General features: G+C 37.7%; 2 protein-coding genes, 2 long non-coding RNA genes and 3 pseudogenes across 6 annotated transcripts in view; 4 read left to right on the top strand and 3 right to left on the bottom strand.

Moving 5' to 3' along the window:
* Positions 1–5684: 5684 nt before the first annotated feature.
* LOC147517185 (dnaJ protein homolog 2 pseudogene) lies at positions 5685–6353 on the bottom strand (annotated as a pseudogene).
* Positions 6354–12664: 6311 nt separating this feature from the next.
* LOC147517186 (uncharacterized) lies at positions 12665–14592 on the top strand. The gene is made up of 3 exons (XR_015213816.1): positions 12665–12945; positions 13481–14052; positions 14468–14592. It is a non-coding gene; the product is annotated as an uncharacterized LOC147517186 (long non-coding RNA).
* Positions 14593–16970: 2378 nt separating this feature from the next.
* Positions 16971–17703, bottom strand: LOC147517187 (uncharacterized). The gene is made up of 2 exons (XM_086593510.1): positions 17104–17703; positions 16971–17015 (listed from the first exon to the last, which is right to left on the bottom strand). Exons 1-2 carry the CDS (start codon positions 17701–17703, stop codon positions 16971–16973), a joined length of 645 nt encoding a protein of 214 aa, XP_086449636.1.
* Positions 17704–25529: 7826 nt separating this feature from the next.
* LOC147517188 (uncharacterized) lies at positions 25530–26013 on the bottom strand. Its single transcript, XR_015213817.1, has 3 exons — positions 25902–26013; positions 25723–25830; positions 25530–25649 (listed from the first exon to the last, which is right to left on the bottom strand). It is a non-coding gene; the product is annotated as an uncharacterized LOC147517188 (long non-coding RNA).
* A 9657-nt stretch (positions 26014–35670) lies between these two features.
* Positions 35671–37507, top strand: LOC147517189 (7-deoxyloganetin glucosyltransferase-like; annotated as a pseudogene). The gene is made up of 2 exons (XR_015211363.1): positions 35671–36255; positions 36353–37507. The product of XR_015211363.1 is annotated as a 7-deoxyloganetin glucosyltransferase-like (transcript).
* Positions 37508–39790: 2283 nt separating this feature from the next.
* LOC147517190 (7-deoxyloganetin glucosyltransferase-like) lies at positions 39791–41753 on the top strand. The gene is made up of 2 exons (XM_086589535.1): positions 39791–40506; positions 40610–41753. The coding sequence occupies exons 1-2, from the start codon at positions 39963–39965 to the stop codon at positions 41542–41544; spliced, it is 1479 nt and encodes a 492-aa protein (XP_086445661.1). The 5' UTR covers positions 39791–39962; the 3' UTR covers positions 41545–41753.
* A 29787-nt stretch (positions 41754–71540) lies between these two features.
* Positions 71541–72089, top strand: part of LOC147517191 (7-deoxyloganetin glucosyltransferase-like) — a 5221-nt pseudogene continuing 4672 nt past the window's right edge. The window contains exon 1 of the transcript XR_015211364.1: positions 71541–72089. This exon is cut by the window's right edge and continues 216 nt beyond it. The product of XR_015211364.1 is annotated as a 7-deoxyloganetin glucosyltransferase-like (transcript).

A 72089-nucleotide genomic window follows, 5' to 3' on the forward strand; every position in this document is an offset into this window, starting at 1 on the left:
TTGTTTTCACAACTTCTTTCTGTTTTCCAGCCATACCTAGTTTGAAGCAATTACCAACAAAGAACATAGCATAGTAACATATCAAGGTAACAAATAAGAAAGATTGCATATGAATAAAACATTATAAGTAGTTGAAACATAATAGTGTCTATTACAAAAACACTCTAATAAAATCATAAGTCTACTACAAGAACATCACTCATATAATCATAATATCTATTACATCACTCGTTATCTTCCCACATTGCAATTGACCACTCATCCCTAAAATTAGTCCACCCAATGCTTGGTTGCATATCAATATTCATATTTTAAGCATTCAGAGAGTTGTCAGCCTCTTCCTCATCATCAATGAGCTCCTCGTCACTCAATATATTATCAGGATCTTCTTCTCGCAAGAAGTTGTGCAATACACAACAGGCAAGGATAACCTTTGTGTGTGTTTTGACATCGTGGAAAACTGCATGCCTTAGATAGGCAAATTGCTTATTCAAGAGACCGATTGTCCTTTCAACAACAGTACGCAAAGATGAATGGCAAAAGTTATATTGTTCTTTATGATTTTGAGGTTGAACTTCACCTATCTCTCTAAGATGGTACCATACACCACGGTAAGGCATGAGGAACCCTGGCACTAAAGCAAATCCAGCATCCGCAAGATAGTACTTGCCATTTGGAACAGTAAGCTTATGCCCTGGATGAGCCACAGCACTCCTCAACAACCGTCCATCGTGTGCTGATCCCTCCCACCCTGCTAGCACGTATGTGAACCTCATGTCAAATGTGCAAGCTACTAACACATTTTGGGTCATGACACCTTTCCTGTTACAATACCTAGCCTATTGCGCTAGTGGTAAATTGATTGGAAAGTGTGTACCATCAACCACACCCACAGCATCCTAACATAAAAAACTTCATAAATATTTATTGAACTATTAAACATTGAAATCAGAATGATCCTATCCATTTTCTAAAAAGTTGACTGACCTTGAAATAACAATGCCAATGATGTGTGTTGGTACACTCGCGAGGAGAGTTATCAGTGGTAGCATTTGTTACTAACTCTCTGAATAAACAAAGGATTGCATCCAACACAAGATGGAAATAACGGTGAACTATTTCTCCTGAACGGAAGAATTGAAATGTTTCATTCCGATTACGCATGTCATGCCCAATAGTGTTGAGAAATAGGGCAACTTGCTCTTCCAATGTAACATGTCTGCTTTCACGTAGACCATGACCATGCAAAAGAATGCATAAGCGACGAAACATTGATCGTCTCATCCTTAATTGCTCGTGGCATAATCTATCAGTGCTTGTATACATCCTACCCAATACAGTTCTCCGCACTTGATCCCAATTCCTACGAGGACCTCTAATAAGAGCGGGAGGAACCATACTCTTAGGCCTATACCTCCCCATATACATTCTCCTATACCACTATGTCATCATCATATATGCACTTATAACTATAAATAGAAATGCAACTAGCCTGCGCTAACGTTCGGTAATCATTCTACAATATCTCAAAAAGAAAAAAGAAAATTAATGAAGTATACAAATTCATGTACTCAATTAACGAAACAAACAAATTGATACAAACATACATGCATGAACAACAATCCATACATCTAATGTATTCAACCAACAAAGTAATAACAATGAACCATTCTAAAAATAATTACAACCCATATATCAAGTACTATGCTGAGGAAGAGGGTTCATTGTTACAACCCATATTTCTAGTAAAAGATATTTGAATGCTGCTACCATACTACTAATAAAGCCATATTATAATACACAATCGAGGTTTATGCAACCAACTTAGTCCTTTTGGTGGTACTAAATAGAATAACATCTTCCCACATATTGAAATTAGTCGGATTTACTTATTGTCAAAAATAAGTATTTAATTCCAAATTAAGCAAAATTGTAAGGAGAGTTCGCAACTGCTACCAAATTTAGTTTCAAACCAGAACAACAAAGACTCAACCATGTCAACAAGTCCCATTATATTCCTTTCAATAAACACGGTTTTGCTATGAAGGGTGGGGACTTGCTTGAAGAACAATATCAAGTACTTCTTGAAAGTTAAGAGAAAGATGCACCCTGGTTTGATCTAGTCCTCTTGACTTTGAAACTAATTTTTTTTCGAACCTCCCTTTTATTAGAGATTAAAATACGTGTTCCAACTTCAGTACTCAATAAATAACACAAGAATTAAGAAGTACTATTAATGGTATCATTGTATCAAGTACTTCCCCACACTTAGTTAATTAGTTTAGGAATACTTGTAATTGAAAGAGGAAAGCAAGTAAAGTTTTAAGTATGTCAACATTCAAAAGAAACATCAAGTTAGATGATGAGCTTGAAAGATGCTTGCCTGTTTTAAAACAAATAATTGGCGATCAGGAAGTGGTGTCGGAATGATATCATGGATATACGTTTTGCTTCCTCAACATAGTACTTGATACAATGATATATGGGTTGTAATAACAATGAACAATGAACCCTCTTGCCCCCAGTAGCTAACTCCTCAAAACCAAAATGAAAGCAAACTAAATTAAAACCCAAATAACAAAATTAAAACCAAAACTTACCTGACGGTAACGAATATTAAATCTGAGAAAGATAAAAACAAAAAAAAAAAAAAAAAAAAAAAAAAAACAAAAAAAAAAATGTGAGACAGAGAGATTGAGTGAAAGAGAGACCTAGAGTTTGAGAGAGAAAGAGAGATGAGAGAAGAGAGAAGAGAGATGAGAGATGAGAGCGAGAGAGAATACCTGATAAGAGAGCAAGTTGATGAGAGGCGGCAGTGAGAAAGAGAGAAGAGAGATCGAGAGGGAGAGGGAGAATTGTTTCTATTTTCCCTACCATAGTGGGAAAATACCGAGTGACTAATTCAACTTTGGGGGGAGGTGTTTTCTATTTTCCGACTTCTAGTGGGAAAATTTGATTTACCGGCTAATTCTAAATAGTATTTGCCAGTGCCCTTAAATACATCCAAACACTGGCAAATGGTACTTCTAGTGGGAAAATACAATTAGTCACCCCCATTTGCCAGTTAACAAACACACCCCAAATTGCTGATAAAATATGCCTTGGGAAAAAACATCGTGTATGATGTATATTCCAGCAATATTGTTTTCTGTGAAGAATATTTCTCGAAGAAACTTATAAATTTTTGGAGCAAGCATGTGTGTTGAAAGAATAGTCTAAGGCTCTAAGCAAGTAACTACAGAACACAACACCACTTTGCATAGCACGCTCATCGAGTGGGCATGTTTGCTAGTAAAGACATAAAGTGAGGTTTTAAAGCATTGAATATTAAATTCATTGTCTTTACTCAAATACAGAAGGGCATGCATCAAACGGCTACTACTCATTTGTCCAATACCGCTGGAAATAATCTGGTGATACACTGAAATTTGATATTTGGAACATTGCTCTCATAACCCACTTCTACGGCGAGGATATTATATGTCAAAGGAATCTGTTGTTTATGGATTTTCAATCTACTATTATATGCCAACTCTATCATTACACTGGACATATCGCTTCTCCCAACCCCATTTTGCAACATCTCAGGTCCTTATATCATAGTTGCAATATTGTCTATATCGACGTCCACCTATGTGGTAAACGTCTGTGGTTTCTCTTTATTCATTAATCAATAGAGTTAAGGCCTAAATTTACAATATCATGGATGAATGTATATGCCTATTAACTTATGTGGCTAGGACAGTGTCTAGAGCTGAACTCTAGCCACATGGCTTGCCATTTACATACATTAATTTTTGTCTAAATTTGTTACTTAGCAATGAGATAATCATCAATTAAGAATCATATTCAATTACAATTACTTGAGCCACAAAAAATCTCTCTTCTACACATATAAATACCAAACTATTTTTCATAAAAAAACTACGTTCAAGAAACTTGATTTCATCGATAATTTGGGTACGTAGGCAACTGAAAGGTACAATCTCATTATTATCTCGATCGCCATTTCTTTTCTCACTATTTTTCTACAGAATTAATCCCTTCCATCATCACTTAGTATTTTGATCATATTTAGTCGAAACACTGTCTAACTTTTATTGCATATTGCGTGTACCTATTAAGGGAGACGGTATTTGTGTCTTTGGGTTTTTCATCTTTTCAATCTAGTTTTTTTAACAAAGTTTACTAAAGAGTATTTGTTTGTGAATTATATCTATGATTACCATACATGCAAATGTATATGAGTATATATCACAAGTAAATTTAATTTTAACCATTAACTGACAGTCTGACACCCTTAATTAACCTGCGTACCCTTCCTCCTAGAACTTTGGCACCATCCTTAAAGGCTAAAGCTACATTCTACGTGAAAGCTTGAAGAAAGTTGGGACAAAAAACAAAATTTGACACTAGTTCAGTACTCCCACCAAGACTGGTGGTTAAAACCATCAATCAATTTCAAGGCCTACCACAGAGGACGTTCTCCAGACAAGGGTCAAGTCCCAACCAAAATAAATGTACCGAATAAACATCTAAAATTTGATAGAGAACAATCAGGAATTCAGGACCTCCCTAATTTCCTAAAGTGCTCGTAAGGGAGTGATTTTTTGCTCCCAGCATTGGTTTTTCCAAGCACTCCAAAGGAATTATCAGCCACACACATCTTATTTACTTGTGTGTTTTTACACTCCTTTCCAATAAAATCAACTTATCAAAAAAAAACACGTCTCATTTTTTCCACAAAAAAAAAGATAGTTACACTTCACTCAAAATTCTCAATTTAACTAGTTTCCCTCATAAAGTCATAAGTCATAACTAATAACTAGAAAGGAAATAAAAAGGAAAAGGAAACAAAACAAAAATAGGAATCAAAATATGAAAAACACAATGGATGCATTAAGAACAAGCTAGCAAGAAGATGATATTATTGTTATTAACATGTTTTTGCGGGAAGAAGATGAAGAAGAAATACACACGTTTGTTGGTTTATTCCACTTTACATTTATTTTATTTCTTCTTTTTATTTCCTTTCTGAGGGACAAACTAGTAAAATCGGGAATTTTGAGGATTTTGTGCAAGTTGTAACTTCCCTTTTTTTGTGGAAAAGATGAGATGTGTATGACTCAAAATTCCCTTGAAGCGCTCGGAGGAACCAACGCTGGGAGCTAAAATCACTCAAAGGAACTTTCCCGCCAAAATAGTAACTACTAGATTTTAGACCCAGGCATACGCTAGGGGTCTTTTAAATATTTTGCCTACTAAAACAGTTGATGGTCTGCCTTATTACTTGTACCCTTATCATATGCGTAGAATTGAAAGTTGACATAGTTTATGAGATGTCCATACTTACTCCACAGTGCCATATAATGATTCTGAATTTGGTCATCGTCAAAAGGTGTTATCGAAGCAAGGAAAATTAGTTAAAATGCTCATTTTAAAATGTTGTTCCATTTAAGTGTTGTTAAAAGTTTTCCTATGCACTCTGCGAAGGTGTCTGGGTTAGTTTTAAATTAAAATGCTCATAGTCAATGTTGATACAGTCCGATGATCTTTGAGCGAAGTAATTAATGGCATTTTGAACCCAAGAATATATCGAAGAAGGGTTGAAGTATGCATAACCATTCCCAACGCTGCCATATTACGTGCATTGCATTGAATGACTGTTAGATCCAAAGGAGTTACTACACCTCACAAATGAGAAACTTCGAAGTATCCATCCAAGCGGGAATTTCGAAACCTTTTTCTCCTGCGCAACCTTCTAACCCTTCACACTTATTGCATCTGTCTTTGTCCTTGATGTTCTCTCCAGTTCCATTGCACTTATTGCATGGATACTGCATCTGCTGAATCCTACCAGGGCGAATTTGCCTACTTGAAACCTTCGTACCAAAACCTTGACAGCCAGAATACTCTATTGAAGCACCAGATTTAGATCCCTTATTACTTTTGCACTTGGAGGAGAGGACGTTCCACTGTAAAGATCCTCAAGAGATACCTTCAAGGGATAGACTACATCCTCTCCCCTCCTCTGCCTCCTTCCCCTGCTGCCATCGCCACCACCAAAGAAATTTTGGAATATGTCGAATGGGTTGTGGCCTCCAGCTCCATGGGGAAATCCTCCATTGATTGCATCCTCACCATACTGGTCATATATTTCACGTTTCTCTGGATCACTCAAAATTTCATAAACGTAGCTAACTCTTTTAATTTCTCTGGATCTCCATCCTTATCAGAATGATTCTTAATAACAGCTTTCTCTTCAAATCATCTTGTAATACATTATTTGAAACTCCCTAAGTCTCATAATACTTTGTGTTATCACTCTTCGGTGATACTCTCCCTCGAAACATCTTCGCAATACCTTTCCAAGCAAAATCAATGACAACGAAGACATATAAAGAGTAGAGATTTTTTTTTTATGTTCTTTTTGGACTACCACTTATTCTACTTATATATACATGAGTTTACAGTGTTTTATATTGCAATATAATAGTTAGAAAATCATCACTTTTGTCGATTTTGAAATTTTTCACTCCCAGTTTGTGTCAATTTTGTAATTTTGCTATCACTCCAATTTGTCTTTCTTCAATGTTGATTTGTTGCCAAAATTGATAAATTCTCATTACTTCTCACAGCTTCACACTCCTTGTATTGAAAACTCATGTGGTAACTAATTTATTATGTATCAAATCACTATTTCACATCTTTTCATGTGGTAACTAAGGTTCTCGCAACTTCACACTCCTTGTATTGAAAACTCATGTGGTAACTAATTTATTATGTATCAAATCACTGTTTCACATCTTTTCACGCGGTAACTAAGGTTTGTTCAGTTAGTTCAGAATAATATTCTCACCACCTGTGATCTCTTGATTTGCAACCAAGATATATCCATATATACGAAAATGCTAGTGCCCATGTTGAGTATGTGACCAAGTAGATTATCTCCATTCCAGCACCATACCCTCAGCGAACCCAAGCTTAGTTCCAACGGCACCAACTTTTTCAATAAATCTGCATATTTTGCAGCCAAATTACCCTTAGAAACGAAAGCAAAAACAATTATAATTGAACTAATAGCTTGTTCTACAACACCGCCCGCTTTTCTATATGAAGCCTTCAAATGCACTAAATGCGGATGCATCACGTAATGTTAAAGTCATAGTTGTGGGCAACACATGCCATACGAAGTAAAAAAAGTTTCCTGCAACTAATTAAGACTTTGCATAGAAGTAAGGGTATGATGCCAAGTCCTATTGATTGCTCCCCCCCGGTGTAGTGCTCTAATTGTTTTAAAAATGCACCAAACATGCCTGCAAAGAACTTTCACGCTTTGACCAGGTTGGATGAGAACATGGCTAAATGTCAGGTGAAAGTCGTATATTCCTCATGCCTTTCTTGTTGATGAATCTAACATATAGACTACCACACAAAAGGATGATTTTATATGAATTCAAATTGTGCATCTTGCTCTAAAAGTAGGTGTCTTTTATGATAAGGTGTCAAATATGACCGTCTGGAGAAACCACTCGACAACTCAGGTCATCAAATTGGCTCCATAAATCATTTGCAAATACATGAAAGAAAACTTCCAATTGATAGATCTAATTGATTAATCTTATTTGCTACTTTAGATTTGATTCTTTTTGTTTTGCGGAATCCCATTTCACGTTGGGAGAATTTTTCACTAACGTGGCTAGGAAGATTTTATCGCTTCCTCAAATCCGGTCATATGAACTTTCTAGCCTACAAATCTTGGCACTACGTCAGTATTGTTTTACACCTGTTTTTTTGGAACTTGATAATATTTATAGAGTGGTGTTGTGATGAGCTTCTTCTTTGTCTTTTTTATTTTCTCTATCTTGCGTAGACCATCTCTACTCTTTTTTTGAATCTATAACATTGATTTAGTGAACAAGAAAAGTAACCTAATTTAATAGCTTCCTTGTATAGAAAATATCACTAGTTTTCGAACCCGTTCTATGAACGGGTGCCGTTATATTAAATTATTATGAAAATTATAGTAACTATGTGGGGATATGGAGATATGAATATTATATTAGGTTTTATTTAATTTTTTATGTGGATAGCTATGAGATATGAATATATGAATATTATATTAGGTTACTCTAAATTTTTTATGTGATTCCTATGAATATCATTAATCAGTATATCTCTCACATTGAAGAAAGAGATGTTGAAGTAACCTTAAGTTGAAATAGTTGTCACGTAATATTGCTTCAATCTAGTTATTAGAGAATGATATTGGGCTACACTATGAATAAATTAAGATCGAGCATTTAGTATTGGTTTCTTGCTGTTTAGCAAAAAAGTGTTAATCTTTTAAAGTTTATATCCATTATCGGCTATATTTGGTGGTTTTATGTAAAAGAATTGGGAAATAAGTGATTGTGGACAGAGTACAGGTGTAAATTGAAGGTTGCCGAAAACTATAGGATTTTAGGAGAAAGGTTATCCTGGGTTGCATTATCCCACAACTCTTTCATTGTACATAGAACTTGTTGTTGATTGGACATGATGTCTTTTTCAGTCTTTTAATGTAAATGGTGTAAATTCATAAAATTTTGTAATGGCAGAAAGTAAGAGCAACAAACAGCAGCTGCACAGAAGAAATGTTATCACTGCATCTCTGTTGTTATTTCTGATTATGTATTAATCTTATGTGATAACGCGCAGTAGAAGAGACAATAACTAATTTTCATATTTCACCTTCCAAGTGAATTGAAGCTTTCATTTCCTCTTTCTATGCATGTTTCATTGTTCTTTTCTAGGATAAAATAGAAGATGTTGTAAGGAAACCAACATGAATATTTTTTGCCATGGCACTTACCTTATCACCATGCTGAAATCACTGGCCTCACTGTGTTGATGAACTTGGCTTGAGGTTTTATAAGGAATGGTGAATTTATGAGGAAGAGTAGGAATAATTTGATGCATTCTAAGCAAGGGTTACCTCCTTGTGCATTCTAAACACAATTTTTGGTAGTTCGATATACTCTACGTCTATCTCTCTGCTTGCTTATGTTTGCTTATGGAGCAAAGAATTACGCATTACTTGTTGTCATTTGCCAACAGGGCATAATTTTGCACTTGGGAGCAGCATTACTATTTTCCTTTCTATATTGGTACTCGAGTACAATCTTGCAAGCATTGGGCCTAAGCAGATATAGCTTATCAAACCCAGATGTTTGCGCGCGGCATGCTCCCTCAACTTTATGCTTCTGCTCTGAATTGGGCAATGCAGAGGTTTCTTCAAGCACAGAACATTCTGAACCCCTTAGTTTACATGTTACATAGCTACTGGGATTTTTTTTCTTGCATTTGCTTCTCACTTGTCTATAAGCTTTGAAATGGGTTATGATACATTGATTTGGTATCCTGCTTACTTTCAATTTCGTTATGTTATACAAAACAGAAAAATGAGTTGTAACAACGCACAAAGAAATCATATAGAAAATTGTTTGATTTAAAAATTACTAAAGATATGATTCCATATATGTAAAAATGTCTGATAAGTCATCTCATCTCCAAGATTGAACAGATAATTATGTAGAGAGAATCATAATTCTACCATTCCCTATTTATAATTGCCTTTAGATAATCAATATCTTCTTTCAGACTCTGAATTTCTTCTTCCTGAATTTGTATGCACTGATTTCTAAGTGTGTCATTATTTTCTACAATCTCTTGTTTGTTGCAAATTTCTTCCATTTCTTCGTAGTTATAGTCTACTACTTCAAAGTCTACCTCACTGCGCAGGAAATCAATTGCTTTCTTTGATGCTAAATTTTCTGAATCTTCTCGAGTTGTTGAGTTTCCTTCGAATTGGTGATTGTCTTTGATGTTAAAGATTGGAACGTCAATTGATATTTGACATCTGTATTGATTTTCTCCCAATATTTTGTTGAGAAATTCTAGGTCATCTATCTTTAATATTTTGGTGCAGTGCATTAACATATCTTTGAATTTTAGAGGGATAAGTTTTCGAAATTGGATTCGCTGCATCAATTTATAGATCAATTTATTGTTAGTAAAACACTTGAAAATTACAATTAACCAAAAAAAAAATATGAATGTTGAATTTGTTTACCTTTTTATTGAATTTGTTGAGACTCGAGTACCGTTCTTTATTCTCTTTGATCATGAGTTTGGTATTGTTTAAAATAATACTTCTAATATCTGTACTGGATATTCCGCGACGTGCTTCAATTCTTCCAACCTAAACTTTTAAAAGTTAGTGATATATAACATATGAAAAATCATATTAAATAAAAAACTTGCCTTTGTTTGTTGTTTGATATTCATTGATTTCTCGAGGAATTCGATTCTTTCTTGTTGTTCTTTAATGAACTTTCGTTTGATTTTCAACTCCTTAAAGTTGTAGTCAACAACTTCGAATTCATTAACTTTTTGTGTAAATTCAATTGCCCATCTTGCTACAGTGTTTTCAGACTCTTCAAAGGATTTTGATGGTACTCCTTTAAAACTTATGATTTCGGACGCACCTTCCACACCAACTATATCATTTCTCACCCTGACGCTTACATTGTACATTCCGTTATGAAATGAACTTTCGAAAAAAGGTTGATCCAGATTTAGGTCTTTCATTATTTCTTCTAGCATGGGTTGAAATGACACTTCAATCCCTCTTGAATACTACTCTGCCCTCATCTCCATAGTGATCCTTTTATGTTTTTTTATATAAGATAGCCAAGAAAAAGTATTATGTTCACACTGTAGTAAGTAGAAGATTATTTTTTTAATTGAAATAACTAAATGTAGCAATACACATTATGAACTAAATGTAGATCCATATTGAGAACAGTATATCAACCTATTAGACATGATATGAAAGAATTAAAAAAAAATTATATGCAATATTGGAAAACTTGATTTGATTCATGCATTGGTAAGACTACTTTGCCTTATGGATGTGGCATTTGGAGTAAAAATGAATGGATGACCATATTGTTAGTGCATTTGAAGGTAATTCTAATTTGTTTTGGGCTTTGCTGAAAGGTATAGCAAAGAAACATTGGGTATGAATGATTTATTGGTTAAACATTGTGGGATTAGTGATACAGGTAGTTTAAAGATTTGGGTATGACCGTTTTATTTTTTGCTTTTTGCGATGTCGCTGGTATTCCTGCCATTGTGTTTTTACTTATGGATAGAATATCGATGGTGCAATTGGTTCAACCTATTGTGAATGGTGCTTTTGTTTTGAGTCTTGATAGGAGATTACGGCTGAGTTGCCTATTTATCTTACGAATTATTTGAGGTTGGAAGAGCAGAAAACAGGTGTGATCGAAATTTTGCAGCAGTTTGATTGGGAAGTACCGGATTGGGTTCATATGTGTAAAGAATTATGACTTGTTGATATGATGCCTAGGCTTGTGGTGGTTAGTACTGGTCATGGGCTGAAATTCACAGTCTAAAGCATACAACTATATGTTCGAATATTTATGCTGAATTCATGGATTAAAATAACACATTTTAACTAATGTTATTAAAAAATCTAATAAGATTGGAAAAAAAAAATTATTGTAATGTGTACCTCTTTTTTGTAGTAGTTTTGAATCCTTGTTTATAATGATAAGTTTTATTAAAATTATATTATTTGAGGCATTGTTGTTCTATTATGCTAAGGTCCCAAATACAGTTTTGAATCCTTGTTTATGATGATAACTTGGGCTTCAAGCCCATTATATTTTTCACGAATTGCACGTGTCTTGAAGTAAATAGTGATTTGTCTTTACTTTTTACACTTTTACGAAAGTAATTCAACTTCATTCCCTCCGAGTTATTTCCCGCCAAATTGGAAATGAACAATAAACCCCAAAAAAAGTATAAAGTATCTGAGTCAGTTTTGATCGATTACCCGCCAAAAAATCCGTTTGATTACGAATTTGTTTCCAATGCTTGGAATTTGTTATCTGAGTAACAATTACAACAGTTACAGGTATTATTTCTTCTCTTATCGTTATTAACCTTTATTTTTTTTTTTATTGTGAACTTTGCACTGGTGACTGCCCTCTCCCTTTGAGTCGCCCACTTGTGTCACTTCTGTTGATGGTTCATTAGGGCATCACCAATGGGACCTTGATATGGCCCTGTATCTTCAAATTTAAGAGAACAATACATAAATGGGCTTCCAATGCAGCCTCTATATTGGCCCCTATAGTTACCATCCTTTAAAACTATCTCTATTTCTATCACATTTATAGAGGTCCCGGTCCGTTTCGCGAGATAACACCAAAATGGGTCATAATAATTTCAGTTGAGTGGTACCAGCAAAGTTGGTCAAAATTGCTCATATATTGGGAAATATCCCGGGTTCGAAACCCCACCCGAACAAGTTGTCTGTTTTTTAAACTTTTTGTACCAAATTTAAAAAGAAAAATAAATCACAATGAAATGTTACAAATGGGACTTGAACCCAGAACCTACGGGTCTTGAGCTATCTACACTTCCACCATGCCAATTTCACAAGAACTGAAAGTTAATACAAGATTTAAAATTAATTTTAAAGGTTAGCATTGTAGGACACAAAATATAAGGGTCCTCTATGTCCCTTCTCTCCTCTATACATATCTTCAAAACGCTGATGTGGCCCTCTATTATGAGGGCCTGCATTGGTGATGCCCTTAGCTCTTCCAGAAATTTCAGTATGAGTTATCTCTGAGCAATCCTTGTTTCTCTTGTTATGGCTAGACACATGACCACCCAAGGCTTGGTGAGAAGGGAAGGACTTGTGGCATTTGACACGTGACCGCCCAACTGCTTCTGGATTTGATGTCGTCTTTTGCTTGCATGAAACATCACCAGCATAGAGCACATTCACCTGTTTCCGATTCTCAATCCCAGTTCTAAACCTTTCAGTGGTTACTACTTCTGCTAACGTCCCCTCTTTCTTCGGAGGTACAAAACTGAAGTGTACTATTAAAAAATAAATGACTTTTAGAAGGGCGATTCTTACGTAGAGTTTATTGCAACTGGTACTTTCTTACATGCTACATTATACTTCTCTTAGACAACTTGACATGGTTTTGGTGTCACCTATCTGGGAGCTTTTTAAGCTGCATTGACTGCTATCAAAGTTGATGTACTTGCTTTGTATCTCATGATGTAGTAGATTTTACTCTGCGAGTTGGAATATTTGTTTAACTTAGACCTGAAAAAGTAGTCCTGAACCAATTTCACTCAAAATTTTCATATAACCACTATCAAGGCATGAAATTTTGCTGCTGTAGATATTTTCTTGACTGCTTGGTGAGCTATAAATTTCGATGCCTCGTTAAACAGATTGAGTTCACTATAACGCAAAATTACCGCTGCCAAGTTTGACTATTCTGGGTTTCTAATAAAGGATTTGTGCTCTTCTGTTTACTGTTTTGCATTTCCATTCATTAATTTTGACGACCATAGCCTATTTTGTGCTCTTGGATGTTTTCAGGAACTTAATGATTTGGGCTAGGCGCGTAGCCCTCCCGGCGTAACTGTTTAAGGAAAGTTCCTTTGGGCTTAAGGTATGACTGAAAATAAAGGCTTAAAATAAAGATTTTGGATGGCGTTACCAAAGAAACTCAGACATTGCAAGATTGTGTGAGTTGGATCTTTGGAAGAGTTACATTAGTTGAATAGGAAGAACCGCAGAACAATATCAAGAGGGGCAACCTGACAGGGTTACAGAAAGTATCATCGAAAGCTAAGATATATTTCTGGTTTAAGAATGTAGTATGATGTGGTTGAGGGAGAGTGATATACATATAAAGTTCCTCCATGTCATCCCTAATACTTGGAAAGACTTGTATAGCACATGCGCATATTTGCAACTAATTTCAAATATCTTTTGTGTGTTTTCTCAATCCAAGTTTGTTAAGTATCTCTCAGTTTTGGTCAAAGCTATTGTAATAAGGATGCTTTATAGCTTAAACCTTTTTTCATCTGATGCAGCTAGCTGTTCTAGCAGGAGATTTCCTGCTTTCTAGAGCTTGTCTAGCACTTGCTTCATTGAAAAATACAAAGGTAAGGTTCTTTTCTCTTCCTAATATATCTATATACGTTTCTCAGTAGTTGTCAATCCTTCCCATATTACCGATTTACCGATATGAATTCTTTGCGCTTACAAAAATTTGTAAATGGTCTGTCGCACATAGTTGGTCCAGATAGGGGACATCCTGTTGAACGCTCCAATAATACCACTGTTTTTATGAATATTTTTTTTCTGTTTAAAAGATTTGCGACATCCTGCCGAAGACTCCTAGTCCTGTCTAATGGGCATGCATTGACTGCTTAGGGAGGGGTGAGCTACCACCACTGTTGTAGCTCACTGTTTTTCTTATGACCTGTTAGTTGGGCTACCTTAGAAAGCAACTTTTTACAAATTGTTCAGCTGTTTTTAAAATTTTGTAGTTGGATCCTTATTATTGTGCATCTACAGGTCGTTAGTTTACTTGCTAAAGTTGTGGAGCATCTGGTTACTGGCGAAACCATGCAAATGACAGCCACATCTGAGCAACGCTGTAGGTAGACCAAGCTGTCCCCATAGACTGATGTATTTACTTGCTTCCTGCATTAAAAGTACAATAATCATAATAAGAAAGTCTCTCATAATTTGGTCCTAGGCGTAGTCAACCACGATGCATGTAATCATTGCCTTGATCAGCTTCCATTTCTAAGGTTGGATCAACTCGCCTGAGCTTCCGTCGAGAATCATTGGCTAATGTTTCATCACCCTTAAAAAAAGAAGCAATCACCTCATTATCATCAGCTGCAGCCACAACAGCAGCAAATTGCTTTCCCTGTACAGATAGTTTGCTCGACAATATTTTGTCCAAAACTCAACTTCTGATACAAGTCATACAACCTTTAATTACGACTCGAGGCACATTTTTTACTGGAGTAGATTACGGGTTTGTTGTGTACTTTGAAAAATGATTCTTGTGTTAAGATTGTTTATTGTTAGATGTGATTTCCCTGACTCAGGGACTGTTGTATGTCTACTTTTGGTGGTGGAGTTAATGTAATGGTCTCCATATAGTAAGTATACAATTCACAGAAGGGCCTTTTTGGAAATGCAAAGAATGTTTGCATCTGTTTAACGCTGGGGAACTACCTAGAGAACTACTCATTTGTTGTTCTTTGAGCAAACCTTGCCTCCCACTGTTGCGTCCACCTTGTTACATCAGAGAAGAGGAGTCAACAAACTTGATAGGTTTTCGCCAGCCAACTTCTGGGGTTGAAAGGTAACATTTCTCCAATAGCCAAGCTATTTATCTTCCCATCCCTATTACCTTCCATTTCCCCCGAAACAGATCTCCCTTGTGGAACATATTCTTGGTTCTTAGTTTCCATCGGATTATTACATGCATTTGTTCATAACTCCAAATTGTACCTGAAAGAAATGAATGCACTTAAATTTGTCATGATTTTTTTTCCCGTTTTCTGATTGGTCAATCTTACAGCCTTCTTAATTCATATGGCATGATATTTTGGTAATATCTGGGTTTTTACTTTGTAATTCTTTCATATGCAATATGCAATGTGTGTTCTCAGCTGGATGGCTTTCATAACCTATGGGTCTATGATTGTGCAGGTCTGTCCTGTTTGCAGTGCCGAGGTTTCTACTTCTGAGAATAGATAGAAGTGGTAATAAGAAAAGTTCAATGCTCCCTGTTTTCAGTATGTTATTACTTCCTTATTACAGGGGCATTTGTATTTTGTTATGCTTACAGACTTTCTTACTTGCTTGTCTAAAACATTCTTTAATGTGACAGTTCTTGGGCTTTGGTATAAATTGATTGTAAGACCATTCTTTCTTAGACTGTATGATTCTTCCCTGGGTTTCTGAACGGATTGCTTTGTTTCTAGAGGTGGTAAGGGTCATTTGAAAATGTTTCAGAGCTGGGGACTGTGTTTTGCTGTCTTTTCACCCTTTAATAAAATAAAATAGTGCAAAGATCTTATTAGGATCACATCAAAATGTCTACGTGAGAATGTAATTTGGGGAATTACAATATAATTGACTGGAAAAATTAACTCATTGAACTACTGATATTCTCTGAACAAATAGTCAGAACAAACATCAACTCTCCAAAAGCCATGTAGTTGACATCCTTGCAACCCTTTCTCTATAGCTTCTAGCTCCTGAAAAAGAACAGAATCCCTTCCAGAACCACCACAAAAAGCAAAGACAACTTCACCTAGATGGTCCCTTGCAGCAGCACCATATCCAACAGCAGTAGACCTGTTTAGATTAAAGTCAACACTCTTTTACAGGTTGTATCCTAGACCTACAGAAGAAACAATCAATCTAATGCCCAGGAGATCTGCTGCCATGCCATTTGTATTATGCAAGGAATTAATATATATTTATTTAACTTGTTTTTATTTTAATCTTGTATGTGATTCATCTTGAATATAAAATAGCTAAATTAGGACATACCTTGAGTTAATATCTTCATATTGAGTTGAAAACTTCTTTATACACGATGTTCTTTGTGCATCCTTCAGGCTCATTTCCGTCCTTTTTTATTAGGAATTTCAATCCCTTTCTTGAGGTGGTTCGCGAGACAGCAACATATAACTGGCCATGTGTGAAAATTGGTCTGGGTAAATAAACACCAACCTTATCAAAAGTCTGACCTTGACTCTTGTTTATAGTCATAGCGAACAAACTTTGACCGGAAACTGTTTCCTCCTGAAGACGAAAGGCCATTTTGTATCACTTGGAGACATAATCATTCGGGGAATAAAAATTGGTTCTCCTATCTTTGTTCCAGTAATAATTGTTGCTTCTATGACTTTTGGAGCAATATTTGTCACTGTGAGTCTAGTACCATTACACAGTCCTTCACTTTGATTCATGTTTCGCATCAACATAATAGGGACTCCACGCTTAAGCTTCAGATTGTGGTTTGGTACTCCAGAAAATTCCAAGTTGTTTAAAAATTCTGTTGGATATAAAACATCTTGTTTTGCGCACTTTCCTGGGATTGGACATAGAGAGTCTGCACTTAAGTAGCTTTTTAAATCTCCCGAAATTTTTGAAACAACTGTAAAATTTATTTCGTCTACTGTGTCATTCTTCGGTGCTAGAATACTCCTCTCTTTCAAGTACTTAACTTCTGTATACTTATTCACCAAATCTGGATAAATGGTGTTGATGATATCTTCAACTGAGTTGTCACTTTCTGGAATGAGTAAGTCATCAGGTATTTTGATCCAAGTCGGCTCTATTTCTTCGTTTATCGCCTTTGTAGGTAGGTTCCCATCTCCTAGATCTAGAACCCATTTGCTAAATTCATCTACAGAACTAATAGTGTCATAGTCTATCACGTCACTCTTGAGTCTCATGTTTTCACTCAAGTGAAAAACTTGGCAGTTTTTCCAAAGTTTTGATTTGTTAATGGAAGCTTTAACAACATCAATTCTTTTACCTCTTGGTATGACTGGCAAAATCTGTCTGAAATCTCCACCCATGAGAAATGTCTTTCCACCAAAATCTCTAGTGTTTGGTTTCAATAAGTCTTTCAGAGTACGGTCAACTGCCTCAAAGCCGTGCCTACGAGTCATTGGAGCTTCGTCCCACACAATAAGGTCGACTTTTGAAATAAGCTTGTGTAGTTTTGAACCATGAGAAATGTCACAACTTGTGGTCTCATCTGTAGGTATCATAATTTTAAACCTCGAATCGCATTTCGTTCATTCCACGGTAAAAAAAAGTGATGCTATTCCCGGAAGAAGCAACTGCAAGAACAATTTTACTTTCAGAACGGAGTTTTGAAATGATAGTCTTGTAGAGATATGTTTTCCCAGTTCCCCACTTCTGTAGGCTAAAAAAAACACCTCAGTTGCGTCTCAACCGCGATCGGTTACATAGTTGTAAACATTTTTACGTTCATTGTTGAGACCGTTATAGAGTTTGATATGTTCATTTTTGGCAACTCTAAGCGGTTGTAATCCAATTCTTCAAAGAATCAATTTGTTACCATAGGATGCTTGTGAAGAAATATTGAATTTAGGAAAACCTTCAATATCGTAAGTGTTTTCCCCTACTTAACCATGATATTCTCAATCTCGCAAAGAGTATCATTCTTTATCCGGTCTTCACTTAAATTTGGAGACTTTGGTTGTGGTTGGTTTTTCTGTAACGAAACAAAATATCTTCACCAAGGCTTTTCTGATGATTTTCAAAAAGTATTTATGGAAATATAACCTCACACAGCAAGATTAAAGTGACAAAAAGTTCTCTTAAAGAAGTTGGATTTGCCCACTCGCTTGCTTGCTTCATAGCATCATTCCATTCACTGTCGTCCTCTAGCAAACCATATGCCTGTAATCCAAAAATGAAGGATTACATAATATAAAATAAAAAACTTGATAATCACATTTTAATTATCGTCAACATTACATTATCCTTATGTTTAGTGATACAGTGTCAATGATGAGATCTTGGCCACTAAAGCAAATAAATTAACAGGACTTAAAGTAGACTCTTCAGGAATGGCACATCTCAGGTAGCAAAAAGCAAGTAATATTTCGCATGAAAATTGGGTGCTTTCCCGAAAAGTATTTGGGGGTACCCTTGGTGCATGATCGAGTTAAGAGTGCTCATCTCACTGACCTGGTTGACAAAATAAGGAAGAGAGCTACAGGGTGAGAAGGTAATGTACTTTTTTTTTCAAGGGAGAGTTGTGCTTGCTAAATCTGTTCTTTCCAAATAACCATTTACAAAATGTGTACATATATGAGTGGCCAGATAGCTTGATAAAGAAATGTGAAATGATTATAAGGCCAAACCTAGGGTGGGGGGGTGGGGTGGTCTTTTCTGTCCAAAGATGATGCTTGCTCAAGATTTTTGAGGACTAAGTATTTTATGAGAACATGAGATATCATTAAGTACGACAGAATATATATTATTGTGTCAAATGACATATAACTTTAATAATAATGTTAGACTTCTATTGAAATATAATAATGGTCTAGAGGGATACTGTTTAATATGTTACTTACTATGTCACAAAAAAGTTGTTAGTAGTAGATAGACAATTGAAGTAGTTGAAAGATTACCTGACACGCTGCTTTAAAAGTTGGATGTGGGGTTCCATTAACTGTACAAATATCTTCATAACTCCTAGGTCCTTTAACAACATTAAGCAACATTCTTAAGTAGAACATTTCCCCTGATGTAGGATGTGCTTAGTAAACTCGTCTAACTGATTTTCCTCGTTTTCTTAGAGTCCACTTATTATACTTTTTTTTCCAAACAAATTTAGTTGGGAAATCTACATACGTAACTGTTCTGGCTAATTCATACTCTTCATTTGCCTTGAACCATTCTGTAAACTTTGTTCTGGACGTTTTTTCACGACGCACTACTACTTTTGGATCATCTTTCTCACTGTAGTATACCATATTCTGACCTTCAAGATGGAATGGCAAGTGCTCGACACTCGGATTTCTGTACTGTATATCAAAATTTAGAAGCCTCCAAACTCCTTCAGAAGAAGAAAGAAATCGACAGTCTAAGAAGTTTGATATTTCATCAACATCCCTGACAATTTGTTCCTTACTGTTATTGTCAGTCACTACATTCTCAACAATCATTGCAGATGCTCTATCCTTTCCCTTGTTAATATACTTGAATAGGTACTTGATTGACCTTGCTTTGTTGCAGTGTTCAACATTTATGTGGGATTGGAACTTCACAATCAAGTCCACACTGTGTGGAATGACCCATTTGTTATCAAGAGTAATTCCGTCTTTTTGTGCAGTTCAACCATTGTCTCTCCTCATATAGACTGTGAAGTCATTTTCGTCAATCGATGTCTCGCTACAGAATGGTTTCGGATAGTGCCTAGAGCATTTTTGATTCCCATCATCAGATTTTACCATGCAAGGAGAATCTGGTTTAGACTCGCCACATGGACCGTGAATCATGAATTCCACAACTGCATTATACGTAACTTTGTCAGCAGGGTTAGGCAATTCAGCAGATATAACTCTGTTGACTTGCAAAGGGTGGAAGGCTTTGCTGAGTTTTCCAAAAACAGCAAGATATGAGCATGGGGCAAGCCTCTCTTTTGGAACTCTATTGTGTAGAGAGCTGCAATTAATTGGAAGTTAGTATCAGATTTTCATACTTTAATAATATAATATTTGCTAAAACTTAACAGTAAATATAAAGACTTTGCAACAAATTGTTTATAAATGTTATGTAAAGAAGTTGCAAACTAACAAAAGCAATGGAAATAAAATAAGAAGTGGACTACTTCACCACTCTTTGATTGACTGTTCCTTTTGGTATATCTATTTCAAAATTATTAATTCTTCCTTTTAACTTCTTATGTTTTCGATTGAGTCTCAAAATTTTAGAATTTTCCATTCATACCCTCCTGAAGGGGTAGCTTTTCTGTTGCACTTATGAGTTTTGACAATTTTTTGAAGAATGTGGAAAGGAGACTAAGAAATAACAGGGGTACATGGCTGGTGTTAGGCGACTTCAGTACAGTGCTGGGGCTGGAAGACAAAAAAGGTGGACCCGTCCTATTCCTTTAGAGATTGCATTGGCACTTGTGTCCTGATCGACCTTTATTCTCAGGTACCCCATGCACGTGGATTAAGAATATAACTCTTCTTGCTTCTATGTATGAGAGGTCAGAGTGAGGTAGAGCTCTGGTTAGTGCAGAATGGTGGTGTAGTCTCTACCCTGACATTACTTCTTGACCTAGTCTTTAAAAATAAGTAGGGCAATTAGTGATGTTACATAGCAGGTGATTGCCATATATGGATTTTGTGTAATTTGGAATAACATTATGCTTATAGAAAAAGTTTGGTCTATTTGTTGCTTTTAAGAAAATCTAAAACACTTGACAGTCAAGTAGGTTTAACACCATTTTATTAAACAGGCACAGTCTCTGACTTTCACAACTTCTATTGGCCATAATATGTATATCTATGCTCCAAAGGAAGAAGGGATATAGAAAGTTGCTTTGGATTTAGCATGAGATGCAGAGTCCGTTATATCTCTCGGATTTAGCATCGGATGCAGAATCCATTATTTCAGTAGTCATTTTGGAAAGCAGACGATCTCGCTTTCCCATCAATTTACCAGTACGCAAATTAATACTCTCTACTCCAAACACACTTCCCTTCACTATTTAGTAATGTGTCGTATCTCCTAAGTTTTACCTACTTGCATTGAGTGTGTTTCCTACTCTTAGTCTTGTGATATTTAGTTATTATCTTCCATTTAACTTGAAAGTGGTAATCTGAGGCTCTGGTAGTTTGTGAGAGAAGCTCTCTCATTTTTTCTGGTTAAGCATCAATATGGGCCTCTTTGTGAAAAATATTACTCTATTACTTAGGCCCAGCTTCCCAGGAATAGTTGTTCCTGCAGATGTATAGTACTTCTCCGTTTAAAAATGCATCCACATAGCCATATAGGAAGTACATAAGAACAAAAACAATTTGTAGACTTATTGGGTATGAATTTGTGTGTATCTATATTCAAAATTACTGCTTGATTTACTTGTAAACTTTACTGGGCCTGGGCTTTTAAAATAGGTGTGAATAGTCTTCCATACGCTGACTTGAAAGGTAATAACATAAAAATTATGATTCCTTGCTGATCCTCAGTTGTAAGGAGAAAACTTATACTCTTATTCTTGATGATATCTTTATGCGTGTGATAGTTTTTTGTGATATCACTCCTTTGAGCTATATTAACCCTCATCTTCTTTACTTTTGAATGTGTTCATGACTTATTTTTAGATCTCTTGATAAATGCGTTTGATGTTCTTTGTGATGTTTTTTTTGTGGTAGGCTGCTAAAGTCTGTGCAGAAACTGGTCGTTCAAACTCCAAAGACGAATGTGAACTGTATAGAAACAGTTTTGTTTTGTGTAGAAATTTTCTTGAAGATGTTGTACACATATTTGAAGAATGAAGAGTCTTTGCCACATGGTATGATTGCAATAAATCATTTAGGTTGAAAGTTATATAAGTTTTGTGATGTTTACTATTTGGTTCCCCTGGTTCAGAATGACTAAAGAGAGACTTCTGCAAATATTGCTCTTTGTTGGGGACTCTAAATGGGTGACATTGTGATGCGTAAGAGCACTACTGAGGCAAGGATCATGGTTAATCTTTCCTGGTATGAAAAAGTACCTGAAATTAAACAGGCAAGAACTAATCTCTTGTAAGGCTTTTCGAGTATTGTTTGTGGCTTTTCTAGTATAACATCATATCTGGGACTTCTATGTCATATCCCTATGTTAGTGGTGTAGGTGTTTACATGAAGACTTTCCACCCTGATTGTTCACCTTCAGCAATCAAGTCTGCCCTTATGACTACAGGTACTTTGTGCTGCAATAAAGATTTATTTGTTTGTTATTCATTCAATTCATGTTTGTTCATGTGTTATTAATCTTGTAAGTACTTATGTTTCTTCATTCATTCAATTCATGTGGTTGTTCACTTGTTATAACTCTTGTAAGCACTTATGTTTCTTAGCTGCTGAGTTGAGATCTTCACATACATATCAACAACATATTGTTGTAAAAGTCGCCCACCTCTAAGTAATATCGAGTCGTGAATTCGTGATTATCCCGAATCTTAAAAAAAATGATATTGTTGGAATCAAATAACTTGGAACATGTAACAGTAATATTCCTAACAATTGATTTGTTGTGCGTCATTGCTGAATATATGCAGATCCCATCCAAAATTTCCATATGGATGCAATAATGGATATTGAAGTGGGTCGTAAAAGGCAGCAGTGTCAGGGACATTGAGGAGTTCTCCAGTTGTTGCTTCGACAATAATATCTCGTTTACTTCTTTCGGTTGGCTCCTCACCCCCACTAAAATAGCTGCTACTTGAGAAGACGTTGGTAATGCGTAGTGCTGGCGGTCAATGGGATGTTCCTTTATATGTAAGCGGATGTCATGTAGATTATAGGACTGAGCAATTCGACGAAGTGTATGAACATAAGGGTTATGGCGATCAAGGACACTTTGTATAATTGATAAAATCTTTGGATTCAGTAAATCATTTTCAGCTGGTCGGTAAGTGATCTCATGCTCTATGTCATACACATACATCTGTAGGAACCGTGGTTGATGCCCTAATTGAGGTAGAAGACCGCGAATCCTGTGGTAGATGGCCCCTTGGGCACGGTAAGTATAGATCCCATGTCTCCCAGTTGCTAAATTTTCGTCTAGGTGGACTCCCATGGAAGTGAAGGAGAAAACATGGTTATAAGACCATATATTTTGTCTGAAGTGGACACCATCGATCAAGTGATTGCGTGGTATGTAGATACGTACATCAACTCTGGGGGTGCTTGCACAAATGGAAAGCGAATTTTACCGTGAATACAGCAGAAAACATCGGTCTTAGACGGAAACAATTTAGCATTACAATGCTTACATGCTAGCATGTCTGATATATGGAAGCGCTGAAGATCGGTGGTGTTTGCAATATCCCTTGCACAGTTGTGAAAAGATTGTTGTGCTCTCGGCATTCTTTTCAAAATATGTGGATTTTCAGCATTTACAACAGAAGGAATCTCTTGACCTGGGAAAGACAATTAAATATATAGATAGATGACTTCATGATTGAGCAATTTGATGGAGTGTACAAAAATATTCATATATATGCATAACATAATGTAACAATACCTTTAACGTCACTCATGAAATTAATATAATTGTCATCAAGAATACCATTATCATAGCCATCAACATTATCTTTGTGTAGTGCAATTGGCACGACATTACCTATTTCTGGAACGTATATCAAATTAAATTGAGAATTCATAATATGGAAAAAAATAAAAATAATAATAATAATTACATACCTATATCAATTTGCAAAATCCTTTGATTAAGGTTTAGAGCAGCAAATAAAGGCCGATTACTTAGTCTAGTTACTTCCATTTGTACATGTTGTCGCATATGGTCGAGGACATCTTCCATGTCTATAATAGGGGTAGAACGAACAGAGTTGTGACAGACTAAATTTAAGATAAGGGTATTATTAAAAGAAAAAACAAATTATGTTAAAATATTGACCAAATAAACATACTTTTACTAGCATTTTGAAATTCTTGCCTGTTATTATAGAATATGAAGTCGACTTGGATATCAAATAACCCACCATCCTCTCCGGCGCAAGAAAAGAACCATCTTTGCGTGTATGGATAGCCATGTATGAATGTGTTCTGGTGATCTTAACATTTGGATTCTTCTTTTTCTGGAAAAAAAAATAAGTATATAATAACTGATTTAGAATAGAAACTAGTTTTATGACTTCACATAAACTGAGACGTAAAATAACATACCAAATTATGGATGGTTCTTGCTGCTCCTCTCCTTCCTGATGTATGTAATGATTTCAAGGCTTTTCTTGAGTTCTTGCCCACCAACCGCATTCGCTTCCTAGAAGGTTTTGCTTCATTATCTACAAACCTGTCCCAATCTTCGCGCTTCACTCCTTCTGGGCAGTGCCTCTTCCTTTCATCATCATTGTCATACTTATCATAATGTTTAACTCGAAGCCGATGCTTGTGCTCCCTCCAAGACTTAGCAACCTTCTGGAGTTGACATTTCTTGTACACTTCAGCAATACCATACTCATCTTGCATAACATAGCATTTACTTGAGAATAACATTTACAAATCCATTCACTTTATCAAGAACAGGGTCCACTCTCTTGCTCTTAATAAAAATCATGCACCAATGTAGAAAGACAACAAAGTTAATATTAAGAACTTAACATCGTAAACTAACCTTAATTTTCTTCTAAATCGATCTCTTTGTTAGAGAAGGCACATCCTTAAAACTTTCATAAAATATAGGACAATGGGTTTTCGCAGTTCCACCAAGTGCACTGGAATAGTTATACGAATCATCTCCAGATGTTTGTCCATCAGCATCAAATTCAATTTTCTTATTTCCTTTACAATCACAAAATCCAATCACTTTAAGTAAATAACCCAAAAATTATTTTTGTTCTTTCCATGAAAAAATGTTATGCGTATGTGATTGAGAGAAAAGTGTATGTACTAGAAGAGTGTGCATCATGTTGCCCAGAAACTTGGAAAGCACTTGATGACGACCCTGAAAAAGATAAAGTATACTCATTCAAAATTCATTACCAGTAATTAACTTTAAAGAAAAGGTTAAGCTTGTTTCTCAAAATTCATTACCACCAAGTTGCTAAAAAAATCGTGATATAAATGAAGGCATTGAACCTTGATGGCACATCCTAGCACCTGATCCTGAAATTGAGAATAACTTTAAGCGATCAAGTAATGGTAGCTTAACGAGATTTTAAATTGTAAGATCAGGTAGGTGTTTCACATAGTTTTAGACTATATATTGGTCAAGTAAATCAACAAAAGGAAGTTGTATGGAGTGGATGATCAGTCAAGTAACTCAACAAAAGGAAGATGTATATAATTTTAGACTATATATATTGGCCAATTAATTTTCAAGTACCTATAGCAACAGGATTAGCCAGTGAATCAGACCTGCGTGCTCCATTTATCTCACTTCCCCTCTCAACATACAATGATGCTTTTCCCTTTTCAGCATTTCTTGTACCTTGGTTTGGGCCCTTAACACAAACTGTTAGTAGATAGCATATTTAATGAAATTTATTGACTTTAGCAATTTATTAATGAAGATACCTTTGTCGTTGAATCAATAAATCGTACTCCACCATTTTCATTTCTAGTTAACGCAGCATATATTGAAGCCTTTTCTTTTTCAATTCTTTTCGTCCCTTGCTTTGAGCTCTTCAAAGTAATACGAGCTTTTAGTAAATGACATTTTCATAAAACTTGTATACCTTTAGTAATGATGTTACCTCTCCCCTTGAAGTAGAATTATATATTCTTTGATTCATATCTCCAGCCAAAACATCCTGTTTTGAAGCTTTCTCCTTCTTTGCTTTCTTTCTCATTTGTGTCGGGCTCTTTATATAACACAAAACGTTAGTAATCGACATACTTCATAAAACTTATATACTTTTAGTTAATGATCGATATTACCTCTGTCATTCCTTCATTAATATCTCTAGGCATAACAACATGTAATGGAGCTTTTTCTTTCTTAGCCCTTTTCCACTTTTTGTTTGGGCTCTTTACATAAAACAAAACCAATAGTGAATAGCATATTCGATGACACTTAGTGACTTTCATATATTTAATTATTTATCAAAATATACCTGTGTGCTCTGAAGGTCTGCCATATCCTAAAGAAATGAAAGAAATTATTCACAATAGTGTACTCAATGGTTCCTACTTTTCAACAAATATAAGAAGAACTGAGAGCAGAGAAATTATATCAGGTACTTACATTACTAATTACTTAACAAACAATGTACAAATATAAATCAATTTTCAGATTCAGTAAAAAATATGAACAATGACAACAGATTGGAACTACAAACACTTGATTTGAATAAAAACAACAAAGCATATCACAGTTAAAGCTTGATTGAGTTTTAATCAAAACCTATCAAATGAATTGAATCCTGCAGCTTGATTGATAAATGGATTGAAACAAATGTAACAATCTACAAGAAAATTTGAATTATCACCGTTGCTTGTAAGCTAAAGAAATGAGAGGACGGTGAATTAAATTGAGAGAAGAACCTTTTAATTTGGAGATTCTAGGGTTTTTTATTTCGCCGAAAGGAGGAGCAAATCGCCATTAAAATCGCTCTCCAGAAGGAGGAGACACAAATTCAAAATGAGGTTGAAGAAAAATTAGAAAAAGAAAAATCAGCTTTGGCGGTTGAAGAAAAAAACCCAAATGTGTTTTTTGGCAAATTTGAGAGGGAAATTTGAGAGAAAGCCCACATATTTGGTTGAAAACATTATCACGTGATGATGCTCACGTGCATGAGTGAACAAACGGCCCATGAAATTCGGAACAAAGACACATGTATACGTATCAATAGCAAAGACGCTTGACCAGGGTCACTTAAAGTGTCTCAAATATGCTGATTTGGTGTAGTGTTCCACCATGGTTACATGAGTTTTGAACATCCTGGTCGTGCGAGGTACTTGAGATTACCGATGCCGAAGCAGCAAATGTCGTGCTATATTCATCATCATGGTGTGTCATATAACATGGACGGTAAAAGATAACATAGTAGAAGGAACACATTCTTGACGGATTGAATATACGATAATTGTATTATCAAACAAAAAACAAAAAGTGTTAAAATTTAGTTAAATACAGAAATAAGGCGAGTAAATGTTTTGTTACCAGTATCAACACCATGGGTACATGAATTTCGAACATCTTGGTCATGCGAGGTACTTGAGACACTCGGTGCTGAAACAGCAAATGTCGTGCAATGAGCATTGGGTTCCAACTCAGCTATTTGGGAATGAACTTCTACACCATGCAATCTGTTTTTACAATTTCTGTAATAGCGACGTTGTCGCTCCCTAACTTGAGACCTTTCATATATATGGTTCGGGGAACAATAGATCTTTCCGATTATACCCCTGTACAGGTTCGGTTATTACATTCATATTTATAATCTAACTATTTTAAAGAATAGCAGTTCTAGAGTACACAGGCTGCACATGTACACAGGTATGAGGGACTTTGATTGCAGTACTTTTTGGGGCAATACACCCTCACTCCTGCCTGATGAGTGGCCTAGATTCTCGCACACACCTCTCGATCTCCTGCGTACACTAGATTTTCTATTTAAAGAAAATGGTTCGGTGAACAGTGGATCTTTCCAATTATACCCCTGTACAGGTTTGGTTATTACATTGACTAGCTTCTTGGCACGTGGCTACGCCACGTGTGCGGTCAATTTTAAAGAATAGCAGTTCTAGAGTACACAGGCTGCACATGTACACAGGTATGAGGGACTTTGATTGCAGTACTTTTTGGGGCAATACACCCTCACTCCTGCCTGATGAGTGGCCTAGATTCTCGCGCACACCTCTCGATCTCCTGCGTACACTAGATTTTCTATTTAAAGAAAATGGTTCGGTGAACAGTAGATCTTTCCGATTATACCCCTATACAGGTTCGGTTATTACATTCACTAGCTTCCTGGCACGTGGCTACGCCATGTGTGCGATCAGCCGGGCAGGACAAAAAGTTAAAATTCGGTCAGTGGCATTATGGCAAATTATTGTAAAACCGAGGGCAGTGTCTTAATTTCGGTCAGCTGGTTTGGGCAGGGCAAAAGAAAAAGTTAAATTTTGGTCAGTGGAAATATCATAATTGTTTGCAAAATTGAAGCCAATGTGCTAAAATGATATAGAAACGCTTAATTTCACTGTAGAAATTGACATTTTTACCCCTCCTTCACCTATGTTATTACATAATACCCTTTTGACCGAGATTGTAATAATGGAACCCATTTAGGGGTATAATTGGAAAACGACACTGTTCATAGAGTCATTCTCTTTAAAGTAGTAAGATATTTATAATCTAACTACTTTAAAGAAGACAAAATCTAAGGTAACGATCTTTGTCTTTGGTACTCTCTCATCTAGGCCCTCCATCGGCGGGGATTCGTGTGTATTGCATGGCGAGTCTTTATTCAAGGCTCTAGATGTCGTAGCAGACCATACAAAGAGCGACTCTAGAACTGCTATTTTAAAGAAAATGGTTCGGTGAACAGTAGATCTTTCCGATTATACCCCTATACAGGTTCGGTTATTACATTCATATTTATAATTTAGGATTGTAATAACATATGTGAGTGCGTGGATAAAATTGGCATTTGACCGGTAAATTTCAGACGCTTCTCCTTGGAATTACGACATCGCCCTCATTTTTACGAACATTTGCGATATTGCCACCAGGCTTTATACGTGATATGTGGCCCCTTTTTTTTTTTATCTCTCCTAATCGCCCTCATACCACCGACTTGAATAAACTCTGTTGTAACCTTACTTCTCTCTTTATCCAGTAAAATTCCAATCCCTGAATTTATACTTTATTATGTTCATCTGTTTTAAACTTGCTTTGGTGCATTTTGTTCTTATACTAACTTTTCTTTTCTTTTTGAAAAATTTGAATGTTTCTCGGTCAAATAGTGGTAGTTAGTGAAGGATTCTCATGTCTCGAATTGAATTCTATCATGTCCTTTTTTTTTTCTCAAATTAAATTATGTCTATTTGTTTCTTTTTTGTGTCTCATTGTGCTTCACGCCTTCTACTCATTCAACTGATGCACATACTATGCTCAAGTGCACTAACCATACTGGTTCAACGAATTTTTTTTTAGCTGTATAGTTTTTTTTTCCTACTCTAATTCTCTCTCTATCCGGTAAAATTATGATCCCTGTATTTAGATTTTAGTGATTACTGTAAATAAATGATAATAATGTATAATTACTTTTCTCCATTCTATTCAAATTTCAGATTCATCGAACAATAATGGACATTGTCTTAGACAATAAACAGTCATTACAGCGAGATTATTGGCGTCGTAAAAAATGGGATAGGTTACTTAACATGAGCGATGGGCAACTGTCAATTCAACGAGAACGTCGATGTGTCCGCGATAGGCAACGAAGACAATCAATGTCCGAATATCAAAGGTCTCAAGTTAGGGAGCGACAACGTCGCTATTACAGAAATTATAAAAACAGATTGCATGGTGTAGAAGTTCATTCCCAAATAGCTAAGTTGGAACCCAACCCTCATTGCACCAAATTTGCTGTTTTAGCACTGGGTGTCTGAAGCATAGTACAAAATATCGCGATATTTGGAGATATCTATCTAGATTTTAGAGAAATATATATAAATATCACAATATGTTTAGAGATATATACGACTATAAATATCGGTGATATTTTGACGATATTTATTATATTTGTGATATTTTGTGTATATAACAATTTTATTTAATATTTACCATTATATTTCAAATAAATATAAATAATGTATCATGATATATCAATAAATATCCACAATATCTACGATATTTGTCGATATTTTGGATATATTCACGATATTTGCATGTAAAACAATGTCAAATATCTCCAAAGAGGAGGATATATCCACGATACATATCCAGAAATTGAATATCGATAAATACCTATATCCTGATATTTTGTACTATGGTATGAAATAACTCGCATCTAGGCCACTCATTAGGCAGGAGTGAGGGTGTATTGCCTCAAAAAGTACTGCCAATCAAGGTCCCTCGTACCTGCTTACAGGTGCAGCCTGGGGTACTCAAGAACTGCTATTTTTAAAAGTAGTTAGATTATAAATATGAATGTAATAACCGAACCTGTAGGGGTATAATCGGGAAGAAATACTGTTCATCGAGCCATTTTTTTTAAAGACATAATGACCTAAAAATACAACATACTTTGCAGTTTTTTACATTAAATACAATGTATTATTTTTCTTGCCTAAAAATACAACATACTTTCAATTTCTTACAATTGGTACTATCTGTTAAATCGGATTCGACGGAGCTCGATTTAGCCGTTAAAAAGCGATCCGCGTGACTTTGCAGTTGCACCCACCTCCCATTTTCTATTTTCATGTTTTGGAAAATTCAAAGAATGTTTAGGTGGACTTTATTACTTACGTGGCTAAGTCAAATGGTGGACTCAGTCATAACCTCTCTCAAAGAATTGAAGCACGTATCATAGAATGTTGTGATGAATGTTTCTCTGTTGAAGAACGCACCAAAACCAACAAAACTCCATTACAGATGACCACCCAAAAAAAAAAACTTAAGAATGTCAACGGTTGACAATATATAACAAGATAATGTTCACTTCAACAAAATAATCAACCATCCAAACAGACCCAACAGAGTGGCCAATTTCAATAACTAGCAAATCTTTTTCGTACTTGTTCTCCAATTCCTCGTTTTTTTTTCTTCTCTTCTCCGGCCTCCTCAACAACTCCAAGTCCCTTCTTTTCAACACGAAACACAGAAAAATCTAATTGGTTGTTTCTGCAATGCCCTATTATGACATTGCAAATCATCCACCCTTGAATCGGCACTTAAAGGTGCGGTGGGTCAATCCTGAAAAAAAAAAGTTACAAGAGTTTTCTCCGGCGTCTTCCTTCACAACGATTGGGATGTCCACATTCATATTTGTATCCGGAGTTGATTGAAGAGGAAGGCATAACTTACTAATTAGTGAGTTCTTTTGGTTTCGGATGAATTTGAGGCTATTAGAGGGCTAACTTATAACTAACCCTCACTTTTGGTGGGTATATATAGTTGGATGCAAAAACATGGAGAGTTGGAGGGAAGAAATTGGGGAAGAATTGAAATTGGGTTTCTGATTTGGGGAAAATGTTGAGGAGGGAAAACATTAGAACGAGGGAATGTCCGAGTCCACTATTTGACTTAGCCACGTAAGTAATACAGTCCACCTAAGCATTATTTGAATTTTCCAAAACATGAAAATCGAAAATAAGAGGTGGGTGCAAGTCACATGACTGCTTTTTAACGGCTAAGTCGAGCTCTATCAAATCCGATTTAACAGATAGTACCAATTGTAAAAAATTGAAAGTATGTTGTATTTTTAGGCAAGAAAAATAATACATTGTATTTAATGTAAAAAACTACAAAGTACGTTGTATTTTTAGGTCATTATGTATTTTTTAATGCTATTACATCTTTGGATGAAAAGATAGGTGGTAGAAGCAGTTTTACTAAAAGTATGGTCGAGTTCAACAATCTGATTGATGACCTGGGGCTTATTGATATGGGGTTTAAGGGGCCTAAGTTTACTTGGAGTAGCAATAGAGGCCCACAGGACCATATTTATGAAAGGCTAGATAGAGCCATGGCTAATGATGCTTGGCTTCTTTTGTTTCCTCATATGCAAGTCAATAATGTAGTGAATGCTACCTCTGATCATCTCTCCATTAATATTAATCTCAATACAAATGATGCTAACAAGTCTGAGCATGATAAACCCTTTAGATTTTTTAATATGTGGTTCTCGGATAAGTCCTGCATGCCTGTCATTGACACTGCCTGGAACTCTATCACTCACAACATGCCGGACATGAATGTTATTCTTAAGCATAAGATGACTCAACAACACCTTGGGATTTGGAATAAAAAAGTGTTTGGAAACATCTTCACCAATGTAAAAAGAGTGAATAAAGAGCTGGAGGAGGTTTTGAAAAAACCCTTTTCTCCAGCCAACTATGAGAGAGCAAAGGATTTAAAATCTGACCTTGTTGACTGGCTGAATAAGGAAGAGAGCTTCTGGAAACAAAAATCCACCACCCATTGGTTGCAAGAAGGAGGAAGAAACACTAGATTCTTTCATTTGTCTACTATATATAGGAGACGGAAAAACAGGATAGAGAAATTACTCAAACCTGATGGCAGCTGGAGTATGGGTAGTGCTGATGTGGGGGAAAACATCAATAGTTACTTCAGGGAGCTCTTTAGCTCTGACCATCCCGCCAAGAATGAAAGAATTCTCAATCTGTTTCACCCATGCATCTCTGAGAGGGAGAATAGCATTCTGACTGGTGTGCCAACCAATGATGACATCTGGAGAGTAGTCAGGAAGATGGGTCGTCTGAAGGCTCCTGGGCCTGATGGGTTTCAAGGGTGCTTCTATCAACAGGCTTGGGAGATAGTAGGGCCTAGTATCTCTGCCTTTGTGAAGGACTTCTTCATTAAAGGGATTTTGAATCCTACCTTCAATGAAACCTTCATTGCTCTCATTCCCAAGATGAGCAACCCTGAGGCTGTGGCTAACTTTAGACCCATTAGCCTCTGTAACTTCAGATATAAGGTGATCTCTAAAATCCTGGCTAATAGGCTTAAAGGTCACCTGAATAAGATAGTCTCCCCTTTCCAGGGGGCTTTCATAAAAGGGAGAAACATTGGGGATAACACTGGTTTGGCCTGTGAATTGTTCCATCAAATGAAACACATGAAGGCTATGAATAAAGGTTGGGTAGCTTTGAAAATGGACATGGCAAAAGCCTATGATAGGGCTGAGTGGTCTCTTATTGACAGTATTTTTGAGAGGCTGGGTTTTAATGTTAAATGGAGAAGCATGATTCAGCAATGCTTGTCTACTGTGACCTTTCAAGTTCTTCTTAATGGTAGACCTCTCAACAAAATCAGTCCTACCAGAGGCCTCAGACAAGGGGACCCCCTGTCCCCTTACCTTTTTATTATCATGTCTGAGGCCTTGTCCAGGATGATTGCCAAGGCTGAGTTGGAAGAGAAGATCCATGGGATCAAGATTAGAAGGCCCTCTCCTTCTATTACTCATTTGCTATATGCGGATGATCTGATTATTTTTACTAAAGGCAATCTTGAGGATGGAGGCCACCTCAAGAAGATTCTTCAAGAGTACTGTGATGCTTCTGGTCAGAGCATTAATTTAGAAAAGTCTAGTATGTTTTTTAGTAGAAATATTAATTTTAGAAATAAAATAAAGTTGAAAAAGTTTTGGAGGATGAGGGCTTTTGACCCAAAAGACAAGTACCCAGGGATTCCTATCATGCTTTCAAAAAAATTTGAGGACTTTGATTATTTGGTGGATAAAATACACAAGAAGATCAAAGGGTGGAAGGCTAAGTTCCTCTCACTTTGGTAGAGCTACCATGATACAATCTGTGGTGCAAGCCACTCCCTTGTATGCTATGGCCACCTACATGCTCCCTGAGTCTACTTGTCAAAAGATAGACAGAGCATGTAGGGATTTCTTTTGGCATGGCACTGAGGAATCAAAAAGTGTCCATACCATTGGGTGGGACAACTTATGTAAACCCAAGTCTCAAGGAGGATTGGGGTTCAGGAAGATGAAAGATATGAACCTTGCTATGCTATCCAAGCTGCCTTGGAAAGCAGCTACTGACATACACTCCATTTGGACAAAAACTCTAGCTAGCATATATGGAAAAAACTGGATTGGGGACATTTGGAGACCTCCTGGATATGCCTCCTACTTTTGGAAAGGCATACATAAAACCTTTAATATAATAAGTGGAGGCCTGATCTGGGGGATACATAGTGGAACCTCCACTTCTATCCTGAATGATCCTTGGGTCTGTATGAATGGCAAACCCAGGACTCTAAGGGAGTTAGGAGTGGAAAATTCCAACCTAAATAATCTCCATGTGGCTGAGTTGTTTAAAGAGGATGGGTCTGGGTGGGATGAGGATAAGCTTGCAGCCTGTCTCCCACCCCATCTAGTTATAAGAATAAAAGACATTATTGTGAGACATTTGGGTCTTGGCAAGGACAAGATGGTGTGGAGTGAGGACAAGGATGGAAAGTTTTCAGTAAAATCTGCTTACAAATTTATCACAAAGGAGAAAGAGGCAGGGCAGAGCTCTAGCTTCAATTCCCAGACCATTAAGCTCCTCTGGAAAACCAAACTACCAGCAAATGTTCAATTGTTCCTGGGGAAGGCATATATGTATGCCTTACCTATGGGGAACATGCTGGAAATGAGAAGAATGAAGGGGGACTTTGATTGCCCTATGTGTTTTAAGACAACAGAGAATGATATACACTTGTTTTTTGAATGTGAGTGGTCTAGAGCCATGTGGTTCACCTCAGCTCTTGGGCTGAGAATGGAGAACCAAGGGAATAATGACAGCAGAGCTTGGGTCACAAAATTCATCAGGTGGTGTCACAGCAAGGACCAAGTGGAAGTGCAGGCTGGCATCAAAGCTTGTTATCTAATGTACAACATATGGATAACAAGGAACGAAGCTAAGTTTGAACATAAGAGGCCTAATAGAGAAAGAACTATAAGAAAAAGTGATATGGAGGCAGAGAAATGCTATGCAGGAGTGGCTGCAGAATGTCTGGAGAACAAGATCCCAACTCTCCCTAGTTTCTCTTTAAAGCAAGATAAGAATTCTTCTCTAGATACACTATTTCCTATCATCCCTAATGACTGCATTATCATCAGGTTTGATGCTTCCTACAAGGCTACAACTGGATGGGCTGCAGCTGGCACCATTGCGTGGGACAATGAAGGCAAGGTGGTAGGCGCAGCAGTAAGAAGATATAAAGCTAGGTCTGCAGCAGAAGCTGAAATGGAGGCAGCAGAGGTGGCTATTTTGCTAGCAAAAGCTAAAGGGTGGAAGGAAGTGCTGATAGAAGGAGACTGTGCTGAGGTCATTCAAGCTCTGAACAGTCCTTCATGTTCTTGGACATATGCATGTTTAAGGGATTATGTAAAAAACCTAAGCTCCTCCTTTTTGTTTTGTAAGTACAGTTGGATCAGTAGGGTGGGAAATAGTGAGGCACATGAGCTTGCAAAATGGATCTACCATCAGCAGCTTGTGAGTCAACTACCACAAAGTCTACTGTCAAGCAATGATGTGCCGGTTATGATCTAGTTTTCTATGATATATATATAAGCTATTATCGAAAAAAAAAAAGAGTTTTGGTGTGGTGACTTGATCACCTTGATGAATAAAAAAAAGACTGGTGGACTTTATGTCAGTTACTAACTCGACTTTTGTGGATAAGAGATTAGAGTCAACGTATACTCAAGCAGAGAACTAAGTGCAACAAGTTAATCAACGCCGCCTTTTAATACCTTATTCAAGAAGAGCTACAAGGATGGATACACGACCTGATGAACAGATCCCAAAGATTTCCTTCAGAGATGTCAATTATAAAGTGAGTTTCTTTGATACCTGCTCTCATCATGCATTCTGGGAATTTTTTTGAAATGAAATCCTCTTTAGTAGCCAAGATTCTCAAGAAGCCTCACGCTGTTTGCATACCCGCACCATTTCAGAGTCATATTATTGCCATGCTTAAATTAGCAAAGTTACTCCATTTAAAAGGCTTTCACATCACCTTTGTTAACACCGAATACAACCATCAACGGATTCTCAAATCTAGAGGAGCAGATTCACTCAATGGCTTGCCCGAGTTCAAATTCGAAACCATCCCAGATGGCCTACCAGCATCTGACATCAGTGCCAGTCAAGACATACTATCCCTTCTTAAGTCCATGGCCAGAAACTTCCTAGGTCCATTTCGGAATGTCATCACCAAGCTTAACGAAGCATCAGCATTTTCAGATAATCCTCCTGTTACTTGCATTGTATCAGATGTTATCATGGGCTTTCCACTGGAAGCTGCTGAAGAATTTGGTATCCCAACAGCTTTGTTATGCATAGTGAATGCCTGTGCTCTGATGATCTGCCTTCACAGTCAACATATAGAAAGAGGTCTGCTTCCATTGAAAGGTATATAAGCTATATATATGTCATTTCCCTGATACATATATTTTGTCGTTATTGGTTAAACTCAACACTAATATTCCCTTATTCCTGAATTTTGTAGATAAGAGCGATTTAACAAATGAGCATTTAAACACGCCAGTCAACTTGATCCCGGGAGTAAAGGATATCCGACTTAAAGATCTTCCGAGCTTTTTTGGAAGGCGGCGATGCCTTGTACAACTACGTGCAAGATCCAATTGAAAGAGCCACTAATGCATCTGCAATCATTATCAACACATTTGATGCCTTGGAAAGCAGTGTTTTGGAAGCAATGAGAACTCTACTGCCTCCGATATACACAATAGGTCCTCTACAGTTGCTCATTGAACAACTACCACAGAACACCCAACTGAGATCGATTGAATCCAATATATGGATAGAAGATCAACATTGTCTTCAATGGCTTGATATTCAAGAACTTAACTCGGTTGTTTATGTTAGTTTTGGTAGTCACACAGTCATGACTCCTGAACAACTTATAGAGTTTGCGTGGGGACTAGCTAACAGCAAGCACGGAAGCACCCCTTCTTGTGGGTCATTAGATATGATCTTGTCATAGGTGAAGCAGCAATTTTGCCACCAGAGTTCACACAAGAGATTGCAGACAGGGGTATGATATCAGGTTGGTGTCCGCAAGAACAAGTCCCGAGTCACTCTTCCATTGGTGGGTTCTTAACACATAGTGGCTGGAATTCTATAATGGATACTATATCTGGTGGTGTTCCAGTTATCAGTTGGCCTTTTTCTGGTGACCAACAAACTAACTGCTGGGAAGCTTGTGTTTGTTGGGGTATTGGTATGGAGATGGACAATAATGTTAAAAGAGACGATGTGGAGGGACTTGTGAGAGAGTTGATGGAAGGTGATAAGGGTAAGGTAATGAAGAAAAAGGCTATGGAGTGGAAGAAGAATGCTGAAGATTCGACAGAACCTGCTGGATCTTCCTACGTGAACTTGGATAAAGTTATCAATGAAGTGCTAATCCAGAAGGAACTGGTTTTAGAGAATTAGAGTACTGTTAGAGAATTAGAGTACTGTTAGTTCGTGTTCCATACTTGCTACTGTGGTACTTGGTTATGCCATCCACTGTATGTCTTTCTCATTCTGTAGCTTTTATGTATGAACTGTACTTTTCTGATCCAATGGTTGCCTTTACTTGGTATTAAGGGGGTATATGGATACTTTTTTTTCTGTACAAAAAAATTTGTTTTTTAAAGATTTGCGGCAGGATTTTTTTTTTTCGATAATCCTATCTGCGGCAGGACTACCATTCGTGCAGGGGCGTTGTGAGATTAAATATTTTAAGCAGCCACATAAGGCATACAAAAATATTGGTATCAAATCATAATCAGTCCAACTTGCTCATTAATTATGGCAAGATCTTTCCAAGGTTAGAGATATGTTTTATCATAGCACTTTTACACCCTCTATCACTGAAATAGAATTTGTCAAGAATATTGTAACTGAGGTCATTGGAACACTAGCCTGATTGATTTCATAGAATGTACTGCTAAATCCATTAAAAACATACAAACACAAATAAAGAAGGCTCTACTACAACCCCTGAACAGTATGGCCAACAAAATATATTCGACTCTAATACATAGTTACGACCATATATGTTATCTTCCCAAAAAGACCTATCTTCCCTAATATTTGCTTCAGAATAAAAACCACCCTCCCCTTCTCCACATCATTCACAACCACTCATGTGCCACTCCATCAACAAAGTCAGCAATGTATGTTACGCTCGAATGCAGTTACCTAGCAAATCTAATCTTTAGATCGGATCTCTCAGATACGCACATTAACAAAAAAACTAACGATACTAAGAAAATAGCCAGTCCAAAAAGACAGCCATACAAGAATTGCACTGGAAAGAACGACCACAATTGGTGTTTGAGGGGAAGGACACTTTGACAGGCGATATGTACCCAGGAAGGAAAGCATAAATTCTACTGTTTTCAAGGCAAAAACGTTTATGGTCCAAGCATAGATGGTCATAAAGCGTCCTGGAAAATTCTCAAAATAAGCTCACCACAACTTTTGGAGTAAATACACATTTAATGGTTTTAGACTAAGAAGAGGTTTCATATTCACGAAAAAAATGAAAATAAAGAATATACACACGAGCTAGGAAGGAACACAAAGATAAAAATTTGAAACTGAAACCTGTAACTCAGAAAGTTAGAAAGTAGGCAATCATATATAAATCCTAACCTTTTTCACTTCAATTCATCACAGCCCTTTATGGATTTCTATAAACATATATTCCCCTTTCCTTTCCCTTTCTTATTTTTTGTAGATAAACACAGCTGGCAACATGAGTCACTAATCACTATACTAAGAGACGGACCCAGGAAACCCTGGATAGCAATGTAGGTAGCAGCTTCCTGTTCCGGGTCACACAAAACTAGATCATTTTTATCCTTCAGTAAAATGTCACGATTCTCGGCAAAACATAGTAGCCTCATATCTTTTTCATAGTTAAGATAATTTGGCCAGCAGTCATTGTGATCCGATCCTTCAAAGGCAGTTAATTTAGACCAAGAGAACATTTCACCACAATCCTTCAAGACCAATACCTCATAAGTTCTCCTCCCAACACTCCCAAAGTTGAACAAGCATCTCGAATCCCATCATAAGTTCCCCGGAACACTTGAAAAACTTTCTTCTCAACATCAAAAGAAATAACTATTGTATCATTATTACCTTTGTTTTTAACATGTCCAAGCCAATAAATATTGCCATTCAAAAAAATCCCCAAATTCCCACAATCTTATACTCTCTAGTACACGGATTCAATAAGCACAAAACATTCTTCCTACCGAAACAAACAATTACATTACAAGAACCCAAAACTCTAGAAGAGTTGTAGGCGTCACCAAAAGGGTACTTCATCTCAACCGCTTTATCAAAAGAACTGCCTTCTACATTGTACACACGGGTGTCGTAACGAAGGCACATTGAGGTAGTGTTCAATTCCATTGTCTACCATGGTAAACGGCACATTCTCATGAATGTGATTTTCTTTAATAGCTAAGATGCATTTTGATGAAAATGTGAATTGGTAATTAAATCGCGCCATACCTTGAAATGCACTCGAATTTTTAAGAGGTATTTTGCAGAGAGTCGTGAGAGGATCTCCATGATTATTCTTCATACCTGAAAATTGAGATTTGGGGTTCGGGCTTCTGGAAAGTGAAAAGAAAAGTACTAGTTTGAGACCTTTGACTCTTTGAGTGGTGTACCCTTTTGGCGGGAAAGTTTGTTACGAGTACTTTAGGAATTTAGTGTGTTCCTGATTGCACAAAGCATAATCGCTATCAAATTTGTTACTGTGCCAACTTTCTTCGGGCTTTCGCGTAAGTAAAGACAACGAATTTAATATTCAGTGGTTTGAAACATTACTTTGAATTTTGGTGTGGTGGCTTGAAAAATAAAAATACTGGTGGCCTTAACTTGACTTTTGTGCACAAGAAAATGAGAAATTAGAGCCAAAGTATACTCAAACAAAGAACTAAGTGCAACAAATTAATCAACGCCGCCTTTTAATACCTTATTCAAGAAGAGAAGATTCCACATGGACAGATAAATGATCAAAAACCAAAGATTTCCGGCCTTCAGAGGTGTCAATTATAAAGCAAGCTTCTTTGATATCTGTTCTCATCATGCATTCTGGGAAAAAATTTGAAATGAATTCATCTTTAGTAGCCAATAAGCCTCATGCTGTTTGCATACCCATACCATTTCAGAGTCATATTATTGCCATGCTTAAATTAGCAAAGCTACTTCATTTAAAAGGCTTTCACATCACCTTTGTTAACACCGAATACAACCATCAACGGATTCTCAAATCTAGAGGAGCAGATTCACTCAATGGCTTGCCCGACTTCAAATTCGAAACAATCCCAGATGGTCTACCAGCATCTGACGTCAATGCCAGTCAAGACACACTAGCCCTTGTTAACTCCATGGACACCAACTTCCTAGGTCCATTTCGGAATGTCATCACCAAGCTTAACGAAGCGTCATCAGCATTTTCAGACAATCCTCCAGTTACTTGCATTGTATCAGATGTTTTCATGAGCTTCCCAGTGGAAGCTGCTGAAGAATTTGGTATCCCAATTGCTTTGTTATGCACAGTGAGTGCCTGTGTTTTGATGATCTACCATCACTGTCAACATCTAGAAAGAGAACTGCTTCCATTGAAAGGTATATAAGCTGTATATACGGCGTTCCCCTGCTGATTCATATATTACGTCGTTGTTGTTTAAACTCAACACTAATAATATTCCCTTATTCCTGAATTTTGTAGATAAGAGCGATTTAACAAATGAGCATTTAAACAGGGTGGTCGACTTGATCCCGGGAGTAAAGGGCATCCGACTTAAAGATCTTCCGAGCTTCTTTTTGGATGGCAACCATGTGATGCACAACTCCTTGCAAACGCAAATTGAAAGAGCCCCGAGGGCTTCTGCAATCATTATCAACACATTTGATGCTTTGGAAAGCAGTGTTTTGGGAGCAATGAGAACTCTACTGCCTCCTATGTACACAATGGGTCCTCTACAGTTGCTCATTGAACAACTAGCACCCAACACCCAACTGAGATCGATTGGGTCCAATCTATGGATAGAAGATCAACATTGCATTCAATGGCTTGATTTTCAAGAACTTAACTCGGTAGTTTATGTTAATTTTGGTAGTCACACAGTCATGACTCCTGAACAACTTATTGAGATTGCTTGGGGACTAGCTAATAGCAAGCACCCCTTCTTGTGGGTCATTAGATCTGATCTTGTCATAGGCGAAGCAGCAATTTTGCCACCAGAGTTCACGCAAGAGATTGCAGACAGGGGTATGATATCAGGTTGGTGTCCGCAAGAACAAGTCCTGATTCACTCTTCCACTGGTGGGTTCTTAACACATAGTGGCTGGAATTCTATAATGGATACTATATCTGGTGGTGTTCCAGTTATCAGTTGGCCTTTCTTTGGTGACCAACAAACTAACTGCAGGGAAACTTGTGTTCATTGGGGTATTGGTATGGAGATAGACAATAATGTTAAAAGAGACAATGTGGAGGGACTTGTGAGAGAGTTGATGGAAGGTGAAAAGGGTAAGGTAATGAAGAAAAAGGCTATGGGGTGGAAGAAGAGTGCTGAAGATTCCACAGAACCTGGTGGATCTTCCTACATGAACTTGGATAAAGTTATCGATGAAGTGCTAATTCAGAAGGAACTGGTTTAGAGTACTGTTAGTTCGTCTTGCATACTTGGTACTGTGGTACTTAATAATTAGGCCAGCCACTGTATGTCATTCTCATTCTGTAACTTTTATGTATGTACTGCACTTTTCTGATCCAATTGTCACCTTTACTTGTTTTAAGGGTATCAAGATATGGATACTTTCTTTTTTGTATAAATATAATTGTTTTCGGAGGGGTCCGTGAGATCAAATATTTTAAGCAGCCAAATAAGCCATACAAAAATCTTGTTATCAAATCATAATCCCACTTACTCGTATTTATGCACAAATATTGGTGAACATTGAACAAGACGAGAGTGTTGAGATATATGAATAGTAGTATACTACATTATGTGTTTTAGTCCCACATTGAGTGTGTTGGAGTTTGTTAAATTGTCAATTTCTCTATAAGCTCAAACTTATGTGAATAGTCGTCAATTTCTCTATAAGCTCGAACTTATGTGAATAGTCAATTCTATTAATATATTAAAGACTCGTATATCTCTTTGAAATGAAATCAGTGGCTCCGATACCGGAAATATTATTATGTTTAGATTAAAGATTACAAAGGGACTCACTCTTCTTATATAAGGAGAGAACACATACTCTGACTAATACCTACTCAATGTGGGACTAAACTCTGACTAATACCTACTCAATGTGGGACTAAACCACATACTAGAACTTAGATATATCTCAACACTCCCTCTCAAGCCGAAATATATAGACTTTATATATTCCAAGCTTGCAATTACAATGTCAACCCCAACAAAGTACATTCATAAGACTCCCCTTTGAGCATATACAAAGATATCACATAAAGTATCTCTGCCAAATACAAAGATATAAACCTCCAAGCTCCAGCCGCAAGCATCATCCTTGAAAAAGCACTAGCAATAACATCAACAAACATAAAAACAAAGGCTCCAAACTCATAGGTCTCGGTAGCTCCAAAAGGCTCCAAGCACATGCCATGGAAGCTTAAATAAAAAATGCTCCTCATCTAGAGGTAGCTAAAAAAATGGATGCAACGAATAATGAAAGAGCTTTGACCAACAAGAACAAATGATGACTTGGATATGATCCAAGAATCAATAAGAAACACCAATCATAGCATCAGGGGTGATGTATCAAAGTAAATCCTGAACAACTTGAAGAGATGCAACCAAACCAACTAGAGAGAACTTCATCCAAAAACTAACTTTAATTTTGAGCACATAACAACTTGCATACATGAGTGTCACATACCAAAATACCTCCAACATCACTTGTAAGAGAAAATACTTCTCATCAAAACCAAATACATACAATGCTCCCCCTCAAAATCCCGGGACATATACTAAAATTAACTCTTTATAAGCATCTTGTCGCAAACAGATAATGGCAGCATAAAAAACAACAAATTACCTCAACAAGGGGTAGTAAAAGTCTGTGAAACACTAGAGTACTCGGCACCACTGCGATATAAAAGGGAATCAAACCCTGCAAAACTGAATCATCAATGACAGCATCATACGATAAGCTCCTCAATGAGAGAGCTAAAATGAAAAACGGATGAAACACCAGAGCACTCAGCAGCACGACATAAAAGGGAGTCAAACCCTTACAAGTTGAACTAGAAAAAGGGAGTCAAACCCTTACAAATGCAAGTGTTTATCAACCAACCAATAATCAGGGGGGTCTGACTAAACAGTAAAATTTGAGAAGAGGGGAAGATCGCAAAACAAACATGTAAAAAATTGATAGTTGAACTGCAACGAACACGGGCTAAAAGTATGGCATACTACTAATTAGCTCCCAAATATGCGTTTTATTACTCTTACATTACTGTATTACAACCCTTCTTACACTTAATGAAAAGACAACTTATAGCTTTTATTGCTTTTTTCAGGTTACAGAGAAATTCATACTACTGATCATAAAAGCTGTGTCTTAGCACCAAAAGGAGCCTTAATCACGCTTATTATGAAGACCAGAAGTTGCTATGAAAAAGTGCTGAAAAAGTCAAAGTCAAGGTCAAAGGTCAAGGACTCAGAACCAAAGAGCTTAATGTCAAAGTCCTCAACTCAGAAGACCAGAGATAAATGTCCTCAACTTAAAAGATGGCTTTCTCTAAAACCTATCTTGATCAAGAAGAAATACAAAAGGAAAAGCAAAAAGCAAAAACATAAAGTAAAGGGTGAGGTGTCTCAAATGTAATGGAGAAGGGCAAATTAGTCAATTGTATAAAGTAGGGGTATAAGAACTAAAAGTTAGGGAGAGAGAATGCACCTAGACTTAATCTAGTGTCATGTAGGATTTAATTTCTAGTCTTTTTACATTCAAGTCATTTTACTTTATTGTTTTTCATTTTAATCTTGTTATTTGCTTTTATATTTCAATCAATCTATCATCTTTCTTTGTTGTTCTTTCTTTAATCAATCATTTCCTTTCATTGCTTTCAAATTATGTTCTTCAATCATTAAAACCACTTAAGCTTTTCTTTTAATGTTCTTCATAAACTATTAAATAAACACTTGTCCTAAACTAGAGAAACTACCTTCCTTCCATCTAAAATTCCCAAATATTCAAGCTCTAAACAATTTATGGTGAACCACATCAACAACTTTGAGATATTCATAACTAATACTACTTCAAATAGCACCGCCATCATGGATTGAAGGAGTAAGAATGTTTGGTTAAGCATCTAAGGAGGAAGCACCACTCTCACCTTTTCACTTCTTATTTTTTTTTTTAATTTATCTTGATTTATTTCGTTGTTTTTCATTACTGACTTACTTTTTCGCAAATCTAGGTTCGAGATCAACATGCTGGATGAGAGGAGCTGAAGCTGCAGCTTAAAACCAACAGAACTTGGCCGGAATCCACCGGGCGACCGCACCCTTGCCGGCGGGCGATCGCCCATTCACCTCCCCACATTGTTGTCCAGTTTTTCCAGAGTTTCAGTTGTTTTGTGATGTTTAGTTGAACTACAAGCTTGGATTTTGCAATAAATTAGTATAAATCAATGGAGTTTGTTTGTAATAGATAGAGATACAAAGAAAAAAAAATATGGGTTTTAATTGATTGTATGGATGAACATGAGTAAACACTTGGTTGAAGTTCTAAACTTACCAAGAGATTAGAGTTTTCATTGCCTTGAGAAGTTCAAGTGTGCGAGGCGAGTCGTAAATCATACGCTCACACACTTTGAATCAACTTGGTAATCAACACTCTAACTAAGTTTAGCTCTAGTTAATCTAGATAATCTATCTTAACTAGTTAATCTATTATATTAGTTTAGTATTAGTTTAGTTTTATGTTTTGGGCCTTTGAAGGCAAAGTTGTTTAATTATCAAAAACCCAACTTGTGGGCTTTTTAAGTGGACCTTTATTTGTAACTTAAAACAGGGAAAAGCTCAAACGGTTGGGCCTGATTCTCAGATCACGCACCAACCAACTTCACCTTCTCCTCAAGCAGCCTGTAAGCACGGCTTGAGAGGTAAATTCTAAACCTCCTCGAAGCCCATGTAAGAGGATACCTTGTGTGTTTAATAAAAACGGTCTTTTACACACGTTTTGGTTTTCAGTTACTTATTTTCTTAAGTCCGAGGTCCACAGTCCGAAGTCCGAAGTCCAAAGACCCAAGTCCAAAGTCCAAATTCCAACGTCCGTATAGTCGTACGTTTTAGTCAAGTTATCTTACTCACGTGGGTTTGGTAGGATAGGTCGAGTAAGGGATCGTCCAAACCTTAGGGCTCGGATAGGTTCACAACTGGAATTACAACTTTTGGTGAGTAGGATTTTTAGGTTTTTTAATTGGTTTAATAAATTTTACGGTAATGCAATTAATGTAAATTACTACGGTGATTTTTATGTAGGTAAACAAAGGTGGAGAAACAGGGAGAGAGTTAATCATGCTCATGCAAAAATCGTTTTTCAACAGTTTACTATTACATCACTACATCTCTAATTCGTCTCGTGTTCGGAGACGACGTTGAGTATTGATCCCTAGTGCATGCCCACATCTCTAGGTCACATTTCACTAGCATAAGGAGTTTCAATAATATCTCATCTCCGGTATATTATTTCAGCTCGGCTCGATTCATCATTGGGCCGAATTGGAGAGCTGTTTGACACCGCAGAGTCGCTAGCGAGATCTGGCTCTGGAGCATCGTGATCCAACTTTGTACAGTCTCAGTCATTTTGGGACCGGATATCAAATCTAAGCCTAATTCCTAAGTAGTGACTCTAGAATATTAAAGAGTCAATCTGGATTTTTACACGAGCAGCATAACCCTCCCCCTGAGGGGGGGGGGGGGAGATTAGCTCATGGTCATAGAAGGAATAATAAAACTTGCTGTATACATTAAGTAAATAAATGCAAGACAGGAATTAAACTAGAAAAGAAATGACTGTTATTAAGGGTAAAATAACTTACAGTATTTAAGCTGCTAGAATGGAAATGGCAGAATGTAAGTACTGAAAAAAATCTAACTAGGCGGAAGCTAAAGCATTAATATGCTGAAGGGGTAATAATGAAGGCGACCCCCATATATATATATTTTGGAGACTGAAGACGGTTTAATTTAATGTTGTTTGTTTGCTAATTGAGTTTTTCAAAACTTTGAGAATCAAAGTTTTGTTTTTTACCTATTTTGTTTTGTCTTTTTGCTGATTTAAGGTTTTGTTTGTTAGCTCATTTCAATTCAAACCACCTTTGCCACCTTGTTTGAATTGGTACGTGTCTTCTCTCTTGCCAGGTGGTATCAAATTGAAACCATCCTTTGCCACCTGCCTATGCTGACTCATCATGCCTTCTGGGCCCGCAGAGTGGATCCACCTAGTGTGTCCAGTGGCTGCGCCGATTTTGGCGTTTTTACGACTTTTTGTCCTTGCGCTGAGTTCGTCGCCCGGGTCGCTATGGCAGCTTCACTAGCCAACGTCGGCATCTAGATTTATCCGATTTGAGCTTCAGAAGTTTGCTGCTTCTTTATATGTGGACCCGCTCTGCACTGGTTTTGTTCTTTTGGAAACTTTGGCTCTAGTCAGGCTTTGTTGGGCTTCACGGGGGTTGAGTGGGAAACTTCAAATATTCCCGTATTCAGATTACTTAGTCGCTTCACTAGCCAACGCGTCGGCATCTAGATTTATCCGATTTGAGCTTGGAAGTTCTTTGCTTCTTTATATGTGGACCCGCTCACGCCTTTGGTTTTGTTCTTTTGGAAACCCGGCTTTAGTCAGGCTTTGTTGGGCTTCATGGGGGTCGAGTGGGAAACTTCAAATATTCCCATATTCCCGTACTTCGATGTATGTTTTATCACTATATTTATTTTAATTGTGGCATCCTGCAAAAGTACGAAAATATAATTATTACATGATTATTAAACACATAATCGACCAAAATGCTATGTCTCTCGGGGTTTAATATTACAGTTTTGGGTGCTTATCAGTGTTCAAGCATGCTTACGTGATTGTTTGAAATTTAATTTTCGCACTGCAATTTACATTCACACATAAAGCTGAACCCGAGCCACATAACAACCATTGGGAAGTCATTCCCCAATGTAGATAAATCGGACGATGCTTGATTCTTGAAGCCCTAGACAAAAAAAAAAAATCAATTAAAATCAATCAACTAGAGCCCAAAATAGTCACGCTTCTCCAGAAAAAGGCAAAAATATTGCCACGAGGATTTAGAGTAATTAGTTACCAAATTTCAGTAGACCAACTACCTTTCTCACTCCCCTCCCCCAAATTCATCGTGGGTGAGATCTGCCTTTTTTGCTTGTTTCGTAACAGGGGTTGATACTATAGAGACAGGTGGGCCTTCATGTTTTTTCACAATGTGATCATTGAACACTTACTTAGAAACATTATTGAGTTCTTCTGCTGGAACTGGTTCCATGTCCTTGTATACTGCAAGTTCCTCTACAAATGAATTCACATGTTATGTTGGATTTTCAAGAACATCAAAGAAGCAAGAAGTTGGTTCGACATAGGGGACCAATTCTGTAATTGTACTCATTGCATTAGTGTCATGTTCCTCACTTATATCTACTTCTAGAACATTATCCAAAAGATTGTTTTCATTTTCCTGAGTATCCCCCTCATCCAACACCGAGAATGGATTATTCACCACTACATTACTCTCAGGGTTTCCAAGTTTATGTTGCCATTTCTAAGAATCATGGCCTCATAACTATTTTTCCCATCCAGATCATCCACTGGTTCCTCAACATTATTTTCCTTCTCTTGTAGGATTGATGCTCCATCCTCGTTTCTCAGACAACTAGTTCCTACCTCATCTGTTTTGGTGGTTGTATTTCTTGGAACCCACATAAAGTTTACTCTATTTGGGCATTTGTTGGTGTTATGCCCAAATCTTTTGCATACTGTACATGTGGGAGGAGTCCAAGGATACTTAACTCCTACAGTATAGTAGCAATTCTACCTCCACCTAGCTTAAACCGTAAGGATTTAGGGTACTTATCGTGGACATTTACTTCAACGCATACTAGCGCAAAGTTGAGTCTTTGTCTATTCTTAGTTGATGCATCCCAGCTCAAAGGTTTCCTAATTCTACTCGCAATCAAACTGATTCCTTTACGTGTCCACAGCTGCTTAGGGATTGCAGAGAATTTAACCCATATAGGGATAATATTAATGAGGCTTCTTTGATATTCTAATTCTTCAGACCATTGTCTGATTAGGAAAATTCTACCCGCCACAAAGAATGTTCCCCTTTCAAGCACTCTCTTCCTCTCTTCATCATTTGAGAACTTGAAGTAAAAAAGATCATCATCTGTTGAGATTTCATATGATGTTGTTATTTTCCATGTTTTCTCTAAATCCTTTTCACTAGCTAGAGGAAAAGGTAGTCTTTTATCAATGAAGAACCCTACCACATAATCGTACCAAAGATTGCAACCCTCTTGAATGATTGAGTTTAGGACTTCAACAATTCTTTCTTCAGAAGTTTCTATCCATTCTAGTATATCATCTACTGAATCATTACCTTGATTTGCAAAGAGGGAGCTCTAGCTCATAGGTGTCTCACCTCTAGTAGTGGATGAAGACCCCTGATGATTTGCCATCACAAGAATAACCTGTCTTTGTCGTCTTCCTGTGGTCTGGTTTGAAATCTATACCGTAAATAGTAAAAAGAGGAGGGAAAGGAAGCAATAAGATGGTCTCACCAACTCTTTTTATCTAAAAGGAGTAAGAAAAGATGCACATGGTCAATAAGTTGTTTAAGACTAAGTAACTCTCGTTTGCTCACTTAAGGTCCCCATTTTCTACTATTGTAATTTCTAACTTACTTCCAAATGAGTGTGACTTGATTACTTGATTACTTAAGACCATTGATGTTATGATGGTAGAGACGCTTCTTGAGGGTAGGAGAAGCCCTGCATCACACTGCATGTTTCAGAGTTCGCTTCGAAGGAATCAGTTGGCGGTATCTTAATGGGCAGCCTACAACTTGATAGGCTCAGCTAAGCCTTCTGACATCAGTACGTAAGGCGATGCTCCACATCCTGTGGATTTTTAGGAACAGAAGAATAGCTTCTGCATCGCGACCTTCATCTGGGAGCAACTCTGCAAACCCAGGAAGTCCACTGCTTCTCTACCAGTGTTGGTCACTAAGATCATGTAGCACTGGGGTTTTGTTGTTCTTGACGTTCTAGTGGAAGTCAAGGATGCTACCGAAGGTCCTATCTATTCCCACTGTATCCAGCTTTTCGGGCTTCCACTTGCCGCCAGAGCCGCCAAGCACGCGCGCGCCACTCCAACACCTACGCTAGTGGACTACTTCGCTCAGGGTGCCACTCACTAGTTCACTCAACCCATGGACAGAATTCATTTCATCCATGAGGGCTAGAGGATTCTGCACCAGCACAGACATTTTCATTTCATCCATTTCATCCATGAGAGTAGAGACATTTTCAGCACAGTGTAACCAGGACATTGCACAACATTAGAGATGTGCTACCTCATAGTGATAGACACTCTAGGACCCGACGTCAGTGAAGAGAATGACCTTCTCGATGTCGCGACGAGTCACGCACGGATTTTGACTAGGCAGCTCCCTAGTGTCCGTATAGATAGATGTTTATTTCCTTTTAGAACTTATGTATATTTATATAACTATTAGTGTAATTTTAATATTATCTGAATAAAAGGTAATACACATACATCATGCCAAAATTTCCATTTTTATTGCATTACATATGTTTTCAAACCCAAAAATTTCATAGTAGAATAATTACGTAACTTACTAGTTAGATAACCAATGTATTTCTCGTTCTGTATCCAACAACCCTCGTTCCAAACTTGTTTGGGGGTGGTATATTTTCAACACGAAGAACAGAGTACAGGTGTACTGCCGTTTTTGCTCATGTTTCTATGGTAATCTCTTTTCTTATCTATTCATACTTTGATGACAAAGCAGATTTTTGTTTGGGGGTGGTATAGTAATATTTTTCAAAAACTAGACGTTTCTTATATTAGATATATTAGTATATTTCTTTCTTTCTAAATTTTTTTTCAAAAAGACCAAAAATATTTTTGTATTTAGTATTAAAAGTCTTATTTCCTTTTTCTATGATGAATAAATAGTCAAGAAGTCTCATTATAGCAAATGAGTAAGGATTCATTCTTTGAACTTAGACTAATATACGTACAATAGTTTCTGTATCTTTTCATGAATGACATGCATAAGCATTTGATTGTATATAGCATTAAGTTTCCGATACCAAGGTTAGAATAAATAAATTCCATATCATGTGAGAATCTAGCAAAAAGGCTCGTCTGAATGATTATTAAGTGATGGCACAAAGGATGTTCGGATAGAAAGACCATACGTCTACTTGCTTGATCACCACACCATATCCTAGGAGAGAATTTAGGCCCTTTTTGGATCGATATAGCCAAATAAACATTAAAAACCCAAAAAAATATTTTTTCTCTAGTTACCGCTTTTTTAGCCTTCAAAAATTTCTAAAAGCCTTTATATTCTTCGCCATCAATCCCTCACCCCGTTACAACACACAATAAAAAGCTTACCCAACTGATGAGTTAAGAATTGGATAAGTATCAGAAAAAAAGAAGAGAAGACCTTGTACAAAAATATATCAGTTAGTTGCTTCGAAAATAAAGAAAAGAAAAGAAAAACCTATCAAAAACCAAAACTCCAAAAAATCAAAGGAGTCAAAAATTGAATCTTCCAAAAGTTCAAAATCAAAAGGAGTTGATATCAAAAGAAACAAAAGCAAAAAGAAACAAAAGCAAAGTTAGAACTCCCAAAAATCAAAATCATATGGAGTCACAAAGCCAAAGAGCTAAAGGATGACTCACAATTCAGAAGCAAAGAACAAAACGAGGTTCTTTTCTAGTTACAAGTATCACGAATACCCAATTTCTCAACTTATCAGATTTTGTTTTTTTCTTCCATTTTATTTCTCAACCATCACCCTAGCCCCGTAATTCCTAATAAAAGACCTCTAGCTCAATTAGGAATAGGTTGGTGTGATAGTAAATGACAATTGTGATCAATCAACCCCGGTTTCCTTCGGACGTCATTCGTGTATGTAAGGAATATAGATGCTTGCTACATTTGAGAGAACGAAACTTGAGTGAATCTATTAGAGAGTTTGTATTTTAACACATCCCTGTGAGAACTCACCTTAAGGACGCTCTCCAAAAGTTTTGGAAACGACTCTGCTTTTGCATTTTATTACTCATGTTTGTGCATTTATCTTTAGTTGATTTAATTACTGTACATATGTTATCCTAAGTTCAAAAGAGCTTGTCTTTATTCCCCATTAATGAGATGTATAGACTTTTGAGAATAAATAAGGAAACAATACCCTTTTTACTAGATAAAAGAAGTTTGTGAGTACCTTCTCTGGAAAACTCTCACGAGACTTAAGCTCATCCACTAGGGAATTCCTAATGGTTTAAGACATTGCTGCATATGGTCAATGCAATCGCACTCGGTGAAATGAGATTAGTATAATAAATCACACATTTGTGATCTTAGTTTGTATCTCTCTCATCTTTACTTGAGGACAAATAAAATGTTGTTTGGGAGTTGTTTATCAGACCCCAAATGTGTGTTTTATTACCCTTACAATACTTCAAATATGTCCTTCTTATGCTTTATAAACAGACAAATCATAGCTTTTGCTACCATTTGCAGGTTACAAGACTTTTTAGACTACTTATCGTAAAAGATGCACTTTAACGCCAAAAGAAACTCTATTAACGCTACTTATGAAGACTCGAGCTTATATAAGGAAGTGCGGAAAAATCAAAGGGAAAGTCTCGAAATGCTCTAAATGATGAGACACGAATTGGGAGCAACTAACTTAAGGTTTGACTAGAAGTTGACTTTTCTCGTCCCGTAATGTTTTGACATGTTTGGACCTCCAATTTGGCATATTTGAGTTCATAAATATCACCCCGTGACAAAGCGGCTTCTGATAGTTCTCGTCCTCCGAAAAAGAAGTGTGATCATTTTGGCAGATTTGGGCATATAAAGGCAACGTGTTAGCAGTTACACGGTCGTCCTAGTTCTCAACAACGCTCATCATCCCAGTCTTCAACACACCTAACTGTTGACTCTAATACACCAGAGTCTCCTACTTCTAGTGTTCTTTCTCAAGACGAGATCAGTATGTTCTAAAAGTTTTTCTTTTTCTTTTCTCAATCGGGGGCTTCTCATGCAGGTAATTTTGCATTTGCCAATAGTGCTTTTACATCCCAAATTTTACCCTGGATTGTTGATTCGGGTGCCACTGATAATATGACTGGTATGTCCTCTTTTTTTCAGACTTATGCATCTAGTTCTTGGAAACGGATAGTTCGCCTTGCCAATGGGGCTGAGACTCCTATTACTGGGAATTGTTGTATCCCAGTTATTGATTCCCTTTCGTTACCTGATGTTTATTTCCATGTCCCTAAGTTGACCACCAATCTTATTTCAATTTGTAAACTTTCTAGAGATGTAAACTGCAATGTAACATTTTATCCCTCTTACTGTGTTTTTCAGGATCTGGTGTTGCAGCGAAGGTGATTGGCAGTGGACATAAAGAAGGTTGCTTATATGTAATAGATGGACCTCATGCTCTCTAGTTAGAATCTTCGTCCGGTAGTGAGAATGTAAAGCGGGTGTTACGTTAGCATCATCATTTAGGTCATATTTCTTTTGAGTATCTACGTGATTTATTTCCGTCTTTCTTTTCCAAAGTGTCCATGTCAGGTCTATCTTTTGAGACATGTGAACTGGCTAAATATCATTGTAGCCCTTATCCTTTGAGCAGTAATAAAATTTCGTCTTTGTTTGATATTGTGCACTCCAATGTTTGGGGTCCTTTCCCGATCACTTCTGTTTTAGGATTTTGTTATTTTGTGTTATTCATTGACGATTTCTCTAGGTGTACTTGGGTTTATTTGATGAAATCCAAGGATGAGGTCTCCTCCATTTTCCAAACTTTTACCGCAATGGTTTGTACTCAATTTGGTAAAACAATTAAAGTTTTTCGTTCCAACCAGGGCAGTGAATTTATGTCTCATGGTCTTCAAAAGTTTTGCGAGGCTAATGGTATTTCACTTCAAACCTCTAACACTAAGACCCCACATCAAAATGGCAACTCCGAGAGAAAAAATAGCCATATTCTTGATCTTGCTAGTGATATGTCTATTGGCATGAATGTTCCTTCATGTTTCTAGTCTGATGTTGTTTTTACAACGGTGTATCTCATTAACCATTCTCCATCTCAAAGTCTCGGCTTTCGTACTCCATATTCCATCTTTCATCCTGATCATTCTTCTTTTCAGATTACACCTCGTGTTGTCTATGGGTGTGTTTGTTTCGTCCAAGTCACCGGGTCTATCTCTAAACTAGATCCACGTACTTTGAAATGTGTTCTTGGGTTACTCTCATACTCAAAACGGTTATTGGTGTTATCATCCCTCATCGCGTCGTTGTTTCACCTCCATGGATGTTACATTTTTCGAACATGCTCTATTCTTTTCCGGTGAGGTTTTATATTAGGGGGAGTGTTTTCCAGTTCACCCTTTTCCTTGTGAGGATTCACCTTCCATTTCTCTTTCTTTTCCACTTTCGGTGAGTGTTCAGCCAAAGCCTACAGTCTTCCCTCCAGTTTCACATTATGTTCCACCTTCTTTACAATTCTATACTCGATGTTATCCAGGGCGCCAACCTCCTCCACTAGATTGCCCCGCATTTTCTTCCTTTCCAGGTTCACCACTTGACATTGATTCGCCTTTACCAGGTATTGAGCCATCTCCTATCCCTCTTGTACCAGTTAATACTGATGTTGATTTACCAGTTGTTGATAGAACTGATACTCCACCTATTGTTGTTCGGAAAGAGAAGCACTCTGCAGGAATGCCAGCTAGATATGCTAATAATGTGGTTTATTCTATCACTAATTATACTTCATATCATCGTTTGTCTCCTAGTTATAGATCTTTTCAGGCTTCTCAGCTCTCTCCTTGTTTGATATACCACATACAGTGGAAGAGGCATTAGCCTAGCCTCACTAGAAGGTTGCAATGTTGGAGGAATTACATGCATTGGAGGTCAATAATAATACTTAGAGTCTTGGTTTCTCTTCCGCCTGGGCATATAGCAGTCGGGTGTAAATGGGTTCTCATGGTGAAACAAAATCCAGATGGAACAGTTAGTAGGTACAAGGCTCGGTTGGTTGCTAAGGGGTATGCACAGATTCATGGGGTTGATTATCATTAGACCTTCGCTCCTATGGCCAAGATGAATATATATGATTCGAGTTATCTTTTCTCTTACTGCATCCAAGTCGTGGCCCCTTTTTCAAATGGATGTGAAAAATGCCTTTCTCAATGGGACTTTACAGGAAGAGGTTTATATGTCTTCAGCACCTAGTTTTCGTTCTTCTTCTGCTTCGGGCTTAGTGTGAATGTCGGTGAAGAAGTCTATCTATGGGCTTAAGCAGTCTCCTCGCACTTGGACTGATACATTTGCTGCAGCCATGACTGCATATGGGTATGTTCAGAGCCAAGCTTACCACACCTTGTTTCTTCGACACTCTGGTATGAAGATTATTGTGTTGCTTGTTATGTGGACGATATTATTATTACTGGCGATGATGTTCAGGGTATTAGTGACCTGAAATCCTATCTCAGTACTCGCTTTCAGGTGAAAGATCTCGCCCCCCTACGTTACTTCCTCAGGATTGAGGTTGCTCATTCTAGTTATGGTATTTTTATCTCTTAAAGAAAGTATATTCTTGATTTTCTCTCTGCTTCAGAGCAACTTGCATGTTGTCTTGCCGATACACCTATTGAACAAAACCATCACCTAGCTAACTATGATGGGGAGTTGTTGGAAGACATTGGTCAGTATCAGTGGCTTCTTGGGAAACTTCTCTGTCTTTCTCTTACCCGTCCAGATATTACGTATGCAGTTGGAGTTCTCAGTTAGTTTATGCACAAGCCGCATCTTCCTTATCTTCAGGCAACTATTTGTGTGCATGTCAAGGGATGTCCTGGACATGACCTCTTGTTTTAAGATAATGGGCATTCTAGGGTCGAGGCGTGGACTGATGCTGACTATGTAGGTTGTAGATATGATAGGTGATCTACTTCTGGGTATTGGTAATTTGGTTACATGGCAGAGTAAGAAACAAGATGTTGTTTCAAGGTCCAGTGCAGAAGAAGAGTACAGGGAGATGCACAATACTACAAAAATGCAAAAGGATAGCATCCATTCAATAACACTTGTAAAAAAACGCTATGAATTTTTTAGGCATAGTGTTTGTTAATTTAGTGTTATGTATTTTTTCAACTGGACTAACATACAATTGTGTTTGAACAAACAGAGCTATATAATAGATTATGTTTTTGACCAATTGCTATCTTTTATGCCCAGGCAGGCCCAATTCTAAGCCCACTCAAAACGAAAATCTCAATTTTTAGCCGCGCCTTCTTTTTTTTTTTTTTTTCCTCATTTTCCCTTCTTCCAAATTAAGAACTAAAAGGGCAAAGCGCGTACAACACCACCATTCTCTCTAATCCAAACCCTCTTTCCACCACCTCTAATCACCCACTACCACCTCCAATCACCCCACCACCACATTTACGCCACCGACCCATCAAAATTTTTTCTTTATTTTCATATAATTGATTTATTACTATGGTTTAGATTAGTTGTGTATTTAATTCTCTATAATGATATAGAACTTTGAGATTGAAATTATTTGTTTAATCAGAGACTTTCGGTATATTGAGTTACTGGCACCAAAAGTTTAGCTTTCATATATAGGTGTTGTTATGTTCAGGAGTACTTGTATATGGTAGTGAGTAAACCATGTGTTTATTGATTGATTGGTAGTATTATATAGGCCTGCAACTATTTTGAATGATGTGAAGTCATTGGATTCATGTTATTGGGTTTTGTTTCACCCCGGGTTTCCAGATGATTGAATATTATTGTTTTAAATATTGTCTGGAAATTTGGGGCGTGACAGAGAGAGAGAGAGAGAGTTGTGTATATACTGAGTTGATTGGTGTTGTTAATAGTTTGATTTGTTATCAATCTTGTTTTAGCAATCAACCCACTTGGACAAGTTTCATCGATAACCGACGGAAGGTTTAAACTTTTCGAGAGGTATTATATGATTTTTAATTAATCATGAATTGGGGTGTTTGTATGTTATGTTGAATCGTTTGTAATTAGTGAATTATGAATTGGGTATGCCAAGGTATGTATAAGCTAATATGGCTAAAGCATCTTTTACGAGATCTTCATCTACATGTCTCTCTTCTTATGACGTTTTACTGTGACAACAAGTTTGCTCTTAGCATTTTGGCTAATCATGTGCAACATTATCGTACCAGACATGTAGAGGTTGATCAGTACTTTCTACATGAGAAGGTAACTTCTGAACAGAGTTGTGCTTTATATGTTCCTACGTCTCAACAACTTGCAGACTTTCTCACAAAGGCCGTTAGTAGTAGACTATATATTTTCTGAGGTTTTGTCCAAACTTGGCATGTGTGATATCCAGGGTCCAACTTGAGGGGTAGTGTTGAGATATATGAATAGTAGTATACTACATTATGGGTTTTAGTTCCACATTGAGTATGTAGGAGTTATAGTATGCGTTGTCACATTATTTAACGAGAGTGAATCCTTATGTAATATTATTCAAGAATAACAATATTTTCTCATTTCCATAATTCTACACAGAGGTCACAGTGCAAAAGTGGTAGGAAAGATGTATTGAAGGCTACTTGATATTTTTTTGAAATGGTGGGACTAGGCAATCTTTTGAAAAAGTTTGGCCAAATTTAAGATTTTTTAGCACGGAAAAGTCTATATGGGTTTCCTGTCTCTTTGTGTGTGAGAGAGGATGGGAAAGTTCCAGCAAAAAAAAAGGATGAGAAAGAAACCATTGGAAACTTGTTACAGACTTACACATAGGATAAGCAAATGATGTATGTCGTGGGTTTAGTGCAAAACAACCTAGGTCCCAGCCTCATTTTTTTTAACTTCTATAGAACGACCCTTTTTTTTATATATAGTAAATAGAAGTATAGAACAACCCTCATTTCTTGGCTTTCCTGTCTTCACAAAGAAATGGTGAGTGTCTAAGAAAAGTGAGGAAATAAGAAAATGGTGAAATAATGGAAAAAATAAATAAATAAAAATATGGGCATCAAATTATGGCCTAATTCACACAATGGGCAACAAACTTATCGTGGTTTCCAATTTTCATAATGTGGGGATTCCGTCTGTTTCTGTCCAAATCAGGTTACATAACGATGTTTTATTTTTTATTTTTTCATAAATATATATCTATATCTTAATTTAAAGCTCACACAAAATATACTTTTCGAGCTCTATTAAAATTCCACGTCATCTCCTATTAAAACGGAAATTCCTTTCCTATTGAAAAGGGAATTGAGAAATAAGCTGGAAGGCCCACTTTCCAATTTTAATCACAGTGCCGACCCTGGGGACAATCCACACACAGGCGGCTGGCTGGGGTCCTAAAATGTTTGGCCCAAAATAGGGCCCCCAATTATGCCAATCCATTAAGTGTAAAGTGGTCCATTTTATTTCTTAGTCATATTACCCACTACTTTTAGGCCCAAAACAAGCTCCTCTTCAATCTATGTGTGGAGGCCCACTTCAATTTTTAACTTTTAATGGTGTAATTTTTATTGATTATTAATTTATAATATCCAAATGGAACCTAGGCAAGCTTGTACTCATTTCAAAGGATTTTTTTAGAGGAATTCAAATATGAAATAATCAAATCCAAAGAAAGATGGGAAAATTCTAAATTTGGGCTCCAAAGGATTACAGAGGCATTTTGGTCATTTTTAGCTCGAAACTTAGAATGTAAGGAAACTTCAGCCGTAGTTAGAACATGATAAGGGGAGCCTAAAAACACTAATAGAAGATGAAAAAAAAAAGAAGTTTGATGTAGAAATTAAGACTCTAGAATGCAAATCACCTTATATAATCAAAGTTAATTCAAAGCAAAATCATGAACGAATTATGTCTAGGGTACAAAAATGAGGTGTCTACAAAGATGCAAAAACAAGACTTCCCATATGAGTAAAACTAGGGTTTTTGTGCCTTATATAATGGCTTACACATTCGTCTAGATAGAGATGTGATCATATGTTTATTCAGTGTCGAATGATAAGAGCCCAAAACTATAGTTTTAACCCCTTAACAATAATACTTTTAGACCAATTATGCGAATAATAAATAAGAGTTAATACTAATTACGTGTTTTTATGTATTTCAGGCATTGAAGTCAATTATGTGAAAAAATGTGCCACTTTGACGATATAAAGGAGTAAGGGTTGGTTGCTAAGAAGTTCTGTGATTAAAGGCCAAGATTCAAGGAGAAAAAGCCATTGTAAAGCCCGGTCGGAAAAAGAAAAGTCAAGTCAACGCGGCGTAAAACAACACACAAAAGGAAGAACTTTCAAGATCGTGATCTTTGGACTCGTGCCCTCGAATCATACCTTATGTCAAAACGACCGGATCAGAAAGAGCTTTCCAATGGTCCAAACCTTGACCCAATCAGAGGAGCATAAATGGACAAAAAGCCTATTGAAGTCAAAGCCAGCTGAAAAGGGTCATGTGGACTGAAGAAATTGGGCTTTGGGCTCGATTTTTCGGCCCAAAACATGGACCCTCAGCCCATGCACGAAAATGTGGATCTGGTCTCCTCTATTTCCACACACAAGACTTAGCTCTTAAGTATCAATTAACTTAGGTTAGAAAGTAGCCATTAGAGTAGCCATTAAACCTTAGTTCTAGATCTAGTTTTGAGAATTTTAATTAGTTTATTAATTAGTTTTCATTCCTTGTTTTAATTTAGATTATTGAATGATTGTTATTATTCATTAGATTAAATAAAATAGTTAGTCTTGATAATTTCGGTTTTGACTTATTGAATTACTTAGATCTAAAGTCAGTTATTAGTTGTTATTCATTTCTTAGTTGTTTAATTTAGTTTTGAATTATTGATTAGAATCTTTATATTAATAAAGTTAGAATCTTTATGTTATGTATTATTCAATTTCATATGGAAATGATAGTTTGATGAATCAAGGCTAAACCTCCATTAGAGGGGTTTGATAAAGCCTTGGTGAAAACTTGATTTTGTTAGCTTAGAATCGTTGTAAGAGTTTATTTCACTCTAGAAAGTCATTGATTCGCCATGAAAATGGGTGGACGTCCTCACATGTTGGCTATGAATTGGTAGAGATGCCATGTATAATTAGGGATTAGAACGACCAATTCTTACCGTAAGAATATAAGAATTGGATTACAACAATCTATGCTAGTTTCTTAAGTTGGATTCAAGGTGGACTCAATTCCCCCCTAATTCTTATTCTAGATTCAAACTTTAGTATTCCGTAGCATTTCGTAGTATAATTTGTAAAACTCTCATTGACTTTGGTAGGATTGATAGTCGTAGGAAACTTGAATGCTAAAGAACTAGGAGTGAAACGAATCTTCTATTCCAACTCTACTTCAATAGTATCGAGAGTAGAAATCTTTGATAATCACGAGTATAGTTAAGTTTTTAGTTTTACTTTCGTTTAGAATTTCATCGCTTTATTTGTGAGTAAAACTACCCACTTTTATGGTTATCATCGAACTCTCTGGAATATTTCTAGAAGCAATTCTGGAGAAGTCGGATTCGGTTGCGTAAACGTCAGATGTGGTCCACTTTGCCTTGTAGGCAATTTCCCACGCTGCAGCTTTTGACAACTTCAGTTTTCTAATTCTTGTGAAACTCTTAATTCTTTTATATGTTGATCTTATCTTCTCATGATTTCAGAATTATAGCTAGGAGATCAGATTTAAGACTCTTCTAACTCAATAATTATCCTTGTTTAGAGTCTTATTAGGCTTGGCACTTTTAGAGACAAGTAAGACGTTATTGCCCTTAACCTTTTGATGTAATTCCAAATGGCTCATCTTTGTTTGACTTTTTTTCCCTCCATATTTAGCATTTAGGTTCTTTAATTTAAATTGAAAAAACTCAAATTGCATCATATTAGAATATTTAAATATAAAATGGAGACTAATATACATATAATTGGAGACTTAAATCCTTATTTTTTAGCACTTATCAGCTGACAAAACACATGCATTGAAGTATTTTTGCGAGCAGTACTTGATGGTATGAAGAGTTTCGATGTAAGTATTGATCATTAGAGTACATGGTTATGATAAATTTTCTCATATGCCATTTGATAGGTTAAATGATATCCCTATGATAATATCTGAGCTACAGGCTAGGAGGATGACGTTGCTTTTTTCGAGGGATTTCTTCGTTTTCTGGATGTTTTGTGGAGCATTACAGTGTTGCTAGGGTTATGCGTTAGGTGGGTTATATGCAGTTTGTACCCTCAGACCCCTCAAGACCAAAGACCATGACGAGAACCACATCCGGACGCGGCTACGACGTGAAATATAATATTGTGTTGACCTACTGGTGTCGGGGAAAAAAGTTAACCCGACGTTCCCGATGTAATGGTGCTTCCGAAAGCTTGAAAGAGATGGGATTAGGTATTTTGGAAGAAGAGAAACTGCACCAACATTCTGGTTGCCTACGAACCCAGTAAGGAATCCAAGATCAAGTCTCTTCAAAACGTAGTTCTGGAGGCTGCAGAAACCTCCGTATATATAGCAATCTCCTGCCTTGGCGGCCAAGAAAGTGATTCTCCGAGATTGCCTTCCTCAATGAATCCTAGTATAATCATATCTAAAATAGGATCATTCCTCAAGATTTCATTATATCCTTGTGCAAGATCTTATCGGATTGCATTAAGATTCCTCGCCTCTGCGGATCAGGTTACTAGATCAGAATCATCCAAATGGATTGGATCCATGAACTTGGGCCACCCGGATGGGCCCTGGACCTATTGTGAACTCTAACGGATTAGAGAACCGGATGATCCAAAAGTGTTTATTTGACAGCTACCCGACTAATCCGCCGCTGGTCCCACTCCCGGTCCATGGTCCAAGTTTGTTCTAGACTGAAAATATAATGTAGGGTACACACATTGCCCCCTCTTCAACAGAGGAGCAAACGAAGATGAAGGTGGTATGTTGAAGAATTAAGGAAACGTGAAAAAGGGATTTAAGTGAAAAAGTGTGACAATGAGGGACCAAGTTAAAAAGATAAAGGTAAAAAGGGTTGGTGGGGTGGTGAAAAATGTGTAATAATAGGGTGGGGATGAATGATATGGTCATGGAAGAGGCTTACCCAGCGTAAAAACTTTGGACCCGGTAAGAAAACATGCGAAACCTGCGATAAAAATGCTGACCCAGCGAGAAAACTACTGACTCGGCAAGAAAAAACTACTGACCCGGCTGGAAATAACCGGGACCGGATGGAAACCGCCTAAACTGAGTGAAAAAATGCCTGAACCGGCCAAAAAAACACCTGAACCCGTTGAAAAAATGTTGAACCGGCCAAAAACAAAACTGAAACGGCCAAAAAATGTCGAACACAGGTGCCGGTGCCAGTGTCGGTAGTCGGTGGTGGTGCCGGTCGCTGGTGGTGGAAGGTCAGCATAAGACCTAATGGGCCTCTTGGATGGGCCGCTTGGACTTGTTTTTTTTTTCCAACCAGCTGGAATGAAAATTGGACCAAGCACTTGGGCTGTACCAGCGCATGGGCTTCCTAGGCTATCACTGGAGGTGCTTTTGTTTGTTTGTTTTTTTTTTTTCAAACAAAATATGATACCAAACTTGGATACCAAACAAAGCTCCATCGGATTTCCAAAATATGATATCGATACTCTGACAGTTCGGATGGGCCACATTTTCAGTATATGTTGACACTCAGAGTGATACCAAAATATTTTCGTATCGACACCCGGAACTAAAATTGGTCGATTCATAGAACCTTCGAAAGCGTATGTAACACGAATAGGATATGTGTAATATCTAACTATCCTTAGAAATGATTAGACGGTGGTCTACCGTTGTCACGACTATGTCAATGCAACTAAGTCACTTGAATAACAAGCGTAGTGCCATTGCGAAGATTCTCCATCAGGCGATCCTTGTGGAGACCAAAAGACAACCAAGAAGTGCCTCATTAGTTGGGTTTAAATCTGAGTGTAGTTTAGACTCCGCCACCAAGGATATACGCTTGATGTAATCTAAACAATCGCACCCATACCAAAAACGATACAATATCGTTCTTGGGTTTGCATTGTCAAATCATGATACCAGGCGTAGGCCCACTACACGACGCAAGCCAAAACTGAAGTGCAGGATAGCCTTCACCACCCGGGTTTAATAAGTGTAAAACTAAGTGACCTATTTGAAATTAAAACGCAAGGTAAATGGAAATGAATTTTATTGATGAAAAATGGAAGGAAAGTACAATGTATGTGAAACTTATTGGTGGAACTAATGATAAGTGATTTACTTGTGAAATAAACGCAAATGATATGCGTTCTAGGGTTTGGTTAGGACATCACCAATCAAGTTTTTGAGAAAATAAGAACCTTTGGATGCGAGCCTCTCAATGATAAAAGGGCCCTCCCAATTTTCACCAAGTTTCCCGTTGTTGGGTTCTTCGTTGCTCCTTTGCCTTGTACGTAAGACCCAATCACCTGGTTTGAATGCTCATGCACGCAACTTCTTATCATAATTGTGCTTCATAGAGTCCTGGTAAGTCACGAGATTCTGCAGGGCTTCATCTCTAAGCTCCTCCACCATGGTTTTGTCACGAGCCAAGATGTCAGCACTAATCTCTGTGGAGATGGCATGTGTTCGCGGCCGTTGAGCGCATTATTTCACCGGAGTACCGCTTCGCTCCATATGTCAATGAAAAGGGTGACATTCCTGTTGAACAACTGGGGGTTGTCCTGTAAGCCCAAAGCACCCCCGGTAATTGTTTTGCCCAGTTTCCTTTGGCTGATTCAAGCATTTTCTTCAATGTGTCAAGAATGACACGGTTTGTTGCTTCCGCCTATCCATTTCCCTGGGGATAGTAGGGCGCAGAGAAGTTATGCCGTATCTTTAGGGATTTGCAGAAGATGTGGATCTCAGTAGAATCAAACTGTCGTCCGTTGTCCGATACCATTTCAACTGGGACGCCAAATCGGCACACAATATCGCGCCAGATGAACCGTTTGACATCTGAAGACTGAATCTGACTCAAGGATACGGCTTCAACCCACTTCGTGAAGTAATCAATTACGACCAAGAGAAACCTTACGTTACCTAGTGCCTTAGGTAAAGGACCCACAATGTCGAGTCCCCACTTAGCAAATGGCCAAAGGCTAAGTATGGGATGAAGCTCATTCGCAGGAAGCTTAATGATCTGAGCATGTTTCTGGCATGGTACACAGATCTGGACAAACCGTTTGGCATCCTTTTGCATATATGGCCACCAATAGCCTTGGGTGAGAGCTCTGTGAGCGAGACTCCGACCACCCGAATGATTTCCATAGATGCCTTCATGAATTTCTTTTAAAATCCGTTGTCCCTGTTAAGGAGTAAGGCACCGGAGGAGTGGGCCCGAACCCATGGGTTTTCTGTAAAGGCGGGATCTCTCCTCTGAGGTAGGTAACAACACAAACTGCCACACATCCCGTTTGACTTTGTCATATAAAGCCTTGTCTACAGGAAGTTCTCCAGTTTGTAAGAATTCAACCAGATTCCGACGCCAATCGGGAAGTAGAAATTCCATTGACTCGATGTCGAAAAACTGATCATCTGGTATTTCAGGAGTATTGTTAGCAAGATCTATTCCGGAATCAGCTGCAGAGTCTTCCTCCTATACAACCTCAATTTCCACCGCTGCCGAATCAATATCCATCGTGGGGGAGATGTCAGTGTCCTGCTCATGGCTGCGAGGAGAATCCTGAATGGGATGCTCTTGGTGCTCGTCCCGCGCTTTGTTGTGCGTCGTGACTGCGTGAATGCCTTGCATTCGACAGCGTAGACGTCAGCCATATCTGGCAATGGGAGGTCGATGCTAGGCATTAACTAGACTTCTACTCTGATGTTTCGTGGTTCAATTGAATCAACTACTGCTGAAAGATAGGCTAATGCATCGGCGTGCCAAACATCATTCCTTGGTTTTTGCGAAATTGAGATGCACTCAAACTTTGCAGCGAGATCGTGTATAACATCTAAATAAGCCACCATTCGTTCATTTCGTTCTTGATATGACCCTCCAAACTAACAAGCAACTAGCTTAGAATCCGTTACCATATTGATTTCCTTTGCCCCCATTTCGAGTGCCGCTCTCATTCCAAATATTGCGGCTTCATACTCGGCTTTATTGTTGGAAGCAGGAAAGCAAAGTCGGACAGACCATTCGATTCGGCTACCGTTTGGGTTGACTATCACACAACCGATCCCAGACCCCTTCCTATTACTAGAACCATCGGTATACACAACCCACGCCTCGCCTTTGGTGACATTCTCTTCAATGGAGTCAAGTTGGTGGTTGGGAAAATCTTGCAGCTGTTCTTCCTCAAATAACTCAGGAGAAACCGTGATATCTTCTACCGGGAAATCCGCCATCAGAGAAGCTAATGCATGACATTTTTCTGCAGTGCGAGGCTCATATAAGATGTGGTAAGCACTTAGATAACTAGACCAATCAGCGAGGCGGCTAGACTCTTCGGCTCATCTGAGTGCCTTGCGAAGGGGATATTCTGTATATACTTTAACAATACGTCCCTGAAAATATGGCTTAAACCTGCGTGTTGCATGCACCAGGGCAAGCGCGATTTTCTGGATTTTAGAATATCTACTCTCTGATCCAGTTAACATTTTGTTAATGTTATATTGGGTGCTCCTCTGGGTTTTCCACGAACAATACTGCACTTACTGCGATCTCAGAAGCTACCAAATAAATTCCAATGTCTTGGCCAGTTTGCGGACTGACCAGGATGGGGGGTGATACCAAGTAAGCTTTAATTTCTTTAAAAGCCCTATCACAGTCCTCGTTCCAAACTGAGGCACCTTTCAACGTTTGAAAGAATGACTTGCATTGATCCGAATATTTTGATATGAGTCTATTCAAGGCTGCCAAACGACCAGCAAGCCACTGAATTTCTTTTTTATTCGATGGTGGGGGCATTTTGAGAATGGCCCGAATCTATTCAGGGTTTGCCTCAATACCCCGTCAAGTCATCAGAAATCCTAATAACTTTCCAGATGCTAACCCAAAGGAATATTTCAAAGGGTTCAACTTCAGTTTGTATCTTCCGAGCCTATTGAAAAACTCTTGTAAATGCTGAAGGTGGTCAGGTGTTTCTTTGGATTTGACTACCATGTCATCTATGTAAACTTCCATGATACGCCTAATCAGGTCAGCAAACATTGTATTCATCATCCTCTGATAGGTGGCGCCTGCATTTTTCAAACCAAATGGCATGACTGTAAAACAATACAAGCCTTGGTCCGTGATGAATGTCGTGTGCTCCTGGTCTTTCTCAAGCAAAGGTATCTGGTTATAACCAGACGAAGCGTCCATGAACAACAAACGCTCAAATCCCGAGGTTGCATCGACTAGATCTGAGATGCGAGGTAATGGGTATGGATGCACGGGGCAAGCTTTGTTTAGGTTGGTAAAGTTTATGCAAACCCTGAGCTTCCCATTTTTGTTTGGAACCACGACGATATTGGATACCCATGTAGGGTATTCGACGGGCTTAATGAACCCTGCTCCAAGCAGTTTACCAATCTTGTCATTGACCTTCAATTTTCGTTCTGGAGCCATCCTCCTTGGTCTTTGTCGAACTGGTTTGAATCTCGGGTCAATATCGAGCCTGTGGCAAGCAACATCCGTGTCAATTCTGGGCATTTGATCGATATTCCAGGCAAATATTTCTTGATAATCCCATAACAGGTGAATTATAGCTCTTTTTTTCGGCTGGGGGTAAACCAACAGTGATGAAAGTAGTTTCGTGGCTCTTGCTCCCTATTTGAACTTCTTCCAACTGATCGATCGAGGGACCTTCTACAGAGCGTCGGGCTTCTCGTACCTAATAAGCCCAACGTTTCTGTAATTGCTATTTGGCATGATCAACCTGGAGGATCGCGTTGCCCCGGACTTCGGATTTCCTGGTATCTTCCAATGCCAAATCATGACACTAATGTGACATCATCTGGTCACTTCGGACCTTACAGACTCCCGTTGGCGTCGGGAATTTGAACGCCTGGTGGAAGGTGGATACAACAGCTTGATTGGCATGGATCCAATCCCTACCGAAAATTGCATTATAACAAGAACCACAATCCACCAGAAGAAAATTTATCCTGACATATTGATGCTCAACCGTGACAGGGAGATGAACCTTTCTAATAGCATGGGCTGGTTCTCCGTTGAACCCAATGATTAGATTACGGTCTTCTATGATCAGGTCCTCTGACAGTTTCGTCCTGGAGTAAGCCTTGGTGAATAACACGTTAGCTGAGCTTCCTGTGTCGATAAGAACCTTCTGCACCCTAAAGATTCCTATCCATGCAGTAATGACAACAACGTCATTGTGAGGGTAATAAACCCCTTTTCGTCGTTCTCAGTGAACTTCAACTCGTGGCCTTCATAGGTCTCAGTATTGATACCTTGGTCAAAATTGAAATTATATTGACCTGGTAATGATCTTGTATATGACGAAGTTTCAAGCGTGTTTCTATCTTTCGCTAATGGCGGGAGATGCTATCGACACGTGCGTGACATACATCGATAACATTGTGTTCAACCAAATTGATATGGGCTGACCAAGTTTTGTTTTGAACAAACTCAGTAAGCTGTCCATCGTCAACGAGGCGTTGAACTTCTTTATTTAAAGCTCTGCAGTGATCTGTTTCATGCCTAATATCATTGTGATATCTGCATTTTCAATTTTTATCCTGCCTACCTGTAGGATCTTCTAGTAGCGGTCGAGCTGGCAGTAACATTTTCTTAGTTCTGATTTTTTTCGTACAGGTCTGCAAGGCCAAGAGTCAAAGGGGTGAATACCTTTTCATCTAGATTTGGGGCCTTTGTATTATTCTGAGTACTCCTCTTGTTACCTTGATTGGTAAGCTTATCTTTTTTGGAGTCCTTGGAAGCGGGATCTGTGCCATCTTTTCTTTGTCGAGACTTTTGATCATCTTCCACTCGAACGTACCCTTCAACTCGGGTGAATAAATCAGAGAGGGTGGTAGGCGGCTTTTGAGTAAGAGAGTTGTAAAGTCCATCTCTGCCAAAATGCAACGCTTGATGGAATGCATGTATGGCAAAAGCATCACTCACATCCTGAACTTCGGCATGAAGCTTCCTGAACCGTCGTACCAAACTCTTAATTGTTTCACCTTTCTCCATAGCGAGATTGAACAGTGTGCTCGGACTCTTCTTTGTCTTCATATTGTATTGAAAACGTTCAATGAACATATCACTGAGCTTGGTAAATGAATCAATTGAACGCGGCACCAACTTGTTGAACCAGGGTAGTGCGTATCCTTTCAACGTTGCTGGAAAAATACGACACATTAACGACTCATGAAATTCCCATAAGGTCATAGCCGCTTGGTAGCTCATGACGTGCTCGTTCGGACATCCATCCACGTCATCGTAAATCGGAAGAGGGGGCTATTTGAATGCCTCAGGATGAACATAGTCCCTAATGTCATTTACAAAGGGTGAAAATTCTAGACCTCGCACAGCCCTTTCCAAGAGGGGATCGTCTCGGATGGTTTGCCTGGTCACAGCTTGGTTAATCAATTCCTTAACCCTTTGTTCATTCATATTCTGATAGATGTTTTCATCTTGATTCTCTTCTCTCCAGATCCGTTCATTGCGGTCTAAGATTTGATTAGGATTCGGTCGTTGTCGACGTTCGATTCGACCCCGCCTTCTGCCTGTCACTCTATTAGCAGGTAGTGGACTCTCATTCCGATTTGTGCGTTGGGACCATATCTTCATCCGGACACCTCCATGGATGGTGGCATTTTTGAACTAGAACTCAATTCAGTTGCTAGCATTCCAGATTGTGGTGACTGGTATCCCTGAGGATTTGTGCCCAAACGATCCCAGACATTGTCTGACTATGAATGAGTGGGGACCGGCACGATAGGGTAGATTGTTCGGCTTTGGCTTGGATCTCTAACATGGCCATTATTGTGAATAAGGTTTTGGCCATTGTTAGGATCTTCGCACTGTCCCGGTTCGGCTCTTTGCCTTTGCCCACATTCAGACAAATGGGACTCGACTGATTGGTGCTCTTCAGGGTCTCTGATCCGTTTGCCTAGTTGATTTCTCAAACTCTCATTTTTTGCAACTATTCTTGTCAAAAGAGAGATAAGAGCTAGATTCGATTACTATTGCGGGTTCCTGATGGAGGCGCGTGGATTACCATGTCGGCCTCCCCGGCCCCTTCCAGGACGTTGCGCAGTAGCATTACGTGTGGGTTCAGCAGGACTAACCCTAACGTGTATTCTGGCAGCTCTTGTGCTCCGCACAGCGTTGCGGCGAGGGACACGAGGATTAGATTCCCGAGTTCCTAGTGGCTCCAGAGTGTGTGGAACTGCTTCAGACAGTCTGTTTCCTCCGTTCTAAGAGAAAGATCTACGATGGCTCGACTGCCCCACCTCTGTGGTGGTGCCTGGAACAGTCTCCATGTTCTGTCGAGTCGTTACATGCCGATTGGCAACTTCTGTGTTACTCATCGCAATTTGTCCAGCCATGGTAACAAGGACGTATGAAAAATAAGGCCGAGGATATCACGTTTCAATGGAAGACCACGTGGTCGTGGGTTTTATCCCCACAGACGGCGCCAAAGAATGTCGGGGCAAAAAGTTAACCCGACGTTCCCGATGTAATGGTGCTTCCGAAAGCTTGAAAGAGATGGGATTAGGTATTTTGCAAGAAGAGAGACTGCACCAACATTCTAGTTGCCTACGTACCCAGTAAGGAATCCGGGATCAAGTCTCTTCAAAACGTAGTTCTGGAGGCTGCAGAAGCCTCCGTATATATAGCAATCTCCTACCTTGGCGGCCAAGAAAGTGATTCTCTGAGATTGCCTTCCTCGATGAATCTTAGTATAATCCTATCTAAAAGAAGATCATTCCCCAAGATTTCATTCTATCCTTGTGCAAGATCTTATCAGATTGCATTAGGATTCCTCACCTCTGCAGATCGGGTTAATGGATCAGAATCATCCGGATGGACTGGATCCATGAACTTGGGCCACCCGGATGGGCCCTGAACCTGTTCTGAACTCTGACGGATTAGAGGACCGGATGATCCAAAAGTGTTTATTTAACAGCCACCCGGCTGATCCGCCACTGGTCCCACTCTCGGTCCATGGTCCGAGTACGTTCTAAACCGAAAATATAATGTAGGGTACACACAACTGGGTAGATGGGTGAATCACACTATACAACCCAATAATCGAGGACATGTTGCTACTTATCCATGGGAGTGTGAGTATAACTACATGCATTGGTACGAAAAGAATACTCACATTCGTATGATAAACCGTGATCATCCTATTCACTTCTCCCTACATACACTCCCCTGTACTCATCTTCTGTAGTAAATATTTCTATTGAATAATCCCTTAAAATTAGTTCAACATCATCCACGTCATTCGAGTTTGCAGAGGATTTGTCCTCGGGTCTCGGCAAAAGATCCTACATGAAGAACAAATGGTTAGTGATTTATTATACTCAAAATGACCCCCTAATGTCGTGTATATAACCCTAACATGACCCAGTCATGTCGCACAAAAATACCCCAAACGACCCAGCTGAGTCATCTGGGTATAGGGCTAGACGATTTGCTGGGTCGTTTGGGCAAAGTTTCTCGGGTATTTTGCCTTTGCGGTGACCTCATGAGATAGCTCCAAAGGGTTCTCAACGACCTAGCTAGTGGGGTCGAAATTGAATGGGTCGGATGATTTCATGGTGACAATAACAATTTTTATACATATTACAACTACCACACGCACAAAAACAATTTCTAAACACATTACAACTACCACAAACAAAAATTGTCAACAATACATATAATATAGTAGTAGGTTTACCTCATTATTTTGTTGTTTTAGTCGTCGACGATTTCTTGGCACCTCCTTTGCACAACTAATCCACTTATTCACTTCCCATTGCCATTTCTTCACTTCCTATTGTAACATCTTTACATACCTTTTACATTTCCTCTTCAATTTCTCTAATTATATCTTTCATTTTCTCTTCTCCCATTTCTCTAATTTGTTGTTGCACCTCAAGCATTTCTTCCTCAAATAGTGCTTCATATTCATTTTCATATTCTAAATAGTTGGGGTATTCCATTTAGTGTTTTGATTGAGATATGGAGGGAAATTTAGTTTGTTGTGTAGAATATGTGAGTTTTCAACACAGGAGGTGCCCAAATGCCCAATGACAAACCAATAATTAAATATATGTCTTCCCATCGTCCATATGTAAGAACTTCGTTAAAAAAGCTAGATTGAAAAAATGAAAAACCAAAAGACACAAATACCGTCTTCTTTAATAAGTACACACAATCTGCGATAAACGTTGGACAGTATTGCAACTATGATGTAAGGACCTGAGATGTTGCGAAATGGGGCAACGAGAAGTGATATTAGAGGTACTCCTTTGAATTTTGGTGTGGTGGCTTGAAGAATAAAAATATTGGTACCCTTTATGTCAGTCACTAAGGGGTTGTTGCTTTTTAGTTTTTCAGCATTCAGTGATTATGAGAGTTGTTTGTTTTAAGGGGCCCGTGCCTCCACGGGTCCCTACTATAAAAAAAAAAGTTGTTTGTCCAAGTCTTCAACGTTTTGCGGAAAAATTTGTCTTCAGCGTTTTGCGATAAAATACCTTACGAATGCTTAATTTGTTTCTTGGTCAAAACGTATGACCAAGGTGCCGTTCATCTGCCCAAACTGGATTTATTTTATTTTTCAAATCAATTGAGAGAAATCAGAGAGCTGTCGTCGAAAGTCGAAACCGATCCAAAAAAGAAAAAAAAAAACTGATTGGATTACCAAGGTTGAAGACTTACCAAGGTTGAAAATGATGGAAATAATAATGGGTTTGATCTAGTGGTACCGATGCTTATACAAAACTTCAATGGGTTGGGTATTTTTTATTGCAACTAAGGCCCATTTGTTTTGCAAGACAACAAAACCCCATACCCCATTAAATAAATAATGGCTTTTTACTACCAAAAAATAAATAAAAATTGATTGCTCAAAATAAAAAATTACGTTGTACTTCATATTAACTTGTATACGAAAGTAAGATTTTGTTTATTTTAAATAAGTAAGATGTAGCTTATTTTAAAATGTTGAATAAAAGAGGAAACTTTGTCAAATTTTTGTTCAAATGTTTTATTTTATAAGTAATTAAATTATTGTTTAAAAAATAATTACTAACGGTAAAATAGTTAAAACGATTTGCATTCAAGTGTTGGGTCAATGTTAAATAAAACAAAGATGTATTTCTGAGTTCAGCAAGTGGCTCAGAAAAACAAACGCCCCTAACTTGACTTTTGTGCACGAGATATTAGAGCTAGCCAACGTATACTCAAGCAAAGATGAAATAATTAATCAACACCTTATTCAAGAAGAGAAGATATCACAGGGACAGATACATGAGCAAAAACCAAAGATTTCCTTCAGGTGCCAATTATAAAGTGAGTTTCTTTGATTGATACCTGCTCTCATATGCATTCTGGCGAAAAAATTTGAAATGAATTCCTCTTTAGTAGCCAAGAAGCCTCATGCTGTTTGCATACCCGCGCCATTTCAGAGTCATATTATTGCCATGCTTAAATTAGCAAAGCTACTCCATTTAAAAGGCTTTCACATCACCTTTGTTAACACCAAATACAACCATCAACGGATTCTCAAATCTAGAGGAGCAGATTCACTCAATGGCTTGCCCGACTTCAAATTCGAAACCACCCCAGTTGGTCTACCAGAATCTGACATCAATGCCAGTCAAGACATGCTAGCCCTTCTTAAGTCCATGGCCAGCAACTTCCTAGGTC

Source organism: Coptis chinensis, chromosome 2, assembly GCF_015680905.1.
Source record: "Coptis chinensis isolate HL-2020 chromosome 2, ASM1568090v1, whole genome shotgun sequence".
Taxonomy (NCBI): domain Eukaryota; kingdom Viridiplantae; phylum Streptophyta; class Magnoliopsida; order Ranunculales; family Ranunculaceae; genus Coptis; species Coptis chinensis.

What these genes read in the sequence shown, in the direction of transcription:
- LOC147517187 (XM_086593510.1), bottom strand. Translation starts at nt 17,703, where the DNA reads ATGATACCTACAGATGAGACCACAAGTTGTGACATTTCTCATGGTTCA. An exon ending in TAGCACCGAAGAATGACACA is followed by an intron (nt 17,016 to 17,103) that starts GTAGACGAAATA and finishes GTCCAATCCCAG; the next exon opens with GAAAGTGCGCAAAACAAGAT.
- LOC147517190 (XM_086589535.1), top strand. Translation starts at nt 39,963, where the DNA reads ATGCATTCTGGGAAAAAATTTGAAATGAATTCATCTTTAGTAGCCAAT. An exon ending in AGAACTGCTTCCATTGAAAG is followed by an intron (nt 40,507 to 40,609) that starts GTATATAAGCTG and finishes TGAATTTTGTAG; the next exon opens with ATAAGAGCGATTTAACAAAT.